The sequence below is a fragment of the Neolamprologus brichardi genome, chromosome 10 (assembly GCF_056152115.1).
Source record: "Neolamprologus brichardi isolate AB-2024 chromosome 10, ASM5615211v1, whole genome shotgun sequence".
Lineage (NCBI taxonomy): Eukaryota > Metazoa > Chordata > Actinopteri > Cichliformes > Cichlidae > Neolamprologus > Neolamprologus brichardi.
In genome coordinates, this window is record NC_142113.1 from 25,358,780 (window position 1) to 25,429,371 (window position 70,592).

Consider the following 70,592-nt stretch of genomic DNA (forward strand, 5'->3'; position numbering starts at 1 on the left):
ACTTTAGGCTGTTTATTTGAATGCACTCCTCATAAATGCATGTGGCTAATTGGATTTGCCACTTGAAGGCCTCAGAAAAAAACACTTACCATGTGATTTTAAAAAACAACAACTTTACATTGGGCTACTCTCCTTGAATTTAAAAACAAACAAACAAACAAAACATTAGGTAAAAGCAGAAAAAAGCTGAAAATCAGGTGTTTTTGACATTCTCTTTCACTTTTCTGACAGTAGATCAGAGACACTGGCCACAAAGTTGCACAGCTCCATACCTCCATCTGCTGGCCACATGCAGCTCCACTAATGGCTGTGGGGATTAAGAGATTTATGAACGTCAGGTCAAAATAGATTTCAAACATTTCCAAAGTATTTCATTGGTCAAACTGAAGAGTGACTTATTGTGACGGATTTAGCTCAAAATATTTAACTTATTTGTGTTGCCTGTATCAAAGACATCAAACTAAGTTAGGCTGTTTCCACTTCAGTAAATCTGAGAAACAGTTGCTATTGCTTGCAAAGAAAACATAGCTTCAATAAATGAGGGCAAATGATGTTTTATTGAGTTGGGCCAAGTTTCAGTCAGCAGAGCCACACCTCCTACAGGTGCACTCACTTACTCTGATTGCCTCTCCCTGTATTCCAGCTGGAAATTGTATGGCTTCCTGATGACCAGCGACATATAAAAGCACACAACTTCTCTCTGCTTAACATTTTCTCATGTCCTTGCAAATCTAGTCTTTTCTTGTGAAACAGCTAAAATGGCGCTCAATGGTAAAACTGCAGTAGTGACCGGAGCTGCGATGGGAATAGGAAGATCAATAGCTGAACTTCTTCTGCAAAATGGTGCCAAGGTAGTGTTTGAGATCAGATATTCTTGTGCTTCACATTTTGAAGTGCTGAGGTTGAATACTTTTTTTTCCTGCAATAAATGAGTAAATTTGTGGTGATGAATATGAGCATGTAACTGCGTGAGATACGTTTGTTAGTTTTACTAGTCATAGATGAGTAAAATCAAATACTCCAAGTAGACTACTGCTTGACCTATTTGGAGTTTGAAAGCGGATACAGGTTAAGTCAGTATGAATGAGTCTGATTTGAACTGCATCCTTTTATTAAGCTGTCTTCAGTTTATCCCCCTGGTATGAAGTTGGTTGCCCACCAAATGACTGTATTTGTGGTGTTGGAAGGTGGATGTTGGAGGGGAAACTTGCTATCTATTTAATATCATTTATTATAGCTCTTTCACTAAAAATGGTAACACTTATTGTTAAACTCTAAGCAATGAAATTTAACTTATTTTTAGGGTTGTATTTGCAAGAATGGACCAAGGAAGGCTCTGTCTGATGAATTAAAATGAAATTTTCATCCTCACTGAGGAGGGATGGAAAAGGAACAGGTTCCTGACCACCTCTTTTAGTGTGTTTGTGGCTAAAACCCTTCATGGGGGGGTAAATCCACTCCTCTTCTCGTTTGGCTCTCAGCGGAGGCGGTCGCACTTTTCTCCTCTCCTCCTTACCCTTATCTTCCCTGCTTAGCCTCTCCGTCCTTGTCTGTCTCATGTGCATTACTTTTCCCCTGGAACAGTCTCTCACTGTCGTTCTCTAAAACCTAAGAGAATTATGGATTTGATCAACTGGTCTCTGAATGCTATTGACACCCTCTTCTCAACGAGAAGTCTGGGCTCGGGAGAGCCCGAGTGCCCCGGAGGGACTTTCCCTGCCGGTTACACGATGGACGGGTGGCAGAAATGGAGGCTCGTGTGCCTGGCGGGACTGTCGATCGAGGACGCTGAAGATATTTACCTATTCGGAACCATGATAACGGGGTTCTTGCTGATCGGAGCTGGCATGGCCCTGACTTATCGGAGAAATAAGAGAGCGGAACCGGCTGTTCAAACCCCCCCAAAGCTGCCCGCTGGAATTGAAGCGACGGGACGAGTCGCGACCTCTCACAACGAACGCAGCATGGTTAACACCTTGGAGACGCTTACGGCTTCTGTGAAGGCTCAAAACAACACCATTGAGCGTATGGTGGGATACATCAGAGAGGGCCCTGCTCAAAATGAGAACCTTGAGCGAAAGTTGGATCACATCACAGAACGGATCACAGCAGTTGTGAGGTCTCAGAATCAAAAGAATGATAACACCACGGATCAGAAGTTTGATACCATCATGGGGAGGCTCGCGGCTCTCCAACGGGAGATAGAGAGACCAGCATCAGAGTGTTAAAGATCAGCTTTGAAAAATCTCAATAAATCAACAAATTCGGGATCAAAATGCAGACACCACCACGGCGCCAGCTGCACAGGCCCAAGGCTGAAGCCGGACAAACACTCCCTGATAACGACTGTGTGATGACTATTCTCCCCATCCCATGCAAGGCCACCTGGATTGGCTGGAGGACTGTTTACTTAGCCTGATAGGGCGAAGGACACTGTCTCAGCTGAACTATGGACACGCATACACACACACACTTACACTGATAAGCACTCACTCATCTCCCCTTCCCTTTCCAACGCCTTCGATGCTTGTTACCTCCTGGGAACACGAGGCGGGTCTGGGCCCGCGCTGGCGAGTCGGCGCAGTGGCAGGATGTCTGTTGTGTTGCCTGGGATTACTCCTCATCCCCCTACTCCCACCCTGTGGCTTGTTATGTCTTCATAATGTTGTGCTGTGAACATTCATGTGCTTTTTTTTTTGTGCAGAGGAGTTTTTTTGTTTCCTGTTCTCGTGCTGTCCTACCATGGAAGCACAGCATGAGTAGGGGTCTCTTTTTTTCCTCTTGTACCTTCCCATTGTGTGTACATTTCAGTGTTTTTTTTTTTTTTTTTTTCCGTAACTGCCGATCTCCGACTTGTAACCCCCATGTAATGTCTGTGTTATGTGTGTAAGGTCGGGGGGGTGTCTCATTTCACTGCGGGGCAACCTGTATGTGACAAATAAAATCTGAATCTGAAATCATAACATTTCACTGCAGGATGTGACCAAAACAAAATGCCAAATGTGTTGTCCTGCACATATAGGTGGCCATCCTGGACATGAATGAAACTGCAGGACAGAGTTTAGTTGAAACCCTGAACAAAGAGCACGGACCAGACCGAGCCCTGTTCCTGCTGTGCAACGTAGAGTCAGAAGAAGAGATCAAAGGTAACATGCATACACAACAAAATGTAAATGGTGGCGGCAAAGGCGTGCGTGTGTTCTGCTTTCCTTCAAATACTTGTAGATTTAGTTTGTTCCAGTCAGTGAATTTTTCTCGACCTCACCACCTTGAGTCACAGTATGAGCAGTTATCAGCAGCTGGAGCTCCAGACCATGAGACATTACTTGCTGCTCATGTGGGAGTCAATGAGCCACCAGAGCACAGGGGTTTTGCTAATGTAGCTGCTGCTAATAAAGCTGATCAGATTCCAGAGGTAGTTGTAGTTGGCATGCTTCTGTAGTAATCTTAAAGTTGCTTCATGAATTGGGAATGCTGCAACAGTTCTTGTAGTTCCCAATAAACGGCTAGAGATGAATTTGTCTTTTTATTGTTGGCTTGAATTTTGTCACTTCCTTTTGAAAGGACTGTTATTCCTGTGGTGTCTCAAGCTGCCTTTCAGAAAACCGTAGAAACCTTTGGTGGAATTGACATCCTGGTCAACAATGCTGGCATCTTCAATGAGATAACGTGGGAGAAAACTATTGCCATCAACCTTGTAAGAAACACTCACATTGAGCTACTCAACATCAGATATGCAAGAGATTGCAAATGTCATGGATGCCTTTTGTCGTAGGGTGGCTGTATTAGGGGGTCTTACCTGGTTATCGAGCACATGAACAAGCTGACTGGGGGTCGTGGAGGGGTCATCATCAATGTGGCATCCATGGCAGGTAAACAAAATGATGTGTTTGCGTCTAAACAGACCATTTCATGCCTTGTAGTCACTTCATTTGAAATCATGAACAGCCTGAACTATCAGGACTGCTAAAGGGAAACTTGAGTTGAACTTGAACTGCAACCCATCCTACAGGTATTGGCGTTCTGTCTTGCTCCCCTGTGTATACAGCCACCAAGCATGGAGTGGTTGGGTTTACTCAAGCATTTGCGGTAAGGAAACTGACACAATTTCAGGAAAAATCAGTTTCAATTTGTTTGTACTGTCTGGAGAGTCAATGTAAGCTGCATGTTGGGCTCATTGGCTATTAGGGCAACTGTGCCACTGCTATAACTTGCATGTTCAACTGCTCATTAACACATTGTCTAATCAGCCAGTAAAAGTTGATTGGGTCAATATGACTTGAGGTTCAAAGAGACATCAAAAAAGATGATTGAATGATTGTTACTTCAGAAACTGATCTACTAGGATTTTTCCAGCACACTTTAGGGTTTACATAAAATGGTCTGGGGGGAAAAAAAAAAATCAGCGAGCATCAGTTGTGAGCATAATGCTAGGTCAGAATGACCAGACTAACACGATGGCAACAGTAATTCCACCAAGCACTTGTTGCAACAAAAGTATGCACAAGGGAATGGACTGGCACCATACACTGAAGCACATGGTATTGAAGAACTGAAACTAGAAATTGCATGGATCATCCTGCTTTGTAACGTCAGTTCATCCTGCTGGTGGAATAACAGGGTGGAGGATATCCTGACACACCTGATTACTGTTGCTATTCATGTCATGCCTCTGACCAGTGTAGCAATCATCTGATGGTTGCTGCTAGCAGGAGAACATGCAGGTCACAAAGCTCAGTTTCTCTTCAGTGTTCGAGTGGACTCGATCACAATCTTTCTCCTGTGACCATTTTTCAGCACCTTATTGAATCGAGAGCTACACAAAATGTAAAGATAACCTTTTTCTTACTAGGCTGCCTCAGTTGCATCAGGCTATGGTATACGGATGAATGCCCTCTGCCCAGGATTCGTTCAAACAGACCTCTTCTCCTCTATAAAGTCCAAACTGGGGCAATTCTCCAACTTGGCAGATGCCAACCAGGAACTGATAGAAAAACTTGGCGTGTTAACGTGAGTCTCTAAAATTGTACAAAGCCTTAAAATGTCTGTACACATTGCATTATGTTTTCAAAAGTATTTTGCAGTGGACATGAATATTCATGGTAACTGTATGTCTTGATGCAGGCTTGCAGAAGTAGTCAAGGGCTTCCTTGAGCTCGTGACAGATGAGACCAAAAATGGAGAAGCTCTCCTAGTTCTCCCAAAAGAGAAGAGATATGTAACTTTTCCAGCATCGCCCACTGATTAGCTCATGACAATATTTCAGTCTTTCAGGCAAGAGTTTCAACTTCTGCAGAACATATGAAATGTACTGCAATAAAAGATTAAAATATAAAATCTGTGTGGGTGTTTGATCTGCAACATCCCGCCACTGGCAAACTTCAGTATTGTTATTGCACAAGACTGACACTTAAACCATTTGACTGTAGGAGGAGCTGCTAAACTTGTAGTGTTGCAATAAAGGTAGCAGATGTATTCATACTGATCAACATTGATCACCACACAGAAGCAAGATTTTATTCAGGTTTCCAAAACATTTCCAGGTCCTGGCTGAAATGTCTCAATGCAGTGTTTTATCGACAGAAGCTTGTATAGGAATGCTTGCTTGGAGAAGGTGACCAAATATTAAAATTGCTTTTAGTTTTATCCACATGCTGAATATTGAGTTCAGAAGTGTAGAGACCTAAAGGGGAACTCATAGCTAAGGAGTCTTTATGACCGTGAATTTCATATGGCGACGCTAGGCCTCACACTAGCAAGAACAAATGTATGGCTCAAATATTGACTGCATCTGAACGCTATAGCTCAGAGCAAGAAATAGCCCTGCAGGCACCACACACTGCAAAGATGTAACTTTTTTTCTTCCCCTATTTAAACAAACTCATTACTGTACCGGCATAGAATAAACTCTGTGAACAGAAATCAACTTCCTCTGCCAATACCCGAAATGACAAACCACAAGGGAAAATGCATTGTCACTGCAAAATATCACACAAATTGTTTGAAGGCACTGCAGTCAGATCTCACATAGATACACACGGGTCTGTCTTAAGAATTGTCACCCACAGTCAGCGGTGAAAGGGAAGTTACCAAAACAAAGATGTGTTTTTTGTTTTGTTTTGTTTTTTTTTTTTTTTAAAAAAAGGGGAAGCTAGTCTGCACTCAAGTATGTCTAGACAATAGTTTTACCTAAAAGGTTACATGGCAAGGTGGAGTAATGTGACTAAAGGCTACGAATGAAATGAGAAAGGACTGAAAGAAGCAGTCACAAAATCAGAGTATTTGATCGAAAATCAGCACAATGTAGAGAACTGAGGAGCCCCCGAGCCTTCATACAATTGGTATTACATGTGCAAGAGCCTAAAACAAAGATGTACTTAAACACTTGCTATTACTAATGGTACAAAAGTGAGTGACCTCCAGTCTCTCACTCAACCTCTGCACGGTTGCCACACGTTTGAAGCCCCGTGTGTCTTCCTGGTGGGCGGCGACAGATGGGCTGATTAAAATAGCGACCAATTTCTCTCTATTTAACATTCTCTCAGTTCTTTGCGTGTGTAAAGAAGCTGACCACCTCCTGGCTCTTCTTAATAAACAGCTGAAATGGCTCTGGACGGTAAAACTGCGATAGTGACAGGAGCGGCGATGGGAATAGGGAAAGCGGTAACGGAGGTTCTTCTGAAAAACGGTGCTAAGGTAAAGATTAAGCTCGGACTTGGATTTCTTTCTTTGTGTGAGAGAGAGAGAGAGATTATATGTGTGCGCTTGTTTTAAACAGTGGTGTAGAAAAAATATTAATTTACATTTACCGGCACCCTTTAGTTGAAAAAATAACAACTACAAAACAACCGTCGTAGAGTCGCCAAGCTGTTGACAGCATGCCAAATTATGACACATTAACTGGTAACACTTGACTAGCAGCATGTAATCCATGACTAAATGTGGAAATTCACTTGTTGCACACGTCTCTCTTTTTATTAAATTAAGTTTTTTTTCTTCATTTTTTTGTTGCTGTTTTCTTTTATATTGTGTTTTTAGTTGTTCATGCCCCACAGCCAAGAAGTTTTTAATCAGCCTGTGGGGCAGAGAGCAGCTGGCGATGGAGTCAGCAAGAGCCTGTATATTTAGGGGGAGTCTGAACATGTAGGTGTGCCCTTTACTAAACATAAACACCTTGCAAAGCTGCCAAGTTTAATCTTAATCTTTATCTTAGATTAAATGTGGAAATCTACCTGCCGTATCTGTTTTTGTGTCAGGGCTGCATTTGTTATGTGGTTGTGGTTTATGTATTTTTAGTTCGTAAAGGTTGTGTGTGGATGAAAAGTGGGCAAAATATTGAGTTTTATGGAGAAAATAAAATAAGACACATGCAGAGGTGACACACGTGACATGATAACTTATTTGAAGAGCTGATGTAATAAGGCCTTTATTATGTAACAACATATTTCAAGTGCAGCTTCTTAAGGCAAAACTAATGTAGCCTAGTTGTGTACCTAACAAACTGACAACTGATCTCTCCTTCATTGTGCCCACCGGCACAATGTACATTTCAAATTCCTTTAATTTTAAATACATTCATATTGTCTATTTTGTAAAATACTCAGATTGTCTATTCTTATTTAATTCACTTAATGTACAGAATTCACCTGCTTGCTGAATACATGCTACTACTGCACATTCACCTAATGTATATATTATACAGTGGGGCAAAAAAGTATTTAGTCAGCCACCGATTGTGCAAGTTCCCCCACTTAAAATGATGACAGAGGTCAGTAATTTGCACCAGAGGTACACTTCAACTGTGAGAGACAGAATGTGAAAAAAAAATCCATGAATTCACATGGTAGGATTTGTAAAGAATTTATTCGTAAATCAGGGTGGAAAATAAGTATTTGGTCACCTCAAACAAGGAAAATCCCTGGCTCTCACAGACCTGTAACGTCTTCTGTAAGAAGCTTTTCTGTCCCCCACTCGTTACCTGTATGAATGCCACCTGTTTGACCTCATCATCTGTATAAAAGACACCTGTCCACAGCCTCAACCAGTCAGACTCCAAACGCCGCCATGGCCAAGACCAAAGAGCTTTCGAAGGACACCAGGAAAAGAATTGTAGACCTGCACCAGACTGGGAAGAGTGAATCTACAATAGGCAAGCAGCTTGGTGTGAAAAAATCAACTGTGGGAGCAATCATCAGAAAATGGAAGACATACAAGACCACTGATAATCTCCCTCGATCTGGGGCTCCACGCAAGATCTCATCCCGTGGGGTCAAAATGATCATGAGAACGGTGAGCAAAGATCCCAGAACCACACGGGGGGACCTGGTGAATGACCTGCAGAGAGCTGGGACCAAAGTAACAAAGGTCACCATCAGTAACACACTACAACGGCAGGGAATCAAATCCCGCAGTGCCAGACGTGTTCCGCTGCTGAAGCCAGTGCATGTCCAGGCCCGTCTGAAGTTTGCCAGAGAGCACATGGATGATACAGCAGAGGATTGGGAGAATGTCATGTGGTCAGATGAAACCAAAGTAGAACTTTTTGGTATAAACTCAACTCGTCGTGTTTGGAGGAAGAAGAATACTGAGTTGCATCCCAAGAACACCATACCTACTGTGAAGCATGGGGGTGGAAACATCATGCTATGGGGCTGTTTTTCTGCCAAGGGGACAGGACGACTGATCCGTGTTAAGGACAGAATGAATGGGGCCAAGTATCGTGAGATTTTGAGCCAAAACCTCCTTCCATCAGTGAGAACTTTGAAGATGAAACGAGGCTGGGTCTTCCAACATGACAATGATCCAAAACACACCGCCCGGGCAACAAAGGAGTGGCTCCGTACGAAGCATTTGAAAGTCCTGGAGTGGCCTAGCCAGTCTCCAGACCTCAACCCCATAGAAAATCTGTGGCAGGAGTTGAAAGTCCGTGTTGCTCGGCGACAGCCCCAAAACATCACTGCTCTTGAGAAGATCTGCATGGAGGAATGGGCCAAAATACCAGCTACTGTGTGTGCAAACCTGGTAAAGACCTATAGTAAACGTTTGACCTCTGTTATTGCCAACAAAGGTTATGTTACAAAGTATTGAGTTGTATTTTTGTTATTGACCAAATACTTATTTTCCACCCTGATTTACGAATAAATTCTTTACAAATCCTACCATGTGAATTCATGGATTTTTTTTTTCACATTCTGTCTCTCACAGTTGAAGTGTACCTCTGGTGCAAATTACTGACCTCTGTCATCATTTTAAGTGGGGGAACTTGCACAATCGGTGGCTGACTAAATACTTTTTTGCCCCACTGTATATAATGTTCTCTCTCTTAACTTTTGCACAAGTCGAGGAACGTGTCAGGTTACATTTCACTGTGTGTTATACTTGTATAACTATGCATGTGAACCTTGATCCTTGAACCTTCCTGTCAATAGGTTGCCGTCCTGGACGTGAATAAAGTTGAAGGAGAGAATCTAGTTAAAGACTTGAATAAAGAGTATGGAGCAGACCGAGCCCTGTTCCTGAGCTGCAATGTTGAATCAGATGAGGAGTTCAGAGGTAAAGCACACAAACTTGGAAAAACAAATTGTGAATGGTGGAGGTACCGAAAAGGGGGAAACAGCTGGAAATGCTAAAGTAAACGGGTCACCGGCTCGTCCTGAAGTAAACAACTGCCGAAACACATGAAACTGATCAAACGCGCTGTGATTTCGTAGTATGTGTTCCAGGCAGCAGATGTTCACCAGATGAAAGGAAGTTTCCAAAATTTGGGGACATTTTGTCTTGAGTCATGCCAGTGGCATTTGATTGCGGCTGGAAATCCACATTCTATGAAATGCAGTGAAAAAGGAGAGTAGAACGAGGTCAGTGAGATCTGGAAAAACTGTGGGTACAAGGGAGAGAAGAAAAGCACAGTAAGATTTTAATCCAACAACAGCTAAATTGGGCTTGTTTGTTTCATCAGAGCTCAGAGGAACATTTGAGTCAGATTATTTTGTGTTGGAAGATACAGGAACATTTAATATTTCCTAGCATTGTTTAGAACAGAATGTTTACGTGTAAAAAAAAAAACAAAAAAACAAAAAACTGCAGGTCTTTATCATGACATTTCCCATGCCACTTTTCCATAAAACCTGTCCTAATCTCAAAATATGTCTCAGGGTTGCCAGTTAATAAGCCTAACCCTATAAAGGTGGGTGGGAAAGGTCAGCATAGTTGTAAAGTGACTCTTGCAAAGTTAAGTGACTCCTGTAAACTCTCTCAGCTGCCTTTCAGAAAGCTGCAGAAGCCTTTGGAGCAATCGACATCTTGTGCAACAATGCCGGCATCTTGAATGAGGAGAAGTGGCAGGATATGATCTCCGTAAACCTCGTAAGAAGCTGAAAGCACAACAGACGTGTTAGATTTGCTCTGTCTCAAATGGGATTGCTGAAGATTTCAGAGCGACATGTAGGACAGTTATTGGTCTGACATAATAATGTCACAATAATATTCCTGTTATTCATTTCACAACATTTTGTATGCAGGCAAGTGTTCATAGACAGTTGAAAGATTTTTGCCAAATATAAAGTTTGTGTTGTAGGCGGGTGTTATTAGGGGGACTTACCTGGCGCTGGAGCACATGCGCAAGACGAATGGAGGTCGAGGAGGGGTCATCGTCAACATAGCATCTATGGCAGGTAAATACTGTTTAATGAAAACTTGGAGAGATCACAGACAAGAGTGTTAGAAGTCATGCAATTCGGGTTTAAACTTTAATCTTTTACAATGATTGATACAACCCGTCCTACAGGTCTGCTCCCTTTGCTTACCTGTCCTGTCTATACGGCTACCAAGCACGGAGTGATCGGATTTACTCGAGCCGTTGCGGTAAGAAAGAACTCCCCATGATATTGTTCAAGAACATCAAAACGATATTTGTTTGCCTTGTGATATGCTAGCTAGCAGTCTCTATAAACATACATGCGTGATGTAAGTTTTGCCTTAGTTTTTTGTATTAAGTAATCACACTATGAAAACATCTGAAAGTGCAGGGTGTTTCTTGGTGTGGCCTGTCATTGTGCGAAAATGGTGGAGTTGATCAAAAATTTGATCGGTGTGGTGAATAATCACTGTTTCTTATGATCTAAATTAGAGAAGGGTAGCTAGCCTTGTGTGTTGTGGTTGTTTCTGTCGCAGCATAGTTGATAGTTAAACAGCCTTCAACTACACATGGACACAACTCATATGCATCATCAGGCAGAATTAAATGAGAAGAGGTGAGACATATACTTGTACACGCACATACAAAATCCCCAAAACAAAAAGTCCTACAAAAGGTCAGAAAAACTAGAACCAAAACCTAAGAAACACATAAAGCAGGCAGAACTGAGCATAACTGATGAGTTGAAGCAGCTGGGTAACAAGAAACAGCTGGAACTAGTCAAGTCCAACTAACTCGGGGATGCAAACTACAAACGGTGCTGAAAATCAGATATAAACAACAAACAAACTAAGAATGAAACAGCATCAAATAATAAACAAGAATTTAAAATTTAGCAAAAAAATCAAGGTCCAGCACCCAGGACCATGACAGCATGTGTGAATGCTCCTTTAGTCATTAAGAAGCTGCAGGTCTGATGATAAAGTTACAAGTTAATCGTTACTGGTAGTACTTGCAAAGCTACATTTTTGCAGGGCAAGTACCAACTTGCCCTGCGTCTTAGCAAACAACAATGCAAAGTAGTTATCCATGATTACTGTTTTTTCTGTTGGATAACAAAGATATCGAATAAAACACACAACTGATATTAGAAGCTGCACTCTTAATTTGTTGTTATTTGTTCTGCTTTCAGTGGCAATAAAGCTATTCTCTTCCATTGAATTAAATGGCAGTGCCTTGGTTCAGTAGGTCTAATACCAGTTTAATAAAATACATTAGATTAAATTAGATTTATGATATGTGCAATGAAATCATTTATAACAGCTATTTTATGTTAGTGTTCCTGTGATATTATGAAGACTGGGTGATTTAGTGATATGTAAAACCAGTTGTACACTGGTGTGTTGGTGTGCTGCCAGATGGTACTTCATTAGAATAAGCATAAGCTAAACGAAGACATCCATCACCATATAAGTGACTAACCACACAAAAAAGAAAGTGTCATTGCAAATTAGTCGTACCAGGAATTGTCAAGGCAGTGTCATTATTTTATTTTGAAATCCTTCCTCAAGATACTACTACCCCCCCCCCCCCCCCCCCCCCCCACAGAAAGGCTTAGAGCTATGTTGTTGAGTCATTCATCTGATAGAACACAGTTATGCATTTATTATTAAAGTGACCAGAAATGTCAGTTTTTGAAAGATGCTATGGTCGTGTAGTATCTGATCTGTAGCTCTATGGACAATAAGAGCTTTTCTTCTATACACCAACAAAGTGGATTTTAACATTTCTTGCAAACTCTCAATGTGACGTCCAATTATATGTTGACACAAGTAAAGGAGGCCAACATTACAGCGATGGGAATTCTGGCTCTTTTTAGAGAACTCGCTCTTTCGGCTCCCAACCGGCTCTTCGGGTTGTTTTGTTGATAATTTTATATTTTCAACAACAATATAAAATTATGCACAAAATTATGTGTAATTTATGTTGTCTCTTGTTGTTGCCCTTGGCTCTCTTTCTCTCCCTCTCCCTCCTGCTCAACATTGTCATATTAGAAAGTTATAGTAGTGAAAATGAGTGACACCAAGAAAAGAAGCAAAATCTGGAACCATTTCAATTTTATTGACAATACATAGGCAGAGTGTAGAGTGTGCATGAAAAGGATATCATGCTCAGGCACCTGAGAACTGTGCACCCATCAGTGCAATGGGAAGACAAAACGCAGTCAGTTGAGTGTGATATTAATGAAGATGCCAGTGTGTCTACTGCAACAGGTGTCAAACTCCAGGCCTCAGGGGACGGTTTCCTGCAGGTTTTAGATGTGTCCTTGATCCAACACAGCTGCTTTAAACGGCTAAATCACCCCCTCAACATGTCTTGGGGTTCGCCAGAAGCCAGTTAAATCGTTTCGAGGTCATTAGCACAACCAGAATTTATACATAAGGCGCACCGTTGATTTTTGAGGATTTTAAGTGCGCCTTATAGTGCGGAAAATACGGTAGTCACTAACTGCAGTGGATTCTCACTCAAGTATTAAAAACAAGCCTCAGACTTAAAATAATGTTACTCTATCCTACTACTTTTGAGCCTCTGAAAGTGGGAGGCTGTGTTTAAACTCTACTGTGTTGGTGTATTAGAGACAAAAACAATGGGTTGTCCAAAAATCTGCTGCTCATGTTCATTCAGTGCAGAGTTATGAATCAATATGTACATGCACTCTGTGTAACTCCAACCTACTGCTGTTTTTTCAATTTAAAATGCCCAAATAGTCCTCATCTATTGGTCTCCGAACACTTGAGAAATAAATATAACCTGCATTTTAATGCCTCCGATTAGAAACAAACAGTAACTTAATGTTTATGTCTGTGCTATGCTTTACTTAAACCAAGAAGGCTAATTATGTGAATTTTTTTTTATTTATTTATTTTTTACTAGGCTGCCTCTGCAGCATCAAACTATGGAATACGGGTCAACGCTCTTTGTCCAGCTTTTGTTGAAACCGAACTTTTTACGGCAATCAAACACAAACTGGGACAATTTGCCCACCTGAAGGGTGTAGCCGACCAGCTTGTGAAAAAGGTTGGGGTGTTAAAGTGAGTAATTTTCTTCTGTTTCTTGTTAAAGCAGTCATAAACCTTACAACATCGACATTTTGTTTCTCTGCTCCATCTGTATAACTTGATATAATAATGCGTACATGCATATTCACTGATGTCACTGTACCTTTTTGATTCAGTACACCTGAGGTAGCAGAGTGCATCCTTGAGCTGGTGACAGATGAGACCAAAAATGGAGAGGCCTTCATGGTGCGCACAGAAATGAAAGGTTACGTCCCTTTTCCATCACTAAGTAGCACCGATAAACCTTGAAACCATCATGTCGACATCGGATATCATTCCTTAAGTATGTAGCAGATATGTGAATAAAAAAAACAACAAAAAACCTTCAAGCATAATTTCTTGTGTCTTTATTTAAAATGCTGTAACCAACTGGAAATCTGACGAAAGTGGAAAAAGGTTATCTAGGAGACCAAAACTGCACCTGCTTTGCCAGATTACACATTTATGAATCTGGTTCATTCTCAGAAAGTGCAGCAGTGCTTGTGTAACATCTATTTGCAACGGCAAAAGGGAGGATGCACTCATATCTGGCACTCCTGCCCTGCCCACCTGAGCCTGAACTACAGTGTATGGAAGAGAAAGAGCCAAGAACAAAGGGGGTCACGGCAATTAGGGATAAAACTGAATCGTCTTAGGTTTACCCAAAAACTTAATTCTGTTCATCTGGATGTAGCGTTTTCAGTGGGAGAAATGTTTCATCACACTTTAGGTTTCCCCATCCGTATAAACAGGACATTTGCATATTGACTGAAACTAGCATCACTGACTAACATAGAATAATCCTTTAATTGTCCCACAAGGGGGAAATTTGGTTGTAACAGCAGCCAAAAAGACAAATATACAAACAAACAGTACACAGGACACGGAACAGAAACATACACAATTTTTTCTTACATATTTACATTAAGGACAATGGTTACTATAAACAGAGAGTACTGTACAGTTATTAAATTAAATAAAAATAATTACAGGTAAGAGGCAAACCAGGTTGTAGTGCGAATTGGTTAATTAACTAACTTATTGCAGTTACAGCATTGATGTAAACATCTATGTTTGTTGGGAGCAGTTCAGATTGTACAGTCTGACAGCTGCAGGGAGGAAGGACCTGCGGAAACGCTCCTTCATGCATCGAGGATGCAGCAGTCTGTCACTGAAGGAGCTCTGAACATGGTGAAAGATCTACCCTTAGGCCCATTTTTAGGTCAGAAATAGTCTTTCCCTTTTCACGTAAATGACGTCTTTAACCAGTCCTTGATCCTTACAATTTCAAAACAGACTTGGAACAATCTGGAATGGGCTCTTTGGGGCAGATGGCCATATGCTGTGATCACTGTACTTAGCATCTAGCTAGCATTACTGAAGAGGAATGAGGATAAAAGGAATGCATTTCATTTAAGCTGGCAGATAATTTCACATGAAATGTTCTATCAGCTCATCAACTATCAGTAAACACACAAAAGCTTTTGTGGAGTTTGTCGTGCAGCGTGTCTGTTAGCTAAAGGTACAGCTGCTATATTTCCGAAGCAGAGTGTGAGATAACTTCACTCTGAGATGGAGAAAGATGTAAGAAAGACAGGACAGTAGAAGAAGAGTGGTTAGAATCAAAAGTAAGGACTTTTAAAGTCAAGATAGTTCCCAAAGTAGTTTCTCAGCTTCCAACATGTTTAACTACTTTATGTGAAAGTTGTCTGTGTAATTTGGACAATTTAGTGTTTACTGGGACAGAGAACTGCAAACCAGGTAAGACACATTTCTGATCAGTCAGCCATAGTTTAACAGAATTAATCAATTTGTTTAGGTGGGACAGAACTGTTATGTTTTGCACTAAATTTCTTAACATTTACCATATCACAGGTGACGTTTAGCCCCACGATAAAGCAGCACAGAGGATTTTACGTTTCATTTTCTAATTTTAAACATTTTTCAGTAACAATCATATTTCTAATTAATATAGTGGATTTTTTTGTGTTTCCTTGTAACATGTAGGGCACACTATAGCAAGCAGAGCAAACCATGTTTTTGTTGTTATGTTAGATACTTTTCTTTCGTCAGTGCAAGTTAGTATGGAAGCGCTTATTAACATTTTTCTTAAATTTACAGGTAAATAAACAGGTTCCCAAATTTTAACCGATCATCCTCTTTTGTCGCGTCTCAGTTTCTCGACTCCTTTATAGTGTTTCCTGTTTCATACTTGAACAGAAGACGCAAGAAGAAGAATAGTTTGAGCCAAATTAATCATCCTTGCGCCTTTGAATTGAATGAAAAACATGAGTTATAACCTCCTTCTTTGCCATGACACCTACTGGCTGTTTTTACACACTGCTGTAAAAAGTATGTGCTCCTTTCCCGATTTCTTCTTTACATGTTTCAGATCATCAAATTTAAATATTAGACAAAGATAACTCAAGTATATTCAAAATTCAATTTTTAAATGAATCATTTATCAAGGCAAAAAAAGCTATCCCAACCTAAAGTAATTGCCCTCTAAACACAATGACAATAAGCATCTTTATCTGATTTAAGACTGAACTTTGACTCTGCCCCTACAAAACCTTAATTTTTATTTTTTTGAACCAAACAGAGGTGAACTTTCAGTTGTGGTTTGAATCATATGCATGATCAAGAGTTCTTGAGCTTAAAAGGCATGAACTGATGACATTTAAAGATTTTCTAAGAGCAGACTTCATGGATCCATCAACTACAGCAAGTCATCCAATTTCATGCAGGTCTGGATAGCTTTTTCCCCTTAACAAAAAAGATATCTTTTAAAAACAGGCATTTTACATTTACTTGTGTTGTCAGTTTCTAACATTTAAATTAGTTCAATGATCTGAAACAACAAGTGTGACAAAGATGCAAAAAAGAAATCAGGAAAAGACAAGTACTTTTTCCAAGGGACTATATGTCAGATGTTAAAAAGCCTCCTTCTCTCAGATGGGATTTAAGTAATTGATACATGGATGAAGAGTGCTGAGGACAGATGTTGGAAGACATTCAGAGGAGGGGGAAAGCAGTAGCCATACAGTCCATATGGAATTGAAACTTTAGGGAAAAATAATTAACACACTAAAAAGTCACTTACTTCATTGCCCTTTCGACTGCAGGATTTTGAGTAGAATAAAGCAGGTGGGAGAATTGTCCCAAATTGTCCATGAGGGAGGCAAAGAGGTCAGTTTTGACAAAGCTTGGGCAAACTGCATTGAAGCATAAACCGTAGCCTGAGGCGGACGAGGCAGCCTAGTAAAAGAAACGCATACGACTGAGGCGCATCTTAAAATACAAAACCAAAATAAAGTCAAGTTTCTATGAATTACTTTGTTTAATCATTATAACTTATCATATCCTTACAGCCATGGCTCGAGTGAAGCCGACCACTGCATGCTTGGTGGCTGTATAGACGGGAAAACTTTATACTCAGTCCTTTTAAGTTATGTCAACTTATTCCCATGGGAGACATGACTGAAAACTTTAAGTACCAGTTACTGAATATTTTTTGAATGTAATGACTAAACAATTTTTTTAAGTTGTGCTAACATCTTTGGGTTTACAGTGTGCCGAAGTTGGTAATGAAAAAATAGAATACTTTGTGTGCTGTTGGACACCTGACATTAAATTTAAATAATTTTGGGCTGTCATTTCTTTGTATCATGACTGTAATGTGTTTTTCTAATAGTTATGTTGTTAAACACAGTGATGTTTCCAAATGAAGTAATCCACACATGGGCCAGCACAGGACCACCAGTGTGTCTGAAACTGGCCTTGTGCTGGCCCATGTGTGGGCCACCTCTGGCAAACCAGGTCTGGGCCACCAAAGGGCCGTCATTCTTTGCGGTATGTGGGCCATGTGTAAGCACATTGTGTGGGCCAGATCTGGACCATACCAATTTTGCTGTGTGTGTGTGTGTGTGTGGACGTGTACTACTTATTGTTGTGGGGACACAAATTTGTTTACACACTCCCATTGTGAGGTCTTGCCTACTTTATGGGGACTAATTGCAAGGTAAATCATTAAATTTTAGGGTGAAGGCTTGAGTCTGGGTTAGGGTAAGGTTCAGGCAGGGACCTGTGATGGGTAGAGTCTGGATAAGTCTCCAGGAAATGAATGTAAGTTAATGTAATGTCCCCAAAAGTGATGGAAACACAACGCATGTGTGTGTGTGCGCACACATGCACGCACACATGCATGGTGTTAGGGTCAAATGTTGGATGTATTTTGGTGTTTTATTGTTCTGTGAAATGTTTACATTGTTTATTTGTTGTTTATTTATTTGTTCATCCTTGTTGTACTAATACAACTTATTATAGAATAACTGCACTTTCTGGGGCATTTTACTACCTTGTCGCACAGTGTTGCCTTGAAGCAACAAACCAATATCTGTTTTGGGGGGGGCAGGGTGTCAAATTTTATGATTGATATATTATTAGGGACCCTAAAGCTCCCCCAAAATAGGGAGAAATATTTTTTTCCCAAAAAATTTAAAGGCATGCAGTAGAGGGTTAAACATCAATCGGGTAAATTCTAGGGCAGGGCTGGACCTGGACAAAAAATCGGCCCTGGCATTTTTGGTCCAGGTGGCCCATCATGATTGCTTATGCACTGCAGCAGTGCAGCACGTGACAATTAAAAGCTACAATTAACGCTGTTAATGGTTACTCATTCATTGTACTTGAATCGATCTATTTTACCCCAGCAGCTAACATTTCGGTTAAATTCACACATTTTTCTGCATTTATTTTTAGGTTTTTTTTTCTGTCATGGCTCTAAACGTCTTCATCAAGCTGCATGAGAGTAGAGCGAAGGGAGGGGGGGGGGGGGCCTTGGCGTTACATGATTTGATTGGGTAATAGTGTCAGCGATGAAAATGAACATTTTTTTGAGTAATCAATCTCTATCCGGCTTTAACTGTGGATCCCAGATTCTGTGGTCAGCTTTTCTTCTGAGTATATCTTCCTTGTTAAGTTGCTCCTTTCAATTAACCTGAGTGACCTTTGCAGATGCCCATCGGCAAGACATTTCTTTCACCCCGGACCAAAACTGTTTCCGCCCGGTTTCGAACCGGGGACCTTTCGCGTGTGAGGCGAACGTGATAACCACTACACTACGGAAACGATGTCGCGATGGGTTTCATCCCCAGAGCATTAGAAGACCCAGAAGTGCGGGAGTCGCTGTGTGCGATATTTTGCAGTTACACAACGCACACAGTTTGAGTGGCACAGACCGTCTGATAAACTGGAACGGTAAGCTGCAGTTAAGTTTGACTGAATCCCCCCTGAACACAAACACATTACACTGAAATTGTCATAATTTAAATAAAATAATATCGCTGAATTTATGTGTTTGCAGGTTCAGCTGATGTTCATTATTATTGTGCCCAGTTTCTACTGACGAAAATTCAGCAGAAACTGTTTTTTCTGTGGCGTGACAGTCACATATGTAGTATATAACACATATACAGTACATATTTTGATTGTGATTACGTAACTCATAGTACTTGCACGTCACATCTTGATGCATGCTCAGTGATCCAGGTAAGTAAATCCCCAAAAGTTGATTCTGTTCATCTGGACGTAGCGTTTTCAGTGGGAGATACGTTTCGTCACTCATCAACGTTATTTCTTCAGTCTCAGCAGGTTTCCAAAATCTTATAAACAGTATATTTGCATAATGAGTGAAACTAGCACCACTGAAGGAACAATGGGCTGGGAGGTCAGTGCCTTGATCATTAATATGAAAATTCTCATGACCATTGATCAGTGGTCAGTCATTATGCAAATGTACTGTTTATAAGACCGGGGAAAGATAAGAATGAAGAAGTCGCTTGGATGAGTGAGGAAACGTGTCTACAAATGATACGCTACGTCCAGATGAACAGAATGAATTTTCGGGGACATTTTCACGTAAGACTTTTGTATGTATTGGTATAACAATGGATATACTAGTTGTGATTATACTGAAATGTAATATAAATGTGTTTCCGCCCGGTTTCGAACCGGGGACCTTTCGCGTGTGAGGCGAACGTGATAACCACTACACTACGGAAACCGCTCCAGAGATGCTAAAGGGTCCTTTCTCCAAAAAGTGAACTATAGATCACTGAACTCAAAAGACATCCTACAACGACAAGGACAAATGAGCGAAAGTAGTTTTCAGCATTGTCTTCTACTGTTATTCTATACATTATACATTCTCACTCAGGAGAGTGCACTTTCTTTGTATCGTGACTGTAATGCCTTTTTCTAATGCTTAATGTGTTAAACACAGTCCGGTTTCAACTAAATCTTGACCCGCACCGAGCCAGCAGAACTACAGTACTCTGACAAACGAAGAATGTGGATGAAAACAGAACTCAAAACACCCAACCCTTCAGATAAGGCTGTGCGATATGACCAAAATCTCATATCCCGATATGGGACATTTATGAACACAATTCCCAGAAACGTCTAATTTTAAAGATAAAAGTGTTCTGCCAGTGGAGATGCTTTAATGTATCAGATTTTCAAATTAAATGTCTATTTTTTTTTCTTTTTAATTTAATTGAACCTCTGACAATAAAACTATCAACTGCTGTCTTTATTCAGCTTTGTTTGGCCAGCCTGTTTGCCTCCTCTTTTCAGCAGCAAGCCACAGATCAAGTCTGGCAGAAGCAACATTCCCACCGTAATTTCTTTGGAAACTGTGAAGTCTAATTTATTTAGCAATTTTGCAGCTTTAGAATAAATGGATTAAAATACAAAGCGCATTCTTCACTGGCAGCTCTAAACAGCCCAAGAAAGTCCACCCCAAAATGAGTGCAAGCCATATTTGGCTCAGTTAGACTATAGTTGGCCAAGCTGTGTTCTCCAGAACAAGACAAGTTGGCTGACTGTGGTCCATTGATTGACACATTGTTATTGCTTTTACATTCACTTGCTCTCTCTGGCATGTCATATGTTAGAATCTGCTTCTCTTCCTGATGGGGGGTGACAAATAAAAAGCCACCAACTTCTCTTTGTTTCACATTCTCTTATTTCTTTGCAGGCATACGGACGCTGACCTTCTCGGTCCCTTCTTCTACTGAAATGGCTCTGAGCGGTAAAACTGCAGTAGTGACTGGAGCTGCGATGGGAATAGGAAAAGCCATAACGGAGATTCTTCTAAAAAATGGTGCCAAGGTATGTGTGGCATTGTAGGCATTGACTGAAAAGGTAGACACATCATCATTTAACAGTGTAGGAAGAGATATTTATTATATATAAGATAACTAAAGATAACTAAACAACTTGCCTGGATTCAGATATTTTTACACTAAGTTACAGCTCACATGATCAGCTCAGGAAAAGGGCATTGGGGCATTTTCTTCATAGATAAAGAGATCTTCTTATTAAACCAATCTCTACTGTACGTGAAGATGCAGCAGCTTTATTGGTGGTGTACATTTCCACGGAAAACTTACCAACACCCTTCAGTTGGAAAAAACAACTAAGAAAGTTCCTGTTGACATCATGCCAAAAACGAGGTGAAAAGTAAACAGTTGCTTTAGTGGTTGTCAACCTGCGAGGGTGTGGGTGGGGTGTGGTGGAGTTGCGGTGCAGTTAAATTAAACTGAATGATTTTCCCAGAGAAAACAACCAAACAAGAGTTTTTTATGATATCATGCTAAAAGAAAGGCTAAAAGTCTGAATGTGATTCTTCTGAGATAAAAGAGGGACATAGCCTCAATCTAGTCTTTAAGTATTTATTTGCCTCAAGCAGTTCGAACAAAACAAATACATGGATTCTCCTTCAGTCAGAAAATCAGTCAGTCTGCAAGCAGTTCACTGTAGCCAACGTTTTAATATTGTACAATTAAAACGTGGATCATATTCGCTTGTTTCTTTACATGTGCTGCTTATTATTACACAGGATTATATATAGAACTGTGCTTCTTTCACGTAAGTCTAAAGGCTTATGTGAAAGTATCCCCAAAAGTTGATTCTGTTCATCTGGATGTAGAGTATCACAAAAATTGGCATATTAACTGACCTCCCAGCCCATAGTTCTTTCAGTGGTGCTAGTTTCAGTCATTATGTAAATTGTTTGGGGTCAGGCATGGTCACGGCACACCTCTTTCTATCGGTCAGGCGAGGTCCTATATGGGTTAGCAAGCTGCTTCTCTTTTTCTGTATAAGGACTTTTACCCTGGTTATGCGTCCCCATCTCAGTGGGGACGCGTAACCAGGCTTCACTTCCCCAATTCTGTACCAGCCTTCGCACTGGTCTGCACAAACAACTTCTAAATATACTCAGGCATACCACGGCCAAATATATGTCTGCAATAAAATGCAGAGATGTAGGTGTGAAATCTAACTATGTATACGTGCAGAATTAAACTACGAGCAACAGTAACAGTGGCCTGCATGCCCAACCCGGGCTTCATCACAGCTCACCAGGCTACAGGCAGAATCGCAAAAATAAAGTACGATTTATAAAAAATGGTCGACCTCACAACTCCTGTAGGCGGTGTGGGAAAAACTTATCAACACCCTTTAATTACTGCAAGTCTGTCAAAGTAGTTCATATGTTTTCAAATAGCCTAGATGGGTACCTAACAGACTGACAGCGTATCTGTCCTTTCTGTCAACAGGTTGCACTTCTGGATAAGAATAAAGCCGCAGGGGAGAGTGTGGTCGAAGCCCTGAGCAAAGAGTATGAACCAGATCGAATGCTGTTCAGGGAATGCAACATAAAATCAGATGAGGAGTTCAAAGGTAAAACACATGACATTGGAAATCAAATTATAAATGTTGGAGGTACAAAGGTTAGCATAATTGTAAAGCACTGTTTTCTCCTCTCTCAGCTGCCTTTCAGAAAGCCGTAGAAACCTTTGGAGGAATCGACATCTTGTGCAACAATGCTGGCATGTTCGATGAGTCTGAGTGGGAGAATATGGTCTCCACAAACCTCGTGAGAAAGAGAAAGCACAACAATTAATTATATTTATAATACCTCAAATTTATGAATTGCTGATTCATTCAGAAAGATGTTGTTCGTTTTATTAGTTAGTCTGAAATAAACAATTGGCAACCTGAGAAAGTCCAAATTTAGTAGGCTTGGGTTACATTAGTCTTCCTGTTATTCATCACAATGTTTTGTATGCAGATGACTGTATGAAGTGTTTACAGAGAGAAAACAGATTTTCACTGTATGAACTGATGCCAAAATAAAGTTTTTTTTCCTGTAGGTGGGCTCTATTAGGGGAACTTATTTGGCTCTGGAGCACATGAACAAATCAAAGGGAGGTCAAGGAGGGGTCATCATCAATGTTTCATCCTTGGCAGGTAAATACTGTAAATTCAAATTGGAGACATACCAGACTAGGATTGTAAATGTCATTACGTTAACAACACTAAACTTAAACCCTGTACAATGATTGATATAACCCATCCTACAGGTCTTGGACCTTTGCTTACGGGTCCTGTCTACTCAGCTACTAAACACGGGCTGGTCGGATTCACTCGATCCATTGCAGTAAGAGAGATTCTCCCATGAGATTGTTTAAGAAGATTTAAAAAAAACTATCAAATTTCTGCAGAAATTAATTGAAACTAGAGCAAATTTAATACTAATAAAATGTTTGCCTTACTTTTTCATTTTTAACTTTATTGTTTGGCATTTCCTGCACATTGACCTCACAGTTCAGTCTGAGGCAGCGCTCACACATAACATCAAGTGAAAAAGAAAGTATTCACAGGACTCTGCTGTGAAAAACACCACGTTATTCAACAGCTTGTAGAGCCACCGTTTAGCAGCAATAATATCCAGTAACCATCCACGTATGACTCCCATTGTTGGGGAGAAATTTTAACTCGCTCTCCTTTTCAACATTTTTTCAGCTTTATGGAAGTTTGCAGGTATTTGTCTATGCACTGATCTCTTTGACTGCAAGTCCTTCATTATTTTCTTTTTGGGCCATTCTGTTGTAGATTTGCTGCTTGGGAGCATTGTCCTGTTCCATGAACAAATTTTAAACAAAATGTACTGGTTCTGGAAAGACAGCCTCAAATTTGACTCTGGTTTCACTTCAACACTGGCAAACAGTTTGTGGTAGTTTGTTTAATTACTTTTGTCTGAAAATGTCTGTAATTCCTAAATGGTTACTACAATTCTTTGGATGGTTAAATTTATAATCAAGTGTGGACGTGTACAGAGGCAAAATTAGAAAAATGTGCAAACATTGTGCACATGTACGATATGTGCAGAATCTTTCAGACTTCATCTTTAAATTTGGAACCTTTGGACACTGAACTTCCAAAATGCAAATGTGGAAACAAAGAGCACTTGTTGTTTATCCTCACACTACTACTTAAAAAGCCTAACTATGTGTTGTTTTTTTTCCAATAGGCTGCCTTTGCAGCATCAGACTATGGTATACGGGCCAATGCTATCTGCCCAGGTTTTGTTCAAACAAACCTGATCTCTGAAATCAAATCTCAAACGGGCCAATTTGCCCACCTGGTAGATGCAAGACTTCAGATACGAGACAATCTTGGGGTGTTAACGTAAGTCTTTGTTTGTAGTAACCCCTACAACATCAACATTTTGGGGGGGGGTTTCCCCCTCTACAACTGGGTTTAAAATCATCTTAAATTGCATATTGTATCTTTTTGACGCAGTGCAACCGAGGTAGCAGAGTGCATCCTTGAGCTGGTAACAGATGAGACCAAAAATGGAGAGGCCCTCGTGGTCGTAAAGGACTCAAAATTTTATGTGACTTTCCCAACACTGGATAAGAGCAGTGACAAACCATAAAATCATCATGTCAGTATCTGATATCATTCTTTAAGTATACTTAAAGTTAAAACACACACACACACACACACACACACACACACACACAAAAATACTCCTCAAACTATGTTTTGTTTTGGTTTTGCCCCCCTCATAAGATTTTTGGTATTGTGTGTCATTATTATGTACCTTGAAAAGTTTTGAATTAATTCTGGTAAAACTTTGTAAGGGTTTGGAGTGGGGTCATGTTAACAACCTATTAAAATTTGGCTTACATCCAACAAGGTTTTCATGGTCAACTTAATGATTTTTTGGTTAAAAATGGGCAAAAATCCTTATTACTTAGAGCACCTCATAAAGATTTTAAATATCATGTCACATTTGATGTCTGACCTCTCCTTCAAGGTCAAATAAGGTTAAAATATATTTATAAAAGGTCTTCTATCTTTAAACTGTGCTTAAACAACTGTAGTGTGGTATCATGTTCACCTTACACAAGAAAGTCTGGTTTCAGATCACTACAGTGAACAAACAATCTTCATGAACAATGAGGCTTCTGAACTGCTTAAATTCCTCTACTAATACACTATTAAGTATCATGGGAAAATAATGTGAGTTATTCATGAGCAGCCATCCACGATTGACTGAAGTGGCTGTTGACTAGTGGGATCGCTGTTGAAGCACAGATTGATTTATTAATCATAGTGAGCGATGTGTGGATGCAGGCAACCACTAAATAGATTCAAGAACTGTACTAATTTCATTTCATATCCTTATGCTTTCTTGTGATGGGCATTGTATTGACATTCATATTGAGATCCATGCAGACAGCAACCGGATTTTGAGATACAGATTCACACAAACAGCCAAGACTAGATTCTTTTGACTAATTTTCAATAAAATATTATCTGTCACTGTTGGGAGAACATTTTTGCGACTTCTATTCTTATACTTTAGAACACATGACATTTTTAATCATTTTCTTCTTCGGATGCTGTCACAAATCATATTTATTTTAGAACATATGACAATTTTGCATATCATTAATATAATATAATATTGTACAATTAAAACGTGCATCATATTCGCTTGTTTCTTTACATGTGCTGCATTTGTATTCCGATTGACCCTTTGGTGACTCATGCGTAGTTTCCGTAGTGTAGTGGTTATCACGTTCGCCTAACACGCGAAAGGTCCCCGGTTCGAAACCGGGCGGAAACATGTTTTTTTTTTTTTTTTTTTTCTTCTTCAAACATGGCTTCACATGTACAGCGAGATTGCAGTGCATAAATATTGTAAACTTTGTTTCAGTGTTGAGATTTACAATTGTTCCTACTGTGTATTAGTTTTCACATTTGCCTGATTTGTGAAAGGTCAAAGTGGAAACACAATTTCACTTTTCTTTACTCTGGGATTAGACGGTGCGGGTTTCCCAGAGCTCAAGCACTTCAACGCGTTCAAACTTGAAAACAGCCCGCAACACTGTTTTGCAGTTTTCAGTTCCCATGAAGGAGTCTGCAAAAATGTCACTATAAGTCTGCTTTAAAATGCACTTCCTCCCGTTTGGTGTGTGTTTCAGAAGACTCCCAATCATATCACACACAATATGCCAGGGGCCACAGATGTAATGCTTGGGGAATGTAACACATTAGGATTGATTATTACAGGACGCTGTTTACGCACACACGGGCCATTTTTCTTATCTGCACCCTGCTTGTTGGACCTCCTCTTGCCTTCAGAACTGCCTTAATTCTTTGTGGCACAGATTCAACAAGGCACTGAATACACTTCTCAGAAATGTGGGTCCATATTGACCTGATATCACACAGCTGCTGCAGGATTACTGGCTGCATGTCACTGATGCGAAACTCTACTGATGCTCTAATTGACTCAGATCTGGTTACTGCGGAGGCATGCATGTTCAAGAAACCGGTTTGGGATGATTTGAACTGTGAACAGCCAGTGGTACAACCAGGGATTTGGGGCGCCTTGAAAAAACTACTTTAATACCAAAAACCATGCCAGGCCAAAAAACATTGTTTTTTATTCTGTTTAGTTTTTAATCTGATTTTACTCTCATCACCTGCAACAGTCTGACACAGTGTACAACAGTGATAGACAGCAATACATACTTCTCCAAAATTTCTCTCTTTATGTGAGTTTTAGTGATAGTAATGTATTAGTACTACAAAATAAATAGTGTGTAGTAAAACATATTAAATTCCCAAGCATCCTCCTGCAATTAGACACATTTTTTGACATAAATAAACTCACCTGCTTCTTCGGATATCAGTGGGACTGGTTCAGTGTCTGGAGTGTGAGTATGGGGAGATGGGAGTGGGAAAACTAAGCCTCATGTCAATATCTGATATCCTTATTTAGGTATTTGGCAGATGCTTGAAAAAAAAAAACAGCAACAAAAAACCCAAACAAATAAAACAAACAAAAAATTCCTCAAACCATGCTTTCTTTTCTTTGCCAAGAAGGTTATGTTTTTGGTATTGTGTCTCATTATTCTGTATGTAAACACTTATAGAAAGTCCCCGATAAAGATTTTAATATCATGTCACATTTGACCTCTGACCCCTCTTTCAAGGTCAAATAAAGCCAAATTTTCATAAAATGTCTTTTATTTTCAAACTGTGCTTAAAGGACTGCTAAAAAAAAACATTACAACATCAAAACCAGTCTAACTATAACCCATGTCTGTGGCAGAAACTGACCCCAGAGTGACACTCCACCAGTGTCTGTAGTGTGGTATCATGTTCGCCTTACAAGTCTGGTTAATTAATGCAGTTCTGAATGCAAGAGGAGGTTCAGCTAGCAGGGTGCAGATAAAAAAAAAGTGTCCGGAGTGTAAATAGAAACCATCCTGTAATAAAGAATCTTAATGTATTACGTTACTCAGGCATTACATCTGTGGGTGTTGGTATATTGTGTGCATAATCAAGTTTGAACGCGTTGCTTGAGCTCTGGGAAACCCGCACCGTTTAATCCCAGCGTGAAGAAAAGGAAAAGTGTGTTTCAACTTTGACCTTTGTCCATGACCATTGACCATGTCAGGCAAACGTGAAAACCACTACTCTATTTATGCTCCATTTAATCTTCTTGTGGCTTCTGTTCTTGAAGAGAGAGATCTAGAGAGGGAGAGGAAGACAGATCTCCCAATAAAAATACATTTTTAAAAAGCAGAATGGACTTTTGCATCACAGAAAAAAAGGAAAACATAATTTTTTTTCTATCAACCAGAAATGCAATTTTTAGCTTTTGATTTATTACCTTTGAATCGCTCAGAATCAGAAAGGGTTTTATTGCCAAATGTTGGGCAGGTTTACAACATTAGGAAATTGCTGCGGTACTTAGTGCAAAACATACTGTAAGACAAACACTTAAATAACTCATAAAAATTAAAATTAAAAGTGCTAAGCAGATTGATATATACATGTAAGCAGGTAATGATCAGTGCAAAAATGGAACAGATGCAGAGAACACAGTATAGGGTTGTGTGTTTGTGGTGGGAAGAGTCATATGGTTATTGTTCATTAGTCCAACAGCAGAGGAGAAGAAACTGTTCTTATGGCGAGAGGTTCTGGTCCAAATGGACCAAAACCTCCTGCTTGAAGGGAGCAGGTCAAACAGACTGTGTCCAGGGTGAGAAGGGTCAGCTGTGATCCGAGCTGCATGCCCCAGTGTCCTGGAGGTGTACAGGTCCTGCAGAGATGGGAGTCTGTAGCCAATCACCTTCTCAGCAGAACACACAACACGCTGCAGTCTCTGTTTGTCCCTGATGGTGGCTCCAGCGTACCACATGGTGATGGAGGAGATGAGGATGGACTTGATGATTGTAGAGTAGAATTGCATCATCGTCCGTGTTGGCAGGTTGCATTTCTTCAGCTGCCTCAGGAAGTACATCCTCTGCTGGGCCTTCTTTATGACGGAGGTGATGGTGGTACCCAGGAAGCGGAATGAGTCCACAGTGGTGATGAGGGTGTCAGTCAGGATGATGGAGGAGAGTGGGGCTGTGTGCTTCCTAAAGTCCACAGTAATCTCCACTGTCTTCTGGGCGTTCAGCACCAGGTTGTTGTGGCTGCACCAGGACACCAGACGTTCAACCTCCCTCCTGTAGACAGACTCATCCCAGTCCGAGATGAGTCCGATAACAGTGGTGTCATCTGCAAATTTAATTAGCTTGACAGACTGGTGGTTGGAGGTGCAGCAGTTGGTGTACAGGGAGAAGATCAGAGGAGAAAGAACACAGACCCCTGGGGAGCCAGTGCTGATGGTCCGGGAGTCCGAGACTTTCTTCCTCAGCCTCACATGCTGCTTCCTGTCTGTCAGGAAGTCAATGATCCACCGGCAGATGGGATCAGGCACATTCATCTGGGAAAGCTTGCCTTGGAGATGGTCTGGAAGGATGGTTTTGAAACAAATAGGCACAAACAGGTTCCTGGCGTAGGTTCCCGGGGAGTCCAGATGCTGCAGGATGAAGTGTAGAGCCGTGTTGATAGCATCATGTACAGACTTATTGGCTCTGTATGCTAACTGCAGGGGTCCAGGAGGGGGGCCGTGAGGGTCTTGAGGTCTTGATCTCTGAAGGGGTGAACGCTCTTCCTTTAGTGGAGAAGTCAAGCTGGGCCAGTTGTATTTTGCAGAAAGGATGGAAATTACTGTGGTGAACATGCCCTTTATGAAGAAGAAGGAACACGGGGTGACACAGAAGAGTGATTGAAGGTTTACGCAGAAGGATATCTTATGCCAGTGGTTCCCAAACTTTTTTTGCTGGGCCCCCTTTGTTTTACAAGAAAAATGCTCGCGTCCCCCCTCGCGCGCGCACGCACGCACGAACACATCCTCCAACCACACACACCCATATTTTGCTCCATTGCGGTTTATTTCACACCTCAAACATTTAGTAAACAATTAACCAAATACAAGTAATCTGCAATAAATTACAAGTAGTAAGAAAATAAACTACTAAGTCTTTTACGCTACGTCCACACCTACACGGGTATTTTTGAAAACACAGCTGTTTCGTCCACACGTAAACGGCGTTTCGAATCACCGAGAACGGAGATTTTTTAAAACTTCTTTTTTGCGTTTAAGTGTGGACGAGGAATACAGAGTTCTTCACACAACATCAAAGGTATGTGCCTTTTTTCACGTCACGCTGTGTGCACGTTATTGTTTACATGAGATGAATTGCAGAATGGCAGATAGAGATGAAATACTGTTAATCTGACTATCTGCAGGTTTTACAGGCAGTTACTGTCCCTCCATTTAGAAAGGCAGAGGCGTCACGGTGTCATTATTTTACATGTAGTTGTTTTTTTTCCTATGTAATAATATTCAACATTGCTATCAATACATTTTTCAAAAAATCCCTCTGCAAAATGGGTTCAAAAACATAAACAACTGTTGGATACTGTTTGTCCGTAATTTAAACAGCCCAGCGCTGCTCCCAACAAAGGGAAAACCAATCCTGCAGGGAGACCTACCTCGGCACTTGTGCAGGTGAAACCAAAGGGAAGATATGCTTCACCATATTTTCTAGTCTTTGGCTTAGAATGAAGTTGGTTTGGAAACATATTCAGCTATGCTTCATCTCCTGCTTTGCCTTTGTGTGGGCGCCCGTGCTAGCAGTGTCCAAGCGTTGTTTTGTTTCCCCCCCCCCCCCCCCCTTTTCATGCCGCGCCCCCCCTGCAATGGCTCTGCGCCCCCCCTAGGGGGCGGGCCCCACACTTTGGGAACGTCTGTCTTATGCAGAAGGTGCAATGTGAAAGAGATGGGTGAGAATGTATCTAGGCAGCATCGGATGGCAGTCTGTAGGATGACTTTGGAAATTGAAAAGAGGAAGAGAATAAGAGGTGGAAGAAACTGGCCTGACTTCAGTGAGGGGTTGAGACAAGTTTTTGTTAGGAGAGTTACCAGATTGATACCTTAGGTGTCCAACAATCTTGTGAACACTCAAAGCCTTATCTTAGGGGCTAATAACTATACAACATCTTTTCTACCATTTCACGTCATGGAATACTTATTAAGACTGAAACTTTACTGTAATTCTTTCAAGTAAACCAAATAAATATGTTTCCGCCCGGTTTCGAACCGGGGACCTTTCGCGTGTTAGGCGAACGTGATAACCACTACACTACGGAAACCAACTTAGTGAACATGAAGGGTTATTTAGAGAAAATGAATAACGTTTAAAGAAAATTAATCAGTCTAATATTGTATATTATATAGTCATACCCTGTCTGCTGTATTCATTTTCCATTGTTCATCTCGTCTCACACACGGACTGCGCAGATTTGCCTTAGTTATCGCTCTGTTAATACACTGCATATCATAGTAGGTGGCCATAATAATCACCTCACTATAAAAACTCTGTATATCCTCGTAAAGTCGCACTATGCTGCAGAAAATATTATGCAACAGAAACTTCCAAAAGCATTTCCATTATCCAGTATACTGCCACAGCAACTCTCCTTCGGTCTCCGTTGAGTGTTTGGTTAATAGTTATTTGTCTCCACCTAGTGGCTTACTCGGATTCAGCAGAAACACGTGTGACTGCGAACTGTGATGTGATGTGATAGCCTGAGTATCTGCGTTCCCATGACGTGATTGGGAACACAATTTGTGTTAAAGATGGGGTATCTACTGTCTGGAACTGTTGTCCAGTTTTGTAAACGTCCCTTGCCATCCACCCCCAAAGGTTCTCAATTGGATTTAGATCAGGGGAACACGTAAGACGATGGTCCAAAAGAGTGATGTTATTCACTTCAAAGACGTCCCTTGTGTACTGTAGAATTGTCCTGTTTAAAAACCCAGTCGTTACCATACAGGCGAGGGCCCTCAGTCATGAGGGATGCTCTCTGCAACATCTGGACACAGCCAGCGGCCGTTTTACGCCCCTACACCTCTTGAGGCTCAGTTGTTACTAAAGGAAAAAGCACCCCAGACTATATGGTGCCCTCTCCACTGTGGCGTGTAGAAAACATCTCAGGTGGGATCTGCTTGTCATGCCAGTAATGTTGGAAACCATCATGAAGGTTGTTTTTTTTCTCATCAAAGAATACAACTTTTTTCTGCCTTTCAATGTCATGTTTGGTGCTCTCTTGCAAAGTCCAAATGGTTAGTTCTGTGGCGTTCAAGGAAACGATGTCTTTGAAGACGTTTTTTGTTTTTGAAGCCCTTCAGTCTCAGATGCCGTCTGATAGTTATGGAGCTGCAGTCAGCACCAGTAACAGCCTTAATTTGGGTCAAGGATCGTCCAGTGTCTTGACAGACAGCCAACTGAATCCTCCTGCTCAGTGCTGGTGAAATTTTTTGGGTCTTCCACTTGACTTTTTTGTTCCATGACCCTCAGGGTCATTTAAGAAATTCCAAATGACTGTCTTACTGCGTCCCACCTCATCAGCGATGGCGCGCTGTGAGAGACCCTACTTATGCAGTTCAACAACCCGACTACGTTCAAAAAGGAAAGTTTTTTTTGCCTTGCCATCAGAAAATCATGACAGTGTGACTACCTGACAGAAGATGACAATGAATCCACATTTTTGCACAGATTTGACCTTTCAAAGACATGCAATCCTAAACTTTTGATCAGCTGTCAAACAACCCATTTCATTTTAAGCGTCATTTTCAATAAATTGCATGCTCAAAAAATGTTTAGTCGTACTTCCTCTTCTTCTTGTTGCATGTTGAAGCTCTACTTGGAACCTTGGTTAGATCCAACCATGCAAAATATGATATTTTGCCATTTTTCAAATGGTCTTAAACTTTTGTTTGGGACTGTATCCCTAAATTTAGAGTCCCTAATCGCACCTCACACTCCTGCCTTTCCTTCTTTCTTACCATCTCCTATCATACCTTCCTCCTCTCCTCTTACCTATTTTTAACCAGCAGTATAGTTTCTACAACGCCCTGTTAGCCAGCGATAGTGGCTATTGTTGTTCAAGATTGCATCTTTCTTTATGATTTGCATGTCTGGTTTGGCTAAGATTTTGCATCAAATGATTTTTTGACACAACCCTTCCTATTTATCCAAGATTGGGGTTGTGCTTGGAGTATACTGGATTGTGCTGTATTGCATGTGTTTAAAGATTAATGTTTAGTGTCTAATAGCCAGGCGTTGGGTGACAGCTATATTAATATCGAGGGTATTTTAAAAGGCTCCCATGAGGGAATTGAATTCAGTAAATCCCCACTGGGTGACCTTGGGTCAAATATGGCTTGTTACTTCAGTTAATAAGGTAATGTTTATGAAAAGTGTGACTCAGGGAAACCAAATAAATATGTTTCCGCCCGGTTTCGAACCGGGGACCTTTCGCGTGTTAGGCGAACGTGATAACCACTACACTACGGAAACCGCTCGTAAAAGCTCCAAGAGGTCACCGCGAACAGGTCAGTATAAAAATAAAAGCTCACACAAGTATTATCTGCTAAACCTGTGTATTACATAGTCATACCCTGTCTGCTGCATTCATTCTTCATCTCGTCGGCACATACGGACTGCGCAAATTTACATTATTTCTCGCAGAGTTAACTACACTACTGTATAATGCTAAAACTCATATCACCGTAAAGCTGCACGATGCTGCAGAAATTATGCAACGGAAACTTCCAAATGCATTTTCCATTAACCAGTATATTTCTACAGCAACTCTCCTTCCGTCTCCGTTGAGTTTTTTGTTAATAGTTGTTTGTCTCCGCCTAGTGACTGACTCAGATTCAGCAGAAACACGTGTGACCGTGATCATTAAGAACAAATCGTATAAATGGTTGAATGTTGGAGAAAATCAGACAGTAAGATATGATATGAACTGTGCTTACTGTGTAGATTCTCAGTATCTGCTGTGACACAGATGGAAAGCATAGGATCTGTCCTAGCAACAATTTAGGACCAGTGTGGACCAAATATCTGCGAGCTGTGTTTCCAGCACCTTGTTGGATCTATGTCATGAAGAACATAGATCCAACATAGATCTGAAGGCAATATGTACCTAATAAATTGTCAGGTGGCTGTTTAGTACTTTTGTGTTTTATTGATAATGTGAAGAATAATTATAAAGAAAACGTAATATTGTTTCCGCCCGGTTTCGAACCGGGGACCTTTCGCGTGTGAGGCGAACGTGATAACCACTACACTACGGAAACTCGTTGTGATGCGATTCTGTCATTTTGCAATAATATCACACACATGATTTGGCGACAGGCAAAAAATACTCACTTTTATAAAGTTACAGGCCTGCTGTTGCGAAAATACAGTCCAAAAGACATGTTATATAGACATTTTCGAACCGGAAAGTCATTCAAGTCATACAAGTCGTTACAGAAGAGGATTAGGTCCACTGGAAAAAAAAGGTGGGCACCTTATTTTTTTCTTTTCCAAAATTCTGAGAAAAACGTCAGAATTCAGAATTCTCAAATTAAAGTCAGGACTGTCGGTTCACAGTCAAAATTCTGACTTTTGGTATTCTGAGAAGAATACTGAGAGAAATTCTGAGAAGAATACTGAGAGAAAAAGTCACTTTAATCTCAGAATTCTGGTAAGAAAAAGGAGACATTCCCACTCCTTCTTTTCCCTGGAGGTCTAACCCTCTTGCGTAGAAACGATACAACACACACAAAAAAACCTCACATGTTTCCGCCCGGTTTCGAACCGGGGACCTTTCGCGTGTTAGGCGAACGTGATAACCACTACACTACGGAAACCTTCACTAAGTAGCCAATGGACTCATCACCCTCAAAACTCCAAACACACAAAAAAGAACACTACATACGGAAAATTTTAATTTTTTTTTTAATGGCCTGAAAAAGTATCGAATGGCTTGTCATTTGTAACAAATCATTCTTTATTGTGGAGACGACTGCCTGGTCTGTATGCTACCGGAGAAATATTCCCACATGAGATGTGAATAAAAGGTATTTCTACAAGTGGTACTCCAGTACGGATATACGCAAGTCCAAACTGAATGTGACCGCTAAGAAACAGGCTCAAATGCACTAAAAACTGTCTGTGCTGGCTGCTTGTTAGAGAACAGACCACAGTGGGAAGTCCTTTTCCTCTGCCTGCGAGTTGCGCATGCGTAGTAGGGCGCCGCTGGCTGTGAGTAGAATCTATGGCCGTCGCGATGCAGACCGACGATTTTCCTTACTTACCTTCGGGACCAGCAGAGAGTATGTCCTGTTTATTTAACAGTTTAACGTGTGTTTTAGAAGAAAAAGGCGCGGTTGCACTGTGTAAAAGCCCTCCCTGTTATAGCTTAAAATACCGGCGCTGTTGTTACCTTCGCAAAGCTAACGTTAGCCGGTACTTAAGCAATAAGCGCATCGAGTTGCTAAAATGTGCTATGCTAGCTGTAGCCGTTTCGGCTCCAAGGTCGACAAGAGCACGTCTGCATCCGATGTTGCTTTTCAGTGACTGTGAAACATTTCGCCTGAATGGTTACTAATATGGACAGAGGGAGGCATCTTTGGCTTGGCATCAGCTGAAATGCGTCTTTAACGCCATGCTGATTGCACTTCTGCTGGTCTTGCTTGTGTGTTTAGTAATGCAAGCAAGATACATGTGAGATTTCAGCTCAGGACAGTGTCATAACCGCAAGTGTATGAATTATCTAAAAGTATTTGTTTTAAATGCGTGTAAATATCCGATTCGATGTATTTCCAGATAGTTATCCAGGGTGTAGACTTAAGTGTACATACTTTTTATGTTAGTCTTGGAGAGTCTGTTTTGTTTGTCCCCCCCTCTACTTTGGAAAGGATGCCACGACCATCCAGTGTGTTTTCTTTGGTGGACATACAGATTTTTTTTCTCCAGTGTGTTCTTTCATTCTCGGAATACATCAAATCGTTGATTGGGCGACTTATATTCCCACTGCACACTTTTTTCAGCCTAAAGGGAAACTGTGACTGCGATCCAACCACAGATTCAATTGTCCACTTAATTTTGGTGCCTCGAAAAAGACTGGGCTTTGTAATTCCTAAAACCTTTCCTCAGTTTGGCTATGAAATGATAATAAAAAAAAACTGCAGTTTTTTTCCCCTTCTGATCCTTTTTTCATTTTGGTTCCAAATTCCACATGAGCATTGCAGCGTCTTCTGTTGAGGTCCTGTCATGTTCAAAGCTGTGAGGAGTGTTTGCATAACAAGACGCCCAAGTCTGAATAACAAAAAGCTGTGACTTTAACAGGATTCTGAATCCTCTAATGTGACACATTCAGATTGTAAATGCTTAAAAATACACTGTGCTCCTACATGTGCAAAGACGACGTGACATGCCATCCTCCTACAGAGCTGTAACCAACCAATTCGGCTGCCTGTCACGATAATACACCACCTGTTTAAAAAAAAATTTATTTATACATATATATTTTACTTTTGAGATATCAATGTGAATTAGTGATCTGCTTGGTATGAGCCAAGAATGACTAAGACTAAAAATGTTGTTCACAGATGTTTGCACAGGCATTGCCGTAAACCCATTGGCAAGATAATGATTAATCCAGAAAATTGTTTGTATTTTCCATAACACTATTAAATAAAACCAACACAAAATAGTGCATTTGAGCTCTTACATCCTTGGTAAGTAAAAGGAGTAGCTCGAGCAGATATGTTGTTTGAACTGCTGCCACAAATAGTCTCTTCACGTTGTTATAATTGCATTTTCCCAGATGATGTAACCTGATTTGAAGTTTCTCTCTCTCCCTTTCCCCTCCTTTGCAGTAAATAAGATGATAAAGGAGCATGGCGACCTGTTTTCTGACTCCCAGTGTAAAGTCTGCAGTGCTGTCCTAATTTCTGAATCTCAGAAGTTGACTCATTATCAGGTCAGTGAGCCCACGGTCTGCTGCGTGCTGCTGTGTTGGTGTCAGGGGACTTAGCTTTCATTAGATGGTGCTACAGTTTTCAGGAACGAGAGAAAAAGTGCACACTTATCACTTTTAAGGTGTTATTATTGAATAGACTTGGCACTACATTAAAGGTTTATTTAAGCTGTAATAGCACATCATCATAAGGCTGTTCAGTAAATCACAAATATAGCAAAAGAGGGCAGAAGGGATGTTCAACCAGCTGAGAGTAAGTGGACCTTTGGCCACACTGTTGACCAGATGTTTACTTTGATGCACTTCTGTTTTTTTTCCCTGCTGTAAAGTGGATGACGAAGAGGAGACAATTCTAAGTTATTCTAAATTTTGACAAACCTGCAGATGTAAACAGCTTTTCAAATACTAATATTTAGTTTAAGTAAAATGGTTGGACATTGTTTGATTTATACGTTCATTTGTGATTGCTGGCTCTCATTGCAAAGAACCAAACTGAAGAAAAGAAGGAAATACTTACATCTAAAACCGTGTAGTTGCAGTGTTTGGTGTTTATTGTGTAGTAAATTAGCAGTAGTAGATTGATGTCTATCCATAAATGCAACACTGAAATGGTTATATTAAATACAGTTATATTTTAGTTGAAATATTGATATGTTAAAGTTTGGAGACATAAATGTGTTAGAAATGTGCAGTGAATGTTTGTGTCCACTGTGGAATAAACATTGTGCTTGTCCTTTCAGAGCAAGAAGCATGCCAACAAAGTGCGGCGCTATCTTTCCATCCAAAATGAAAAAGAGCCAGCACTCAAAAAGCTGAAGCCCTTAACGTCTGACAGCGTGAGTAAAAAGTAGAGAACTCAAACCAGCACGAAGAAAACATTTTATGAGTCACTATTACCTCGCCAACTATAAACCTGAAACAAAGTACTTTTAGAGATATCTTTGATCTTGAGCAGTTGGCTCTCCCAGTGTGTCTTGCACTTTTTCAGCGGGAGGTTTGTGTATTTTAAGACCATCAGTGGATGTTCCAGTCATATCTGCCAGCTCTTCAGTTTATATAAAACCTGCTCACATCAGCTAGCCGGGGCTGTCAGGTTTTCAAAAATCGTGATGAAATTATTCAGATGAATTTAACACAGTCTAAATAGGTTATCCTGAAATGCTCCCCAGCAGTCGTGGAACACACTGAGAATTATTTCACGATTGCTTCATTCACCATCAGGATGCCTAAACTAGGACTAGACTAGGATGTTCTCATGAACTGGGGGAATAGTTACAGCCATGTCCCACCGGTAGGAGGCCCAGGACAGGACACTCTATAGAGATTGGGGTACAGAATCTGAGTATCTCTGCCTAAATTGCTGCCTCTACAACCTGAATCTGTATAAGGGTTGATGGGTAGATAGGTGGATCTTTTATACAGAGATCAATTATTAAGTCATACAAGTTGTGGAAATTAAAATTGCTGACAATCTACTGAAGGTTGAGGCTTTTTTTTGCAGTAAAATTTGATTGATTTATGTTCCTGTGCAGGACTGTAACAATGGAGACACAGACCGGTTTAAGGTGTGTCATGTATGTAACATGACCTTCTCTGCTCCAGTAGTGGCTGAGTCTCACTATCAGGGCAAAGTTCACGCCAAGAACCTGAGGTTGAAAGCAGTTGGACCTCAAGCTCTAGGTATTTAGCTTTTGGTTTTATTTCCTGTGTGTATCCTTTATGTTACCCTTTTATGAAGTCTTTTTTAAATTCTATGTCTTCTTCTGCAGTAAACTCCCAAATAGCGCCAACTCCTCAACTAAAGAAGAAACCTGCAGATGATTCAAGCGGCACTCCAGTAACAGGAAACAACAACAATCCAGACCGTTTCTGCTCCATATGTCAGGCCTCATTCAACAACCCGCTCATGGCCCAGCAGCACTATGTAGGCAAGAAGCATAGAAAACAGATGACAAAGCTTAAACTGATGGAGACGTACGGGCCATCCACAGCACCAGGTCCGACTGCAGAAGCATGAGTTTGTGCAGTTCTGTTTTGTTTTGTTTTTTAAAAAAAACAACAACTTAACTTTCAATATGCAATAAGAGCACATTGTTTGAAATTATTCCCTACTTTTCATTGATCTACAGCTTCCACAATAAATGGCTATCCATGCACCATCTGCAACATTGAACTGAACTCTGTGGAGCAGTATCAGTCACATATCAGCGGAGCCAAGCATAAGAATCAGTAAGTACAACATTGGGGTTTGTTTTGTTTTGAAAAAAGAACTTTTTGGCACCATGTGGTTACCACAAAGAGTCCACAGAGTCCTCAAACAAGCAAACAGAACATAACATAGATGTGTAGCTACTTTTCTGTCGGCTGTGTACATGTTTGCTTCTCTCCTACTCTCTACTCTCACTCATTCTGCATTTTGATATAGCCGAATTCACAATAAATCTTTTATCACATACACATTTTCTGTTCCTGTTGTCAGAAAACAAGATGACAATGAAATGCTGATTGATTGATTTTTAAAATGTATTTATTTTTTTTTAGCACAGCCCAGAAACTACAGGGAGCCATAACACTAACTAGTCCACTTTGTTCTGCTGTGACATCAGACAAACCCTACACTCACATGTGTTATAAACAAAGACTGCTGAGAACTGGGCTGTATGTAAAATTAAAGTTATTGCTCAAAGAGAAAGTTAACACACCATGGAGCTGGAGCCATAGCAGTTAAGTGTGGCAGTATATACTAAAAGAGCTGAGTAGCTCCCGTCGGCTGCATCTCAGGGTTACACACAGACCTGAAGGCAAGCAGCTGTTCCAGTTTGAGTTAAAGTTACAGACACTGAAACTGAGCCCGAAACCAGGCATATAGAAACATATTATACAAAATGATATATATCGTGGTATTTTGCGTTGGAATTTCAGATATAGAATCAGGGCACCGGTGAGACTAATATTAATATAGAAAACTAACTTGGCGCTGCAGCCTCACAGCAAGAATGTTTCTGGTTCGAACTTACCAGATCTGATATGTCTCTGTGTTAACCCTGAAATAGACTGACACCCTTTCAGGGTGTACCCTGCCTCTTGCCTAATAATAGCATCCATTCATTTTCTTCTTCTAATCTGGTTTGTGGGGTCCGAAGCCTAAGCAGAAGAGCCCAGACCTTCCTCTCCCCAGCCACCTCCTCCAGGTCTCGGCTGGCCTTGGTCTACCCCAGAGCCTCACCCAGGAGGCATCCTTGTTAGATGCCCAATCCATCTCAGCTGGCTCCTTTCAAATTTACCAGTGTAACCCTGCCTGGGATAGGGTTACCAGCCCCCCCACCCTTCAGCCAGGGGAGGGAGCAGCATCTGGTGGCCTGGCCCGTCCTTTTGAAGCCCCACCACCCACAGGGGGCGCTGTAGGGGTAGGGTGCAGTGTGTGTCAGGTGGCAGTCGAGGGTGGATGCCATAGCGGCCTGATCCAGCTGTTGAGGCTGGCCATCTGACCCTTTGAAACAACAGTAACAAAACTGAAAAGAGTAAAGGCGGCACAGAAATTAAAAGTAAACTGAAAAATAAAAATAAATACAAAACCATCAAACCACAGATGGAAGACAGTGGACAGTCTCCATTCTTTACTTGACCACAAAGAAGTTCTTTACATATTGTGGATCCTGTCTTCTCTGTGGCAGGGACTAAGCTAAAGCACCAACACCCACATGAACAAGTGCATTTTTGAGACCCAAGTTGATGGTGCACAGCTAAAACATGTAGACAACACATCCTCTGGAAAAAGAGAAATGTCCTAAAAATAATTTTCTTTTATTTCAAAGAGTGAAGAAATCGAGCCTGAAGATCACAGAGAACAAACATCCGGCAGATCAATCGTACAGCAGCGATAACCAGTATGCTGCCCCCGATGGCCAGTACCCGCCCGAGGAGGAGCAGTTTGGCAGTGACGACAACTACGTAGGCGGAAATAACCAGTATGCTCCAGAGGACACGGCGTACACAGAGGAGTACCAGTATACTTGAGGCTGGACTGGGATGGACTAAAGAGGTTTCAGTCAGGACTTGGAATGACACACAACAACCAGCCCCTTTAACGTATTAACAAAAAATCAACCTCTATGAACCTTCAGCTCCTGTCAGTCTCTTCTGAGTAGGTGTTTCCCTGGAACAGAGTAATGTAGCTTTGGATACTGGAACAACATTTTGAGTTTCTGACCGAAATGGTTTTTTTCTCTTTTTGTTTGTTTTTATTTATTTCTCTTTTAATGGAAAAAAATAAGCATTTCACTCATGGAAAGTTATTTAACCGTTCAGTGCGTGATAAAGGAAGTGTAGTCCAACATCCGGGCTTAGTGTACAAACACCAAACACTAACAGGGGAAAGTCTGCTTTGAAATTTTTGTCTTAAGGGTGGGCAGCAGTCATCCCATGTTTATCCCTAAACTAACCAGTATTAACACCTCATACCTGAGCCACATGCAAGCAGTGAACTCTTCAAAGCAAAGCAGCTTCATACTTCTCATGTCACCTCTTTGGTTTGGTTTGTAGCTCCTGTAAATGCATTTATTGAGACACGCGCCTTTTTCATGTCTCAAGACACAGTAACTGAGTCAAACTGAGGCTTTATGTCAAGGATTTAACAGACTAAAGCTGATGTTTCTAATGTCCTGGACAAAGCTGATATTATTGTTCAAGTGGTCCACAGTTTTTCTTTTTTATTCCCCTTGTCTTGGTAGCTGCAGTTTTTACTGTAAAAACACAAGAGTAGGTGAGCCTCAATTAGATAATTTTAGTACTTCAAATGGTATCCAAATGTGTCAACAACAACAACCATTGTATTCAAAGTATTTGATTATTATTATTGTTTTATAAAACATGATCTTTCTAGACTTTAAGCATACAAATGTTATCATGCAAAGTTTGAACATCATCACTGACTTTTGAAACAAAGTATAATTTTCTTTTTTTGTACTGTTGAGTTAAAGTCTCCTTTTCTTTAAGAGTGTGAGGTTATTAATTATCCCAAGTGTCCAAACTCTGTAGAGACTGATAGATGCTTTCTGAGCTCTGTAACTACTGTCAGTAGCAGAGATCACAGTATTTACCACGGAGAAGAAAAGAGTGATGTCAAATTAGGAAGTGATGTCAACATAAGAATGACAATAACGTTTTATTAGTCTGCTTTTCCTCATAAAGAATTGGTTCAATATTTTAATAATGAATGTCTTTAACTTTTTGGCTAAAGGGGAAAAAAAGATTTTGTTTGGATGTAATTTATACCAAGAGGGCTTGTGCATACTGTACAGTACATCCTGTATTTAAAAAGCAAAAAAGAAAACAACAAAAGTGGGCTTTTTGTTTTTACCCTCATCGTTTGAGTGTTCTGTGTTTTTGTGATTAAGATTTGCTTTCGATAAGTTGTGTATCGCTGAGGGTACAAAAAACTGCTGCAAAGGTGTGTATAAAGTAGAGACATGTTTTAAAAGAGCTCACAGTTTCATGAGTCTTTTCAAGAAGGAGGAACACAAAGGAGATTAATGTCAAGAAATAAAATGATTAAATGCATCTGCTTCTAAAAAGCAAAATCAGTGATGTGTGAGGGCACGGCTCAGTGGAGAAATGTGCACGTAGGTGTGAGGTGAGGTAGGGGAAAAACGAAATCACAAGGGAGACGAGTGTCTGGAGACTTCACAGACCGGCAGCATCAGTGTGGCTCGCACCCTGTTGTCCATTCTAAAAGAAGGAAGGAGTTTAATTCAGGCTCAGTTTAGTAGTTTATATCTATGAAGTAGAGCGGGAACATTAAAGGGAAAAAGGTCTGTAGTGGTTATGTGCACCCACACACTCAATCAGTTTATATGAATCTGTTTAACAGATGAATGTCAAAAGAAAGTCTTTATCTTATAAAGCACTTTTCAAATTCCACAGTACAAAGTGCTTTACAAGGGCAAGAGAATAAAGCAGTAGTAACAGGAAGCACTCCGAGATCGCGAACCTTTGCCAAGGCAGCTCACTCTGTGGCCAGTATTTACTTTAGGGTAGCATGACTTATGTTTATTTTGATTATATAAACATATGTAGGAGTAGGTAATGGATAATGGGTATTGATTTGTAAATACTGACATGAATAAGTTATTATGTAATAGACTACAGTATATTTAACTAGGCAGCTCATGACAATCATTTCTTTAAAGATGTCACACATTTTGGGGTCATCTTGAAAGAAAGGCACATCTGAACTGCAAAAGTGAAAGTTTAGGTGCAGTTTTAAAGATAAAGCTTTGACCTTCAGATCCCAAATCAAATGTGATATATGTTCACAATACACACCACACTTGTATGACTCAAAATTTGAAAGTATATTCTTTTTAAGTCAACTTTTAAGTCATTTTTTTCCAAAAGTTACAGTTTTGAAATAGGAATCCTAAATTTTGACTCTAGGTTGGCACAAATTGTTGTTAAGTTTGTTTTCAGTGGCAGAAACAAGGTTGAGTAGAAGCGAACAAGTCGACTGACCTGATTTCCACAGACGGGCTCTTCCCAAGCCTCTGAGCCCTGACTGCAAATGCTCCTTCCCCCTTTAGTTTTCAGCTGGGCCACTAGAACAGAAAAAAGACCACAAGCTTAAAAGAGGATAAAACCAACCGAAAAACAGAATACATTACAGTTAATTACATACAGCAGTAACATGTGAACACAAGGGGAGTGGAAAGAGGTGAAGAAATCATCAGTCCATCATAGCTGTCCCCTAGTAGCCTGAGCCTATAAATTAAGGACTAGTTCAGGGTCACCTAAACCTGCCATAATTATACATAGAGATGGTGTTAAAGATCTTTTTGGGTTTCTACTGAACCAGTCTGAGAGAAAAGTACTTTAGTGGGTAATATAATATGATGCCTTTAAGATAAGACAGGACCCAAACATGCAGGGCCTTGAGGAAAACATACTTTTAGGTGAGGTTTGTTCCAGGGGTTGATCATGTGCTTCATTCTCCTCTTTAGCATGGATAAGGTCCCCATGGTTTCATTTGGGGTGTGATGAAGGTCCACCCAGGCGATGAGAGGCATTTCTCTTGTATATTTAGATAAAGTTTAAATTGTTTTTAGACGTTTAAAGGCCATCACTGTGAAAAGTAAACTGGTTTCAGGAGGCTGACATTACATCATTTGTGTTATATTGAGGAGGTGGAACAGACTGGATGAAGATCATCTCCTATCTTTCTCAATGCATAGCTTTCCATAACTTACAATGGGACACCCGCTGACCTTTTATTGCGGATTATTTCCCAGTTTGATGTGAAAGAGCTTGACCGGTCTGCACAGAAACTGTGATCCAGAGCGTTTTGAGCAGTTTGACCTCTCTCACACTTGTGTGGTTGTTGAGACAGTAGATTTGTCTTTGGAAGGAGAAGTTTAGCTTTCACACATCGGTGGATTTATTTTAAGGATTATAATAAAAACAAAGAGAATAAAACTGAAACATTTAAGTTAAAAAACCAAAGGCTAAACAGAATCTGTGCTTCAAAACTGATCAAGCGCTTATAACTTGAGAAAATTGTGTCCCAACCTTTGTGAGCTTCCTACAAGATTATGTGCTAGACTTCATCCACCTGGTGGCGCACTAGCTCTTTGCTAGTGCTGGGTCAGAATGAGATGAGACACTTTTGCATAAAAAAGAAGGAAAAATGCTAGTGGTTCCAGAAAAATACTTGAAATTAAAAACAAACATGAATGTTTTCCTTAATGCACTGCAGCTTGTTTTATTTCTTTTCAATTCTAATTTGACATCACCGCAGGAGTTTTATGCAATTTCCTGTTTCTGCAGAAGCACAAACTAACAAATTCTGAATATGCAGCCTGTAGATTTGCATATTGTTTGACAGAATCTATAAAACTATAACCAAACAACCCAAAATAATTATTTTATTTGGGTTTAAATCCAGATTTTTCACACTTCAACCCAGTCAAAAAAGGACAAGAACACAGCTATGTCATGTGAGGCCTGCCATGAATGTATCCCAAAGAAAGGACACTTCACTGACACATTTTGAACAAACACCTGCATGCTGTTTTATTTTTCACCTGGTCCTGATGCAAAGGAGGCCAGGTTGGCACGAATTTAAACATTTTCCTGCAGTAAAATAAATGTAAATTAATGCTTCTACAAAGACAAAAAACATGCACTGCATGTCCTTTCAGACAGACATTTGAAATATAAAGGTTTGCACTCTGGAAGTTACAGAAAGCCTAAGGAAACTATACAACTATAACAAACAAACAAAGTTGCGCGTGGCCTAAGTTGATGAGTATCACAAGTCTTACTAATCTTCTATTAATCGCTTATTAATGTAATAAATATCAAATAATTTATTACATGCAATTCTGCTGCTCAGTGTCTGAACAATGCAGAAACAAGAAGCATCACCTTCTCCCCTTTTGTGCATTTGTATCACTTTTACCAGCGTAAATGTGATGCTCAGAAAGGCATTCATAGTGCAGCACTGCAGCTGTTTGTACAGTACGTATGAGTGTCTCGCATACAGTATGTGGAGCACACAGGGTGACATCGGGATAATGTCTAAGAGCTGCCAGACAAGATGATTTGTCTTGGTCCGCTGCAGGCTGAATGGGTTTCACCAGCATTGTAATTCAATTAAAAGAGGAATGTCAGTTTAAAATGCTCCCAGTCTGGTTTATATATGGCATCTGTATCTTTTTTTTTTTTTTTACAGCATCCGCCAACAGACAATGCTGAATAAATTGTGTTTTATTGTCAGTTAAATTTGTCTACTTGCCCTAAAAATGCTCTGGTTGCCAGATTGTGTTTGAGAGACACTTTAGCTGCCTTGGAGCTCTAAATTTCATCATTGTCTGTATGTAAACACAATGCGGGTTTCTACTGATTTGCATTTTAAGTGCAGCATATGTTGCATCCAGATGTTGCTTCTGCTTTAGAGAGAAACAGATGCATTGGATTAGGAGTTCAGCATCAGCACGCTTCAAATAGAGTGCTCATTGTATCATAAAACTGTCTTCTGTTTAGCGATGAGAATAAAAGAACAGAAATTCCCTGCATGTTGCTCCAGTTATGGAAGCGTCAGAGAAGAACAGTGCGGTGAATGCAATTAGACCACCGTACAGCATGTCAAAGTAAGTCTGATAGGGGTGGACACAGCGCCCTTTGGTTTGTTTTTACATGACCCAAAATGACTATTCTGATGCTGCTTCAGAATGTGATGACAGAGGGAATATAAAATATGACACTAGTAGTAGTTTTTGGCATATTAGGGGTGCAAATGTGTGTATCTTTGGGTGGTTATCAAGACCAACTCACATTTGACATTTCATATCATCTCCAATCCAACAAACAAACAAAAAAAAATACAATATTTTCATAATTTGCCTGGTTGCAATAATATAGAGCCAGACACAGCCTGATTTTTCATGGTCAGGGTAACTCTATCAGTAGTGTGGTAGAGAAAAGTCATTGTGGAAGTCCTATTAATGTTTAATTGGAATTCTGTGTTTCCTTTATTTATTATACCAAAAACATTTACCTGTAAAGGTATATACTCAAGATATGAGTTGGCTGAGCTTGTTGGTGATATTTAAAAACCTGCAGCATCAGTGGCTTCCCTCAACTCTGTGTTTATTAGCAGGTAAGTTAAATTAAAGATTGCGTAGTGGTCCTTTTGATCCCATTTAACTCTCAGCTGGTCTAACAGCGCAAAAGCATTTTACTCAGGAGAATTGGTAAAATTAGCGGTGACCCCTGCTGACGTTTTAAGTCACTTCTGCATTGATGTCCATCCATTTTTTTTTATATACAGTCTCTGATTACACCGGTGTGCTAAGACAGGTGACTAATGTAATTTGATTATCAGGACATAAATGAGATTTCAAGTAGACTTTGGTGGATTTAATTGTCTAAAAACAAAACTTTACTGTTTCCTTCCTGTTTCCTGTATAATTTATATTTTACATAAGAGAATAAATTTTTGCAATATCCAGAATGGCAAAAGCTTGCTTGGCAAAAGTGGGCTAGTCTTTTAATCCAAACGATGATTTATCTCCAAACAAATGAATGTGACATCACTAAATAGATCTATTCTTCTGCAAATATGGTTGTGCGTCACTGAGACAGGTGTGGAATCAGAAAAGGCTAATGTTTATCTATGTGGACGTTTTTGTATTTGTCGCTTATTACTGCGTTTAAGCAATAACTTTTTTATTACTGATAATTTCTTTTAAATAATACAGTGAGAAGCAACTCATGTCTCTGGGTTAAAATGGAGGGAGAAAGTACGGTACGTGGCTTTTTTTCCCCAATCTGGTGTCTTGTTCCATTTCCTGCATTGTGTAAGCTGTGTCCTCAAAGGATCAAAAGAAAAATCAATCTGGCAAAGTTGCTGAAGGTTTTCTGCCATTGGATCTTTGCCTCCTCTGTTTGCAGGATGGGAGTTTCTGATTTACATCTCAGATATAAAAGAAAACATCAGTGTCTGACTCTGTTTTATTTAATCACGCAGAACTACACACTCAGGAAGGAAGAGTATAAACCTCCAAAATCCTGATGTAACTCTAGATATTTAAAACAGACCCCTTTTCCCTCCCTCTGACACTGTGAAGCAGGAGCTGCTCTGCATGTTTAGCGTCACTGTAGAGCTTTTTAGGAAGGTCCAAGCACCATAACTAAAAAGATTTGCTTTCATTTAGTTTTTTATTGTTCCCTTCATTAAAGTCACTTTGCTCTATGACAGAAATGTTGTATTTCATGGCTTTACGTGTCTTGCTGCATAGCTTGTTTGCGAGTTTTTGTGAGCATATTATGTTGCTGTAATCATTTTTCACATTTTAAACACTAAACTTCTAAAAGCAGAATAGAGAAAATGATAAAAAAGAAGCACAAAGACACCAAAAAGTGTCAAAGAGCAGAATGAGGCAGACTGCGGGCTTGCACTCTGTAACAACTTTCAGAAGATTTTTTAAATGGAGCCATCCGCAGGCCGAATGCATCTCAATGAACAACGAACAAAAAAGAAAAAAAATCCTCTTTTTGAGGCACAGGTGCAGGAGCTGCACTGCACACAACGGGATTGTATTAGGGTGATGAATTCTTATTAGATAAGGTGGTAGATTGTACTTTTCCTCTATTACTGCCGAGGCTATAAAATAATTATCTCTGCAGTTGTTGCTCCACTTGGTATTTAACATTCTAATCAATTCAAGCGTGAGGCTTTCAGCCTAGTCTTTATATCCATTAAGAAAATTGATTGAATTATCTCAACCGGATGGCTGTGGCTCAGGAGGCAGAGCGGGTCATCTACCCAATATATGATCACTGGTTTGATCCTGGATCCCGATCTCTGCAGCTCGGGAAGTATCTTTGGGCAAAATACTGAATCACGATGCATCTGTGTGTGTGAGTGAGTGTGTGTGAGTGTTAGGTAAAGGACTTGGAAAGTGTGTGTCAATGTGCAAATGAGGCTTGTGGTATGAAAACTGCTTTGAGTGCTCAAATTGAGTGGAGATGTGCTATATAAGTACCAGTCCCCTTTAACATATCTAATTTGCTAATGCACTAAAATGATACTCAATTATTTAACAATGAATGTAAAAGGAGTAGCTTGTAATGACAACTCCCCTCATAATTTTAGCAGATCTGCTCAGCGCTTCAGAGAGCTTTACCACCCATGAACTAAATCTTGAAGTGTTATTTAAATTCTCACTTTCGCTAATCTTTTTCAGAACACTGCACGCTGATCAGCACCACACAGCAGCCAGGCAAAGTTAACATCCAGCTATTGTAGTTTGCGAGTGCGTAGGAGATAGCTTAGGATGTTTTACATGGAAAAATTATAAGCGCTCATTTATGGGATGTTAATAGGACTTCATTGAGTCAGCCCCCATGCCTGAAACCATCTTAATGAAATATAAAAACATAACAATTCTTATGATCCATAAATGTTCCTTCAGGTATTCTTTCAGGGGATCCTGTTGGATTCAGTCATGAATCCTCAGCCAAACAATCAGCAGATTTTAGCACAATGTTGGCGTTTCATGGCAAAAACTAAACATCGTTACTATTCTCTCATAACAAGTCTGACCGATTGTTCGCATTTTGCAAAAGATAAAATAAAGGTTGAGGTTTTTGTCTTAAAGTGGGTTTAAATAGTTTAGTTTCAGACACTTTTGGTACCCTGGAGTTAAACTGAACAGTCTCGCAACAACTGGCTCTGGTTGCTGTCATCAAACTCAAGCACCATGGGTGTTTTTCAGCTTCTTGACCAATGGGACTGTTATAAGTTTATATGGGATTAGAAGCCATAGTAAAAAAGTAATAGGTTACATATGCTTGACATTGAGACACTGTTTGTGTAGATGCACCTCTAGTTTATTACTAACTTTCTCTTACATTAAAGAAGCTGTTAGGATGGCCTCCCATGCAGTGGCTGGTAAACATAGTCAGACATTAGAAAATGAAGAGCCAGATTTTTCCTTGAGACGATTTCTCAAATCAAATGTTCATAAGAAAGAATAATGATCAAACTTTAAATGGATATTTAAACTTAACCATCAACCAATCACCCAGTGGTTATTATCTATAACAAGTTTAAAAGTTGACAGTATTTAAGAGTGCGCAACTCTTTCTGCCACTCCAGACACACTTTTGCATATTGTTCTACAATATGCAAAAGTTATATTTGTGCACAGTCACGTGGGACTCTTTTTTTGCCCCTGTATTGCTGCACTGTCGTTCGTGCACACTGCAGAAAGAAAACAGCCAATCAAAGGAGGTGGGTGGCTCAGGCTTTCAGCAGCTCATTCCCCAGCATGCACCAGGCATATTTCCCATCAGCCATCAGTCAGTGAGCCAATCTATTACTGACAGACAGGAAGCACCCACATCTAGGTCTTGGCCTTGAAGAAGAAGCTGTGGGACACAGGTGTAGTGTGTGAAGTTTTGTCTGCTCGGTTGTAATTTCAACACTTCATCCATGTGTCTAGGTGTGTATTTGTGTCTCTGTGTTGATGTTTTGTCTCTTTTACCAACTCTCTATGTGTGACTGTTTATGAATCCTTTACAAACACAGTGTGGTTTTCCAGATTTAAACCAGCTTTCACTGAATTTCTCAGTATCATTTAGTTGGACTTATGCTTCTGTTCCAGCAACATACTCGACATAACCTGACATGCAAATGTAGCTACACATCATGCTGACGCAGCTCACCGCTGCTGGTAATTAAAAACTTTCTTGTTCCTGTGCATTTCTGGCTGTTTCTCACAGCAGTTTAATATAAAATAAAAAAGTCACTGTCATAATATAGGGAATAATAATCATAACATTGTGGAGGTATGTAAAGACGACAGGAGAGGTCTCAGTGTCTCACTCCAACTTTATTAACGGATTCACCAGAACTCCACATACAAAAAGTGCCAGAAACTCCAACCCAACACTTCCCTTAAACTTGGGTGTGAGTGGAGCCACCTGGTGGTCCGCCACAACGTCAATATAAGGACTCACAAATGTCAGCAAATTCCTGGGCGGGGGTAGATTGTTAGAACTATCCAAAGAAGAAAAGTTTGAGAGACAAACATGTTTGGCCCTGAAAAATGACACAAACACAACAAAAAGCGACAACCCAGAAGAGAAAGAGTCCCAGTGTTTTATTTTTTCTATCAGCTGGCAACGAATATAAAAACTGGGACATAAGCACACAGTAATTAGCACATAGTGCACCAGCACAAGCATAAATGTCAGCAATGATGTTGTCCACTAACATAGGTTGTGCTAGGTGGACTTTGTTTCTCATGGCAGTTTCATTTAAGGAGGTGACCAGTACCCACGATGTACAGATTCCCCCTAATGAGAAAAACCCCCGATTATGTAACATTTCAACACCTGATACCTCAGGACAGCTGCTCGTGCACAGATTATAGATTATAGATCATCTGCTCTGTTGTCAGGGCGTCACAGTTGAGTCTGAGTGTGACTGATAGAAGCGACGATGAGAAGTAACAGTGAAAAAGTAAAAGGTGTGAAATAATACGTTTGATATTTTATAAATAAAATATTTAAGCATAAACACGATGTCATTGAACAATAAGACACCAAAAAGTGTGGCTAATTCATTCGCCAAAAAAAGAGCTAAAAAGAGGTCCTGCACACACACACATGAAAAATTTCTATAGCTATCCCAACAACACAGTTGCTGTTAATTCTGTTTAAAGCCACGATTGTGCATTAAAACCTAATACTGTGTCCCCCCCAAGGAGAGCAAAATAAAAACAGCTGTTCATCATGATTTCCTTTTTTCATATTCAGCTCATGCAGTAAGCAGATCCTTCTCATGCTCAGGCTGATATTGCAGGACTTAATAACTGTGACAGTGCAGCTGTAAAGTGCACATACTTGGACTACATGTTTCATGAATGGGCCAAAATGAACCAGGAAAGGCAAATTTTGAAAAGAAAAGGGCAACACGAGCGTCTTGGCTGCTTAGAAAGGGTTGTTTGTTTTTTCAGTTATTGTTTTCATTTAAAAAGTTAATATTAATTGATCACTTTGGCACCACTGCTGATGCAACTGCTGGGACTCCAGCTGCCATCTCGCGTCATCTGCTTGTAGCCTTTTCGATAAGCTGTCTGATTATTCTCTGGAGTTGTGGATTCTTTGGAAGGTTCTTCTATCCTCGCTGTGATCCCAGTGTGAGTTTTTTTCTTTGGTAAGCCAAAAATGAAGCTGCCAATTTCTGTGCCGATAAAGCTTCAAATGACCCATATTCTGTACGTGTTGCTTAAATAACAGTTTAAAGTTTGTTTGTATACCAGTGGCAGATGGTCTGTGGAGGCTATTTCTATAGTTCCAAATCACAACAACAGTCGCCTCAAGGCGCAGTACAGTAGATTGTACAATATTAGCTACAGTGAAAAACCCATCAATCATATGACCCCCTATGAGCAAGCACTTTGGCAACAGTGGGAAGGAAAAACTCCCTTTTAACAGGAAGAAACCTCCGGCAGAACCAGGCTCAGGGAGGGGCGGCCATCTGCTGCGACCAGTTGGGGTGAGAGAAGGAAAACAAGATAAAGACATGCTGTGGAAGAGAGACAGAGGTTAATAACAGATATGATTCAATGCAGAGAGGTCTATTAACACATAGTGAGTGAGAAAGGTGACTGGAAAGGAAAGACTCAATGCATCATGGGAATTCCACGGCAGCCTACGGCTATTGCAGCATAACTAAGGGAGGATTCAGGGTCACCTGGTCCAGCCCTAACTATATGCTTTACCAAAAAGGAAAGTTTTAATCTAATCTTAAAAGTAAATGTAACCAGGGTTAAAAAGATGCATAAATAGTAAAAGATAAGTGAAGTCTGAGAATATAAATATCAAAGAGTTCATTTATTTAAATTTTCTTGTATATTAAAAAGGTAAAAGTTCATGTTAAATGATTAAAAACATGTTTGCATTGTTTAAAATAAGTTATCTTTCTTTTATTGTGAATTGTTTGTGAGAACTGTAATTTCCTACGGGGATATGGTCTGTGAAGGTAACACAGGGTGGAGAAGGAAAAAGAGAAAAAAGAGAGCGCGAAGAGAGAGAGCGGTGGTGCGTGAGTTACACGGAGCATCTGGAGAAGTTAGTGTTACGGATTCAAATATTGGGAATGGATACAGGAGGAAAACCCAAAATAACCACACTGGTCCGGCCGGGTCAAGTCAAACGATGATTTAATGAACACACGCGTGGGAGATGGACACCATACAACAGACAGCATCAGATCTCAAAATGGTGGAGCATTGATCAAACTCTTATAGCCTCTAGTGGCCCCCACCTAATCATCAGAGCCTAAACATTCTTTCTCACACAGCGCCTAAGCTACGACCTTGGCTCCCTGTTTATCTGCTCCTGATGAGATGGGGCAGTATGCTCTGTTCTCTTCTAATCAGACAAATGAGACGATGACTTTCTGGAACAGTATTTCTTATAACTCAGCAGTATAATGCATCATAAAACAATATCATTCATTCACAATAAATCAACAGTCTAATGTAATGCAAATCAGTTTACCAAATGTAATAATTATCACCTTCTTCTAGTTCAGGAGCATAATGCAAACTGAAACTACATAATAATTCACAATCTTTAATTAGGGGTCTAACATGGCATAAAATAATATCATAATCCGACAATTCCCCCTGATGAGCTCTTTAGACATAAAGAGCTCACTTACACCCTGCAATCCAGTGTTGCCGGGTTCATTTCTCCTTACTCCTGAGGCCCTTTGTCCCCCTGTTGGGTGAACCATATGTGAGATGACCTCTGTGTTTACGCAGTTCAGATGCAAGAAAAACTTTTATTACAACAACAATAGTAGGTACAGATGATACTCCCATCACTCCCCAGTTCTCCCACAGCTTTATTTCGGTGCTACCTTATACCCTCCAAACGTACTCGGACTAGAACCTCTGTCCGAGGAGCTTTTAACCTTTATTTTATTGCTGTAGGCACCAGTGTCTTCCAGTCGGTTATTCTCTGCTCTTGTTTCCTTCAACCTCAGGGGTTAGACAACCCTTCAGTCGTTGCACAGATCAGGGGATTATTCTGCCCCGATTTCAAACAATGATCTGTGTATTCTGGGATCACAGCTGTGTTCCCCAGGAAAAGGAACAGAAAGGTGTTCTCCTTATGACCAACAGCCTCTCGAACGTCGTTGGTGTGGTGTTCCTGGATTTCCGTCAACCCCTTCATGGTTATTGCTGTGTTTATGGGATCCATCCTTTTGAGGTGACTAACTGGAGCCCAAAATGCCATGACACTTGAACCCAGTTGATGTTTCCGCAGTCACCGTGTCTGTCTCTGCTGCGAAGGATCCTCGTATATCTGTGACCTCGTCTGGTGTCTGTTCTTTTCTCTGTAAGAGACAGAAAACCAAAACACCTCTCTTCCTAGCTCTAACAATCTAATGTTGCTGTCCACTGATCTTTTGGTGGTTCAGAATTTGTTTAGAATATTCAGAATGTCCCAAGGACTTATCCTAATTTAGTGTATGTGTGTGTAAGCGTGTTTGCATGTAACCCGCTGCACTCAAGGCATTTCTTACACTTTATCAGTCCGGACTATCGCCGAACGAAGCTTATGACCTTCAAAAGACCGAGTGCCAACTCATTATAAGCACATTTGCAAGATATATATAAAAATGATTAAAACCACTCATTCTAATAAAAGACATCAAAAACAAATTAGCCATTTCTAATTCTAACATGTGTCCATTCAATTAAGCTAGAAAATTAAAAAACAAGGTTAGCGAGCTCATATCTTAGAAAGTATCAGACTTTCTCCTGTCCAGTGTCGTTGCTCCAGTCTTGTTATTCTGTGTTAGGGAATGAAATCAATTTAATTGTCATGTTAGATCTGTTCAACACCTGGCTCCGCCCAGAGCCTGCGTCTTCACAATCGTCAACAAACAAAACCTGTATTAATATGAACTTCACTTCAACATGAACTTGTTGACTACTTTTGACACCTGTAAATAGAAGATTAACATGGGGTTATAACAATCACTGTAATACAAATGTTAATATGTCAATAGCTTCAATAAATGTTCAATGCAATGCTTGTTATATGATTCTAATGTAACAATAATGCTGCTGCTAAAATAACAGTAAAACACACCCTTTTTATCCCTTACTGACCACAGCAGGGGCCTCTATGTTTTGATTCAGCCATGAAGCTCACCTGATTCATCACTCAGCCCCACCGGCACTGGCATTTGACAGGGTGGTGCTGCATATTCTTCCTTTAATGTCACTATTTTCAATCTGTTAATTAGAGTGCTTAAACATGAAGTAGACTACGTCCACTACAAGTCAATACAGCTGTAAATGTGGCCAATTATCAATCTATTGACAATCAATAACAAACGACAGCTTTTATTTTATGCAGGCTTTTAGTCAACCACTCACCCAGAGGATCTCCAATCCCAGAAAATTCCTTCTCCTCATTTAATGAGTCTGTCCTCCTTCCATGCCCTGGTAACTGGTCCATCCAGAGCTATATCATTATCAAATATACATACAACAAGCCAAACCACACTTTGGTCACACCAACCCTTTTCCGCCCTGAAGATGTCCAACGCCATCTTAGTCTGGACTGTCAAAGGTGATTTTAACGCTGATTGTTCCGACAATCCATTTATAACATTTCCTGGTCAGATTAGCCAATCCCTGCACACTGGAATAAACATAATCAACATGATCAACATTTTTCCTGCGTGTTTTTTCACCATCTTATTGATTCCAACGCTCCATCCTTATGTGGTTTGCTACATTATGTTTATCTAGAACTCCACAATTTTTCATGTTTGGGGTCAAGTTTTAAGAATTTGACCATACGTGAAATTAATGGTGTTATTGTAACATGGTAGACTAGTGTGCCTGTGTTAATTCAGCTCCATATTATTGTGTGAAGTTGCACTGGGTTGGGAGTGGTTTTTTGTGCGTGTGTCACATTTTTGGTTAGCCAAAAATGGGGTTGGACTAATTAGAGGCAGGTGTACTTGATTGCACTGATACACTGGTCTACTTATAGCCCACACTACAAACACTGCTGTGTCATTTTGTCTCTCTGTGCAGGCCAGGGCCTATTATATGCCACAGCCTAAAGGCAGCATAGTTGCACAGGTTGGAGTGATCACTGGCTATATGCTTGCAGGGTAGTGGGTCTCCAAGGACAACTTCTACCCCTGTTAAAGGCAACATGTGGAGTGCAACTGGCCGTGTGGCATAGCTGGCTCTGGCCTTGGGACTGTGTGTTTTTATTTGATTCATGAATGGGACACTGGACTGTTTTATCTTTTATCTCTTGATATTTTTTGTCACTAAATTATCTTTTAGAATTTTATTGACTGTCATCGTTTTGCCCACGACTGAGACGGTTGGTCAGACCTAAAATCTTTCTTTGGGTGTGTTACATTATCACCCCCATCGGGGCTTACCTTTCCCACTTCTGATGATATTCCTCCCTATTCTTTGCAAGTACCCACTTTTGGTGGCGAGAAACTGTTGGTGTGGTCAAGTGGGTGCTGTAAAAACAAAAGCTCAGGACAGAACAATTATCAGTCATGTACTTCATACAAAATTAGCATATATTCAATTTCATATTGATCCTCTGAGTGTAATGGTACATTTTAATTTTAATTTATCAAAGCTAAACACAATAATTTTTCTTTATTTTGCTCTTGTTCTTGTGCAGCACCACATGCCCCTGTCGGTTCTATCTTACTTTTCTAAATTATTGACTATTTCAATGGAGAACCTAAATGACGTGGACCAAGGTTTGTCATTACATATCTCTATTTTGAATGTGACAAGTCTATCATTCCCCTGTTATTCATACACAGCAAATTCAAAAGTGTTAAATGTTTTGGTATTAGTAGTCTTAGAGTTAATTTTACTCTAAGTAGAGTCACATTCTTTTAATGTAACTCTGAGGTGTAAAATGATAGTAGTTAAAATCGAGTGTTAAAAATGAGTGTTTCTATGTCAAATCTGGAGGTGTTACAATGGAAACATTAACTCTTGACCTCTTAACTCTGAACTCCTACAGGGGCTATGACACCAATAGAGTAAATTCACAGACTCCGCCCCCAGCACGGCTCCAATCGAAGCTGAAGTGAAGCCGTTTCAAAACATTTTGCTCTACATATTTGAGTTGTTTGCCATGCTTGGTAAGTCATGTTTTCAAAGATTGTTTCAATTATTGTTATTAGCTTTTACTTCTGTGGCTCTTTGGAGTTGAGACAAAGCTGTGTGAAAGGCATTAGCCATGTTGCTCGCTGATAGCATATTATTCTGTTTTAGCTAGCTGAAAGGTATTGTTTGCGGGCAAATACCACAGCCTTGAAAAAAAAGCTTGCATGTGAATTTTCAGTCAAATTTCTTGGTCAAATACACTTAAAACAATGTCTAGAATGTGAAATGTTGATATAATGGTGCTACTTGAAGCCTGAAAACGATCTCCCATAAAAAACGAGCAAACAGCAGTAGCAGACGTCCCAAGTCCCGACTGAGTTCTACGTTAGCATTTAGATTCCTCCAGAGTTTTGTGCACACGGTTTTAGGTAAAAATGAAAAAGGTTGAGGTTTTACATTTAGTTCAGTATTACCTGTTGTCTGTGTCCTTGTCTTTTGGGAAAATACTTTACACAAGTAATGGCTCAAAAAGGATTCCTTTTTTTTTTTTTTTTTTAACTGTGCTGCAATTGATTTGTGCCATTAATTAGTGTCAACTAATTTTTATTCAATCTCCACATAGGATATGATTGTGAAGATGGAATATGGGGGAGAGCAGAAGTGCGTTGAAGTTCCACAAAGTGATGAATGAAGGACATGCATATTGTATTTTGTATTTATTGAAATAAGTGATGAGAATGCTGTTATTTGCATTTACCAACTCACCTATGTCAGACCTTTTGATAAACGAAATTCTAATGAAAGTGAGAACATGTACACTGTTACATCTTTCAGAAAATGTTTTGAAATTGTGGTGCACAGTTCAGAATAAATGTTTTTCAAAAACCATTGTGTCTTTTTAGTAAATGTTTATTTCCAAAAGAAATTTCTAGAAGTTCAGAACAGTAAAATTCCCGCTTTTTAGAATTAATTAGAAGATAACTCTTACGTAGCTAAACTAAAATACTCTTTGAGAGTTAATATATAAACTCTTAACACCAAGTGCCAAATTATCAACTCCAGAGAGATTTGGTGTTTAACACTAAATCAGAGTTAACGTACCAACTCTCCAAAAAGAGTTAAATTAACACTCTCTGGTGTGGACCCATATAGACACTTTAAAAATGTTGAAATCAAATCTGACAGTGTTAATTTGGACATGCTGGATTTGCTGTGTAGGTATCAATAGAGTTTTTTTCTTGCTTTTTCTATCAAAATTGATTGACTTTTTACAGTGGCCCGCTATGGTTAATAATAACATGTTCAGTCATGAGTGAAATCAAAGCTTCTCTTCACTTTAGCATTTAACATTCCCAACAATATAATGTGCTGCATTAATCGAAACACAGCTAATAAAACACAATTTTCTTGATGGAAACATCAGTAGCTCAAAATTAGCAACCAAAGGGTTAAGTCTGCAGTTCACACTCATGTGAAGCTACAGCCTCCCCCCCTAGTCTCTGTCCTCCTACTCCTGCAAAAACAAAACAAAGCGAGACAAAACATCCACCCTTCTTTTACAAGCTGGGTGAATTATTTGTAGACATGTACTAATCCTAAAGTCGGTATCGTTTTTGTCTCAGTGTCAAGTCAGTTTAAACATTTAGTCGTCAGTCCATCACAGTCCAGTCACATGCATACATTCACACACATTCATACCAGATATTGCTGATAATGGAGTCTCACACGCAACCTAATCAAGCCTCCATCACCAGCAAGATGACGTCATCATTTTAAAGGAAAACAGTTCCTTGTTTTTTTTTTGGACTGGATTGACTCGCTGCAATCCTTTTAGGCTCAGGACTTCTCATGTGATCAATGTCCCATATAAGTGAATTTCTCCCAAGCCCATTATAATCATGGAGAAAAATACTTTGCGACTGTTTCTAGTAATCATGTTTTATAGCGCTTTAAAGTTCAATCTCTCAGGCCTGGATTAAAGAGCTGATTTGTTAAATCAGGAACTCACAAAATACCAAAATATCACCACCGGTGGATCACTCCTCTCAGATGTTCTTATTTCAGTGCACTGTAACAAAAGCAAAGACAAACGTAACCAATAAAATACTCATATAATAACAAATACTGGGGCCTGTTGGAAACATGTCCAAGCATAAAACCATCTTTCTCTCTCTTAGAGAAAGAAAACAATCCAAACCTCACTGATAAAATCAACCTAGTGTTAAGCAAAACCCAAAATCAACAAAAACTTCACCAGAAAGTTTTCTCCGTCCCGGGACAATATTGTGTAAGCATACAGGTACCGTAACTTCTTTTGCACTGACAAAAACGTGTTGGACTTATTTGATTCAATAGTGGACACTAGTTGCACACAAATGTTTTGCTTTGGTAAAAACTTAAACAACTGAGTTAAATCAACACAACCTTTTCATTTTCAGTTAACCTGTGCATTTTGAGTTCATATTACACGATTAAGACATGTTCAGATGGAGTAAGTTGAGCTCCTGGAATATTTTAATCCTTCACAATTCTGTCATTTTTTTTCAACACTATTCAATAACTTTTATCCAAATTCTACTCGGTCCCTTAAATACTACATGTTGTCTTCATATTGCCTACGGTTCAACAAAGTCTAAATTCTGATTACCATAAAAATTGAATGGGTCTACACCAACTACCATCCTCCTATCTTTATCCTAATTGCACGAGGGCTGGGAAATAACTCTAAAGTGATACGTTACCAGGCAGGGTGCACCCCGAACCGGTCACCAGTCTATCACCTAGAAACAAACAACCATTTACACTTACATTCACGGATAATTTAGAATCATCAATTAACCTAGCTCTAACAGCTGCATGACTTTTCACTGTGGCAGGAAACCAGAATACCCAGAGAGAAACCACTGCAAACTAGCCAGACTGTGGACTTGCACCCAGGACCTTCTTACTGTGGAGCAACAGCACTCACCAGCATGCCAACAATGTAGGAAATACAGGGAAGCTATGATTTCCTGTTGAATTTTGTACAGATCTTTAAAGCCTGAGGCAATTGTGTTAAATACATGTGGGATGCTTACGTAAATCCAAGGGTTGGCCCCCTTTTCTTCTTTTCATTTTATATTTTATTATTGTTATTATTTTTATTTTTATTATTATTTTTTTTAGTGTGTTCCTCCTTCAATTAAATCTCAATCACAAAAATGTGGTGCTCCGAAGTAAGGCTCACACCATTAATTCATCATTTTCACTCTGTACCACTGCTCCTTATCAGGCTGTGTGAAGCACAGTAAACAATTCAGTTGAGGCCTTGAGCCATAAACAGACATCACTCACAGACATTGTTTTCATAACCAAACTGCTCCAGACCCTGTCCCCTAAATCTACACAAATGCCCTCTGGGTGTCATGAAATGCATTTAACCAATTAACAATCAATGGCTTCTTGTTGTTGTAACAAATTCTGTATTTGGACGTTTGTGTGCAGCATTTTGCGTATCAGCATAGCATTTGTTAGTAAAGCATTCTTCATTGCAGCAGCGTGTGTGTATCACTCTTCATTGCACAAACATGTATATGTATGTGTGTATGTGTATGTGTGTGTGGATCACTTCTCAGTGAATTGAATCAGCATTTCGATTTGTGTGCGTGTGTGTGTGTCATTTCTCAGTCAATCAATGAGTGCATATGTGTTCATATGTGTGTTTCTCTTAATTCTGAGTCAGTGTATGTAGATGTGTGTGTTTGTGTGTGTGTGTTTGTGTTCATCACTTTCCTGTTCTGGTGTTCTGGGTAAACCATGGCCTGAAGCGTGCTCTGGGGTCCTGCTCTCCTCCTTTTCAGTCCGTTTGGGTCCATTGGTGCTGCTGCCCAAAGTTCTCTCCATACTGGTTCTGGCCCCAATTGAGGCAGTCTTTTTCTCCAGTGTCCTGCATCTTCTCCTTGTCCAGCTTCTCCTTAACTTGACCCTTTTTGCTTCTGTAGGTCTTTCAGGGTTTGCTCCTGCTGTTGGAGCTTCTCGTCAGGTTTGGCAACCTCCTGCTCCAGCAAGCTCCGGCCTGATTTTAAGTCCTGTATCTGGGACTCTAAGCCTGACTGATGGGTTTGATTAGCAGCCAGCTCCTCCTGAGCCATGCTCAGTTTCTGCTCTGATGTCTTGAGCTCTCACTGAGGACAGAAACCTCAGAGTCTTTTCCGTACACGTCAGATTGAAGTTTATTGATGTTTTCCTTGCTTTGCTCCACGGCCTTCTGCAGCTCTGCTGTTCGGCTCTTCTCAGAGGTCAGCTCCTGGCTGAGCCCCGACACCTGTGCCTTCAGCTTATGTTCTTCTGCTGCTTTTGTCCAATCTGAGGTGCCTTCTGACCTCAGTTACTCCTCGTGTCTCTGGCACGCCCTTTTTGCTGCCCGATCCTCCGTGTTGGTCCATCACTGTCCTGCACAGTTTTAATGCAGAGTTGTTAAGGTCAGCATTCTTTTGCTCGGCCTCACTTTTCATCCGGGCTTAATAGGCGTCTCGTCACAGCTCTGTCAGCTGAAGCTGTCTGGAAATCTCCCCCGTGTAGTGAAACGGGCCTTGGATTTAACGTTCTCCGTCTCCGCTGCATGAGATCTCTTTCCTGCAGCACTGTTGACATTCTCAGGCTGTTGTTGTGAGTCCAGCTGCTGTAGCATTTGGTCAGGGTCACATCAAAGATGGTAGAAGGGAGAGCCAAGATGGTAGAGGGGAGAGCAGGAGTCCAGGTCAGCCTCGGCTTTCCGGGCCGACAAAGCAGCCTGTAATTAAGCATAAAGAGAAAAAACAAAAACAAAACAAAAACAGACGAACAGGAAAATGATGTTGTTTGAAAATGATGTTGTTTTGGCTGTGTTATTCAGAGAGGGGCCAGGCCCTGTGTCAGCCTTCTCCCCCCCTTTTTTTGTTTTTTCTCACAATATAATCAAGTCATAACCCACCAAGTTGACAGGACAACACAGGTACACATTAAAATTCTTAAGATCATGTTTAATAATTCAAAAAAGGAATTTTATTTCATTCAGTAATCTCTTGTATTATTCAATCAGAAAAAAAAACATGTCACAATTCGACTCTTTTAACCACTAAATTTATTATTTCATCACTGGTTTGTGATTTACCAGTGTCTGTCATTTTGAAGTCAAGTTGTTGTCCTGCAACCCAGAGAGTTTAATTGTTAGTAGTGGATAGACTTTATCATTTAACAACAGGTGTATGTTAAGGTTCGCTGCTTTAAACTTGCTGGAAAATCTTCACGTGTTCATGAGTGTAAGCTGTTTCTTCATTGCGTGTATGTGCGTTTGTGGGTGGGATATTTTAACTTTTTTCTCAAACAAGGCATTTCTCTAATTGTGTATGTTTTTAATTTTGTTTCCCAAATTTTGATTTCCCACCTTAAATAACAACATTCCATGTCTTCAGCCAGGAATTAGAGCTTGCTTGTGAGATTCAGGGACACATGGTGCCAAAAACAATTCAGTGAAAAACTTGCCTGAACATTTCCAGTGATGGTAACCGATAACTGGAGGAGAAGATGTCCTTTAAGCTTCTTTTTCGGGTGGGGACAAAGTGAGAGGTCAAACTGTTAAATTTTGAGCCAGAGCTTGGCATGTGTGTCGTCCCAATTTTATTAATCTATCCTTTTGCTGCTGTACTCAGGTCTCCTGGTTGAGAGAAATCCACCTGTATTAAGAGACTAAAACATTCATTTACTATTTTTCTTACAACATCCATTTAATTCATCCACCTAGATTTTACTCTCTCTCTTGGTGCATAGTTCACACAGTCAGGCAGTTGCCTTTTATGGGCATGCAAGTTTCCGGTCACTTACCCCCAGCAGCTGCGAAGCCGTCTCTCCCACATCAAAACTCAGCCAAACATTAAACATTCACCGTAGTCATTCAAAACTTTATTTGTAATATTGTAATCAGCAAAATCAGCGTTTTAATTACAGGCATGTATCATTGTTTGCAAATCATACTTATAAAACTCAATAACACGCTAAACAGGAAGTCCTCTGTGGGCTTCACAGCAGCCACCTCATTTGCATGTTCACACACTATCTAAAAATAGCTTGCAGCGCTGCAGCGCACTGTCGTCACACACAGCCTCGTTTCACACTCAACTCTCTATCTTATTTTACACAGACGTCTTATATTTACACTCACTCTCAGGCCTGAAAGTTTTAGCGCCTACACAATTTTGACAAATTTAAGATAACGGGTCCAACCGAAGAAAGTCCAACTTTTTTGTAATCAATTAACCAGTATCAGCCTCTAACTGTATCTGGCCTGATCTCTAAAGTCCCTAAGTCAATTTACAGTGCCCAAAAAAGCGCAGATAAGGAGCCTCTAACTCCTAGTTATTCTGGAGTGCCCCAAGCTCCACAGTGACCAACTGAACTAACCCTGTTCGCCGACAGGTCAAGGTCGCGCGTCCGCGGCCAGGAGGGAGCGTAACCTCCGGGCTATGCGCCTCCTAGTGGCCTCTAACCACCGTTCTAACAAAATTTATAATACTTTTAAACCGCCGTCAACCCTCTAAAACAAGAGTATGACTGACGCAGATGCAACGTTATGGACAATGGAGCCTCTAACTCTCAACATGGCCAACACAGATGCAATCCTTTAGACCAATGGAGCCTCTAACTCACAAAATGACCAATTCCCTATCAAACTACCTGAGCCTCTAACTCAGTATTATTTTCCTTTTAAGCTTATTTCAAGTTTCAAAACTCATGAGATTTTTTCATCAAAATCAAAACAGGCCTTCACCAGTAATTTCAGTGAGTAGACTTTTAATTTATACAGTCCAATTTGGCACAGTTTGGATTTACATTCAACAGGTTGTGCCTCACCTTTAAATGTGCCGGCTTGCCCACTCACGTCAGACCACTGGCTCGTGCCTGCCCGTTCAACCACCTCGGACCGTCCAAACCTCCAAAACTTCCATCCCAATACCACAGGACGAGCCCCCAAAACTGTTACGGATTCAAATATTGGGAATGGATACAGGAGGAAAACCCAAAATAACCACACTGGTCCGGCCGGGTCAAGTCAAACGATGATTTAATGAACACACGCGTGGGAGATGGACACCATACAACAGACAGCATCAGATCTCAAAATGGTGGAGCATTGATCAAACTCTTATAGCCTCTAGTGGCCCCCACCTAATCATCAGAGCCTAAACATTCTTTCTCACACAGCGCCTAAGCTACGACCTTGGCTCCCTGTTTATCTGCTCCTGATGAGATGGGGCAGTATGCTCTGTTCTCTTCTAATCAGACAAATGAGACGATGACTTTCTGGAACAGTATTTCTTATAACTCAGCAGTATAATGCATCATAAAACAATATCATTCATTCACAATAAATCAACAGTCTAATGTAATGCAAATCAGTTTACCAAATGTAATAATTATCACCTTCTTCTAGTTCAGGAGCATAATGCAAACTGAAACTACATAATAATTCACAATCTTTAATTAGGGGTCTAACATGGCATAAAATAATATCATAATCCGACAATTAGCTTGTTTTTATGTACTAGTAGTAAGTGTGTTTTGACTTTTCGGAAAGATAAGTCACAGTGTCGGTAAGTTAGTGACATGACACGTAAAGTTTCGGCGTGAAGCTGCTGGACTGTGTGTTTTGTTTACTGCGGCCGTGCACGCATTGAGTTAAAGTGAGGCTAACCCAGCCGTTCGCTAATAAAGACTACTGTAGACTGCCGTTTCGCTAAAGTTGTGGAACGTAACAAGCTGCAGAGGATCGTTACCGAACTGGATAACGACGGACACACCCCAGATAGTCACTCTGAGTGCCTGCGTCACTCAGAGTACCTCTGGCAACGTGGGAAGCTAAAACAGGTAGCTTGTGGAGCACGTGGAGATCACGGACCTTCCTCATCTTTGTGCTACTGCATTCAGAGCGGAGTGTTTCTGAAGGAGCTGAAGACAACTTGTTGCCTGGATTAATCTGGTGGGAATTGCACGTTTCACAAGGTACTGAGTTTATTTATTTATATTTTGCTTGTTGAGTGAAGAACTTCCGTTTGGGAGATCGTTTTGGATTTATACTGGAGCAATACAGGCCTGCAACGTAGGGTTTATCTCTGCCGGCTTTAGGTTTAGTTTGGGACTATAATTGTTTTATCACTGGTGGTTTACACTGTATATGTGGAGATTCTGTGTACAGTGGGTAAATTGCTGTGTGTGTTTTTTGGTTTGCCTGAATACTGAAATCTGCCATTTTATTGTTTTGTTTTCATTGTTTGGTAAATTAAAGGAGGGTTGCAATGCTCTACTTTACATGGTGTATGACATGATTTACTGCACTATAGACACTAGTGTCAATTTTCGCGTGTAGTGCTACTGTTAAGGAATAAGCTTCATTGATCCCAGAAACAAAAGAGAAGTTAATTTAAGAATATCGTACGAGAGTACACTAGAAAAAGAACCCAAAGACCATTTATTTAATGGTATTGAGTAAATGAGGGCTACATAGAGATAGTATCTGTCTCCCGAATCCAAACTGGAAGCTGGTTCCATAGAAGAGGGGCCTGAAAACGGAAGGCTCTCCCTCCCATTCTACTTTTAAATACTCTAGGAACAACAAGTAGGCCTGCAGAGCGAGAGTGAAGTGCTCTAATAGGGTGATATGGTACTACAAGGTTATTAGGATAAGATGGGGCCTGATTATTTAAGACCTTGTACGTGAAGAGCAGGATTTTGAATTCAATTCTGGATTTAACAGGAAGCCAATGAAGGGAAGCCAAAACAGGAGAAATATGCTCTCTCTTTCTAGTCCGTGTCAGTACTCTTGCTGCAGCATTTTGGATTAACTGAAGGCTTTTCAGGGAGTTTTTAGGACATCCTGATAATAATGAATTGCAGTAGTCCAGCCTGGAAGTAATAAATGCATGAACTAGTTTTTCAGTGTCACTCTGAGACAGGATATTTCTAATTTTAGAGATGTTGCGCAAATGGAAGAAAGCAGTCTTACATATTTGTTTAATATGTTCGTTGAAGGACATGTCCTGGTCAAAAATGACTCCAAGGTTCCTCACAGTGTTACTGGAGGCCAAGGTAATGCCATCCAGAGTAAGAATCTGGTTAGATACCATATTTCTAAGATTTAAAGGGCCGAGTACAATGACCTCAGTTTTATCTGAATTAAGAAGCAGAAAGTTATCAGCCATCCAGGTCTTTATGTCTTTAAGACATTCCTGCAGTTTAACTAATTGGTGTGTGTAATCTGGCTTCATGGACAGATAGAGCTGGGTGTCATCTGCATAGCAGTGAAAATGTATGCTATGTCTTCTAATGATACTGCCTAGGGGAAGCATGTATAATGTAAACAGAATTGGTCCTAGCACTGAACCCTGTGGAACTCCATAACTGACCTTAGTGTGTGAAGAGGACTCTCCATTTACATGTACAAATTGGAGTCTATTAGATAGATATGATTCAAACCACTGCAGCGTAGTACCTGTAATACCTACAGCATGTTCTAATTGGTCTAATAGGATATTATGGTCGACGGTATCGAACGCTGCACTAAGGTCAAGAAGGACAAGCACAGAGATGAGTCCACTGTCAGAGGCCATAAGAAGATCATTTGTAACCTTCACTAAAGCTGTTTCTGTGCTGTGATGAGCTCTGAAACCTGACTGAAACTCTTCAAATAAGCCATTCCTCTGCAGATGATCTGTTAGCTGTTTGACAACTACTCTTTCAAGAATTTTTTATATGAAAGGAAGGTTAAGGTTAAGGAAGGTGAAGAAGTTCATGAAGTCATTACTGGTTAATGTTAAAGGGATGGTTGGCTCAACAGTACTCTGACTTTTTGTCAGCCTGGCTACAGTGCTGAAGAGAAACCTGGGGTTGTTCTTATTTTCTTCAATCAGTGACGAATAGTAAGATGTTCTGGCTTTGCGGACGGCTTTGTTATAAAGCAGCAAACTATTTCTCCAGGCTAAATGATGATCTTCTAAATTTGTGACACGCCATTTCCTCTCCAGCTTACGAGTCATCTGCTTTAGGCTACGTGTTTGAGAATTATACCACGGAGTCAGGTACTTCTGATTTGAGGCCTTATTTTTTACAGGAGCTACAGTATCCAGAGTGGTACGTAGTGAGGAGGTAAAATTATTAACAAGATAATCAACCTCTGTTGGAGTAGCGTTCAGGTAGCTGCTCTGCTCTGTGTTGGTATAGGGCATTGAAGATGACAATAGTGGGTGGATTATATTCTTAAACATAGTTACAGCGCTTTCAGAAAGACATCTACTTTGATGAAGTCTACTCCCCACTGATGTGTATTCAAATTCAAATTTTATTTGTCACACACACACAACCATACACAGTATGACATGGGGGTGAAATCAATGTAGGGGGTGTAGTCAATTATTGTAAATGTAAATGTTATCAGGAAATGGTCAGACAGGAGAGGGTTTTCAGGAAACACTGTTGAATGTTCAGTTTCTATGCCATATGTTAAAACAAGACCTAGAGTGATGGGTGGGTTCTTTTACATTTTGAGAGAAGCCAATTGAGTCTAATACCAGATTAAACGCCATGTTGAGGCTGTCATTTTTAGCATCTACATGGATGTTAAAATCACCCACAATAATTATTTTATCTGAGCTGAGCACTAAATCAGATAAAAAGTCTGAGAAATCAGACAGAAACTCTGTGTAAGGCCCAGGTGGACGATAGATGATAGCAAGTAAGACTGGTTTCTGAGTTTTACAGCTAGGGTGGACAAGGCTAAGCATCAGGCTTTCAAATGCATTAAAAGTCTGACTTGGTCTAGGCTTCACGGAAATTATACAGTGTCATCTCTCCTGCTTTATTTAAAGTGGAAGTTCATCCAAATTACTCAAGCTGGCTGAGGTTTTGCAGACATGTGACTGCTTGCCATGTGACAATAACTTGTCCACATCATGGTGTATTCCCCAACCAGCTGGTAAGTGGTTGCTGGAGGTTGATAGAAGTTGCTGGGAAATCAATTTGCTAAAGGCCTCTTCCTGCAGATGGTTACATTGTCAAGGCTCGCAAAATTTCAAAATCTCTGGTAGCCCTTCGGGCAGGCATTCTTCAGTTTTTGGTAGCCCAAAATAAATTTAAGTAGCCCGAATAAAAAAGAAAGCTATTTTTTAATGTTTTGTTTCCTTTACAATATTATACATTAAAGTATAATATTGTAACGGAAACAAAAATTAATCAAAAAAATTGTTAAAATACAAATCACAACAACTGTATAAAAATTACAACCATCAACTCAAATACTTGGTTCAAATTGAACAGAGATTTCTATGAACTGAAAGAACTGTGTAGAACATGAATCAGTCTGTGTCAGATCCTAAATCTGAAATTTCCACTGAAGTCACGGGTAAGAGGCAAGTGGAACCAAGATCGAGGCCATTTGCTTTTTGAAGTTTGCAAAGACTGCTAAATTTTGCCAATATAGTTCACTCTTATAGCACGCTGTTCTAAACAGCTTTTTCAGGAGTTCTTGTTATGCTTGGTTTATTTTTAGTATGTTTTTTTGCAATTGCTGTTTGTTCTGGGAAAGATACTGCAGACTGAGCAATAATGCATTTCTTGCATTTCTCATGGGTTCTGATGGGGTCTTTCTTAAAATTACTGGTCCCAGTAACAAAGGCGCTTGTCGACTCAGAAATCAAATGAAACTCACAACACACCTGGCAGAACATTATGTTATTTAGCTCGTCATATTCCAGCCACAGAAATTCTTTTGTCCATGAAACCAAAAAACCTGCGCTTTCTTTTTGCCTCATAGTCTGATTTGTCATAACTTTTCCGTTTTGTGGTAAGCTTTTCTTCTTCACCCTGACCTGTCTTTTTTGGCTCAGCAGAACTAAAATACCAGCGTAAATCCTGCTGCTTTTACACACGTACTTACATAATGGTCAGCGATTCTTTGCGCACTCAACCTCTCACATGTTTAAGCTTGCTGCGAGAGATTTCACTTGTCGCGTTTGAATAGTAAGCTAATGAGTGATAAGACGATGTCAGAGGAATTGGTGCGCAATTAATCGTCACTCACCAATCAGTGCTGCTGCTCCCTACACACCGTTCGCGCGATCGCAAAATGAAAGTGAAAGCAAAAAGCAAGTGCAAATTCAAACGCGATTTCAATATATCACATATTGACAGTGGCTCATCGATGCCAATTACATAATTACTCAGCTACATTGGCGAAAGAATGCAAAAGCATTGACATATATTTTCCTTCCTACGATAGCCCGACGGGCAGGGCAGAGTTAGATTTTGGTAGCCCGACTGGAAAAATCGCTAGCCCCGGGACGTCGGGCTAGCGATTTTGCGAGCCCTGATTGTGGTTGAGTCATGACCACTTTGATTGTTCCTTGCAAGAGTTTTGGTTGCTTGCAGACTGCTGCAGTCTCCTGTAGTTTGCATGGACAAGCCAACTTGTCAACAAACATTCCCCAGCTGCTCTCTAAGCATAGTGAAACTGTGCGTGACACAAAGGAGTTTGCCTTCAAAGTAAAAGCTTCCCCTTTTTGAAATGTGTTGGCTTTTTTTTAAGGTAAATATTCCTTGTTTCCGGTTTCTGGCACATTTTTTTCAGGTTTTACTACAGCTCGGCTGGTGGTTGGCAAGTGTTTGCAGACAAGTTGGCGTCTTCCAGTCAAACTACAGGTGACTGTGGCAATCTTCCAGCGACCAAAGCAATCACAAGAAAGGTTTGTAGTGCAGCACCCTCTTTGTGACTTTATTTCACTCAGTGATAGCCAGAAACTTTCGGCAACCGCTCGCTGGCCAGCTGGAGAATACACATTTTCCCGTTGGTTGTATCCCGTCAAATATGGGAGGCAACTCTCAATGTGCGCATGACATCACGTGAGAAATCTCTATTTACAGTCAGGCCTCTTTTTCTTGAGATTTCTCAGCCATCTACTGCAGGTGGCTGGGTGGTCGCGTTACAACCCCCCTGACAGTACACACACTTTCTCTCTCTCAACCACACACACTCGCACACAAACAGAGAAAGTAGCTTTTCCTCCTTTCAGAGGACATTATGTAAATAATCAGTGATTGGTATTATGGGAACATTCTTTTTGTTCCAATATGGTGACTCAGTAAACAGATTCATATCTCCACAAGAAGACACATATATGCAAACACACACACACACACCAACCCTCTCTCCCTCTATGGCATCAGAAAATTCCTGTGGATTAGATCTAATTCTTGTGACAGATGGACAAATGGTGGTGGTAGTTTGCGTGTGCATGAGAGAGCAGCTGGGAGCACGAGGTAAAACCTGCATCCAACAGGCTGCTGGGGCTGTCAGCAGACACCTGTTTGAACCCCGACCCCCTGCTCCTCCTCCTCCTCTTCGCCCACTTCTTCCCCCCCGGATACTTGATATGTGGGGTAGAGAGAGGGAGAAGGGTGTAAGACAGATGTAGATAGAGGAGGAGGAAGGGGAGCTAGGGAGAAAACAGCTGGATCAACTGAATGTTTCCGTTTTCTGTTTCCTGTCTGAGATTTGTCAGGACTGTTTCTAGGAGGGAGAGACGAGTTTTACTAACTTCTGTCCACCACAGGATGGTTGATGATTAACACTGACATGCCATGCTACATTGTACCAGATGTTGAGGTTTCTGACTTAGATTTAGAGCCTTTTATAGCCAGAATTGAAGTTATCTGCTGAATATGTACATGCCGAATATGTAAATTCTGAAATCTGAAGCAAAAATGTGTGTTTGAAAGTTTTAGCCTGCAGACTATAACTTTTCAAAGGATGTTCAGGTCCCAAAAATGATACTGTTACTAAAATAAGCGTTTAATAGACATCTCTCAGCTTAAATCACCTATATTTGATTTAAAGGTTAAATAGGTACATTTTATTTGAATAAAATGACTAAACAGTGCAGCTCCTCTAACAGCCACTTGTGTCATGGTTGATGGTGTTAAAATGCCAATGTATTAAAACATGTTTTGGAACTTGTGGTAAAGGAGAAAAATGCCATAGCAACCGTACATCATACAATAACTCACTGATTTGAATTTTGTTAAGACTTAAGTATGCTGACAAAAGCAGCTGTGGTTGGCAGCTGTCTGCTTCGTCTGACCTCGTCTAACTAAAATCACTGAACCACTACATTTGTGCTTTTGTTCCCTCATTGGGGATATCTGACAAATACGAAATAAAAAAGGATTCTAGTCTAGGAAGCTTGTATTTTAGTTTTAGCAAGTAAAATTCTAACTAACCTTTAGTGACTTTGTTAGCAGTAATTAGCAAATATGTGTGTCAGTGCAATATAGCTGTATAGTTACTTAATGTATCTGAATAACCAAGTTAGCGAGCATCAGTGGATATCTTTTTTTATTATCACTTTTTGCTACAAAATGTAGCAACAGCCAAAATGTTTTTTATTTGTAAAAAACATTATTTGTCAATGTCAATTTAAAAGCAGTTTAAAAACGTCAGTGTTTAACTGTAGTTGCTTTTATTCACACAATGTGTGTTTTAATAATTTAAATTTTCCAATACATTGTTAATTT

General features: G+C 40.2%; 4 protein-coding genes and 7 non-coding genes across 12 annotated transcripts; 5 read left to right on the forward strand and 6 right to left on the reverse strand.

Annotated features, from left to right (window-relative positions):
• The first annotated feature begins 613 nt into the window (after positions 1–613).
• Positions 614–5,319, forward strand: LOC102800042 (15-hydroxyprostaglandin dehydrogenase [NAD(+)]-like). Of its 2 annotated transcripts, none has more exons than XM_087847443.1 (7): positions 614–851; positions 3,023–3,146; positions 3,591–3,697; positions 3,776–3,872; positions 4,013–4,089; positions 4,853–5,010; positions 5,125–5,319. In XM_087847443.1, exons 1-7 carry the CDS (start codon positions 759–761, stop codon positions 5,246–5,248), a joined length of 780 nt encoding a protein of 259 aa, XP_087703569.1. In that variant the 5' UTR covers positions 614–758; the 3' UTR covers positions 5,249–5,319. The 2 variants fall into 2 exon arrangements, with proteins under 2 accessions (XP_087703569.1, XP_087703570.1); XM_087847444.1 differs by lacking the exon at positions 614–851 and adding an exon at positions 1,466–2,759.
• Positions 5,320–6,422: 1,103 nt separating this feature from the next.
• LOC102800128 (15-hydroxyprostaglandin dehydrogenase [NAD(+)]-like) lies at positions 6,423–14,079 on the forward strand. The gene is made up of 7 exons (XM_035905247.2): positions 6,423–6,696; positions 9,429–9,552; positions 10,259–10,365; positions 10,577–10,673; positions 10,787–10,863; positions 13,571–13,728; positions 13,872–14,079. The coding sequence occupies exons 1-7, from the start codon at positions 6,604–6,606 to the stop codon at positions 14,002–14,004; spliced, it is 789 nt and encodes a 262-aa protein (XP_035761140.2). The 5' UTR covers positions 6,423–6,603; the 3' UTR covers positions 14,005–14,079.
• Positions 14,080–18,791: 4,712 nt separating this feature from the next.
• On the reverse strand, positions 18,792–18,864 carry trnav-cac (transfer RNA valine (anticodon CAC)). Its single transcript has one exon. It is a non-coding gene; the product is annotated as a tRNA-Val (tRNA).
• Positions 18,865–19,578: 714 nt separating this feature from the next.
• On the forward strand, positions 19,579–24,604 carry LOC102775685 (15-hydroxyprostaglandin dehydrogenase [NAD(+)]-like). The gene is made up of 8 exons (XM_006785047.3): positions 19,579–19,653; positions 20,774–20,907; positions 22,359–22,482; positions 22,572–22,678; positions 22,956–23,052; positions 23,166–23,242; positions 24,116–24,273; positions 24,388–24,604. Exons 2-8 carry the CDS (start codon positions 20,815–20,817, stop codon positions 24,521–24,523), a joined length of 792 nt encoding a protein of 263 aa, XP_006785110.1. The 5' UTR covers positions 19,579–19,653; positions 20,774–20,814; the 3' UTR covers positions 24,524–24,604.
• Positions 19,726–19,798, reverse strand: trnav-cac (transfer RNA valine (anticodon CAC)). Its single transcript has one exon. It is a non-coding gene; the product is annotated as a tRNA-Val (tRNA).
• A 1,046-nt stretch (positions 24,605–25,650) lies between the features above and the next one.
• On the forward strand, positions 25,651–25,723 carry trnav-aac (transfer RNA valine (anticodon AAC)). Its single transcript has one exon. It is a non-coding gene; the product is annotated as a tRNA-Val (tRNA).
• Positions 25,724–30,584: 4,861 nt separating this feature from the next.
• On the reverse strand, positions 30,585–30,657 carry trnav-aac (transfer RNA valine (anticodon AAC)). Its single transcript has one exon. It is a non-coding gene; the product is annotated as a tRNA-Val (tRNA).
• Positions 30,658–32,794: 2,137 nt separating this feature from the next.
• trnav-aac (transfer RNA valine (anticodon AAC)) lies at positions 32,795–32,867 on the reverse strand. Its single transcript has one exon. It is a non-coding gene; the product is annotated as a tRNA-Val (tRNA).
• Positions 32,868–33,582: 715 nt separating this feature from the next.
• trnav-cac (transfer RNA valine (anticodon CAC)) lies at positions 33,583–33,655 on the reverse strand. The gene has a single exon. It is a non-coding gene; the product is annotated as a tRNA-Val (tRNA).
• A 485-nt stretch (positions 33,656–34,140) lies between these two features.
• On the reverse strand, positions 34,141–34,213 carry trnav-aac (transfer RNA valine (anticodon AAC)). The gene has a single exon. It is a non-coding gene; the product is annotated as a tRNA-Val (tRNA).
• A 369-nt stretch (positions 34,214–34,582) lies between these two features.
• znf346 (zinc finger protein 346) lies at positions 34,583–41,906 on the forward strand. The gene is made up of 7 exons (XM_006785048.3): positions 34,583–34,678; positions 36,227–36,330; positions 37,068–37,163; positions 37,860–38,007; positions 38,097–38,324; positions 38,457–38,556; positions 40,143–41,906. Exons 1-7 carry the CDS (start codon positions 34,621–34,623, stop codon positions 40,342–40,344), a joined length of 936 nt encoding a protein of 311 aa, XP_006785111.1. The 5' UTR covers positions 34,583–34,620; the 3' UTR covers positions 40,345–41,906.
• The last annotated feature ends 28,686 nt before the right edge of the window (positions 41,907–70,592 follow it).

Bases quoted from the DNA above. Each gene is read 5' to 3' on its own strand.
- LOC102800042 (XM_087847443.1), top strand. From the start codon at position 759: ATGGCGCTCAATGGTAAAACTGCAGTAGTGACCGGAGCTGCGATGGGA. The intron at 3,873-4,012 runs GTAAACAAAATG...CCCATCCTACAG, and splicing joins CAATGTGGCATCCATGGCAG to GTATTGGCGTTCTGTCTTGC. The intron at 4,090-4,852 runs GTAAGGAAACTG...TTTTCTTACTAG, and splicing joins GGTTTACTCAAGCATTTGCG to GCTGCCTCAGTTGCATCAGG.
- znf346 (XM_006785048.3), top strand. From the start codon at position 34,621: ATGGCCGTCGCGATGCAGACCGACGATTTTCCTTACTTACCTTCGGGA. The intron at 38,008-38,096 runs GTATTTAGCTTT...CTTCTTCTGCAG, and splicing joins AGTTGGACCTCAAGCTCTAG to TAAACTCCCAAATAGCGCCA. The intron at 38,325-38,456 runs GTCCGACTGCAG...ATTGATCTACAG, and splicing joins CGGGCCATCCACAGCACCAG to CTTCCACAATAAATGGCTAT.
- LOC102800128 (XM_035905247.2), top strand. From the start codon at position 6,604: ATGGCTCTGGACGGTAAAACTGCGATAGTGACAGGAGCGGCGATGGGA. The intron at 6,697-9,428 runs GTAAAGATTAAG...TCCTGTCAATAG, and splicing joins TTCTGAAAAACGGTGCTAAG to GTTGCCGTCCTGGACGTGAA. The intron at 10,674-10,786 runs GTAAATACTGTT...CCCGTCCTACAG, and splicing joins CAACATAGCATCTATGGCAG to GTCTGCTCCCTTTGCTTACC.
- LOC102775685 (XM_006785047.3), top strand. From the start codon at position 20,815: ATGGCTCTGAGCGGTAAAACTGCAGTAGTGACTGGAGCTGCGATGGGA. The intron at 20,908-22,358 runs GTATGTGTGGCA...TTCTGTCAACAG, and splicing joins TTCTAAAAAATGGTGCCAAG to GTTGCACTTCTGGATAAGAA. The intron at 24,274-24,387 runs GTAAGTCTTTGT...TTTTTGACGCAG, and splicing joins GACAATCTTGGGGTGTTAAC to TGCAACCGAGGTAGCAGAGT.